Raw genomic sequence first — 72,089 nt, forward strand, 5'->3', positions numbered from 1 at the left:
CCAGAAGGGAGGACATGTTATAAATCACACTGATTGCATTTGTGATGAGTGTATGCTGCTGCTGAGCTGCTGAGATAGAGGTATAGGTATAGGTTTCTGTTGCAGGAGGTCAGATGAATGAACCGAGAACTGACTAGTGTGTGTGTGTGTGTCTGACTACTGGCTTTGCTCATATCAAATTGGAAACGACTGAAGGTAGAGATTAGACCTCTGACTGCAGTGCTTTCACCAGGCCACTTTTATCAGTGTGTCTTTCACTGGTGAATTATGTATGTCTGTGAGAATGGTATGTTGTGTGTTGGTAATTTTATGCATCTCTGATGTTGATACTGAGGTTTTCGAACTGACGAACACACTGAAGTCATTTCAGCCTTATAGTGGTGTCTAAAACTCTGAGACCATTACAGAAACTTGTTCTGTTTTGGATTTTGAATCCCCCTTTGCTTTCATAACTGCATGTACTCTAGCTGGAATGGACTCCACAAGCTTGTATAAAACCTGATGATCCATGCTAGATCAAATCAAATCAGACTGTCATCTGAACATGTACTTCAATTCAAGCAATTAGACTTAAGGGAACTCTGACCTTTTGTACAAAGGCATTAACACGGTCAATACCACAAATTTGCTTACGTTTAAACAGAGACCTACGAATAGTGCAGAATCTTTCATTTTGAATATTCAAAATGTTTATTATAGAATTATAGATCGTGGATACAAGCGGCCGAAATGAGTTTCCTTCGCAGGGTGGCTGGGCGCTCCCTTAGAGATAGGGTGAAAAGCACAGTCACTCGGGAGGAGCTCGGAGTAGAGCCGCTGCTCCTCCACATCGAGAGGAATCAGCTGAGGTGGCTCGGGCATCTTTTTCGGATGCCTCCTGGACGCCTCCCTGGGGAGGTGTTCCAGGCATGTCTTCCTGGGAGGAGGCCCCGGGGAAGACCCAGGACATGCTGGAGGGACCATGTCTCTCGGCTGGCCTGGGAACGCCTTGGTGTTCTTCCCGAGGAGCTGGCCGAGGTGTCTGGGAAAAGGGAAGTTTGGGCTTACATGCTTAGACTGCTGCCTCCGCGACCCGGTCCTGGATAAAGCGGAAGAAGACGAGACGAGACGAGATCAATTTTGTTAGAAATACTGAATGTTTCCTTTCTTTGTATTAATTTTGTCAAAATTCTAAAACTTGCTGTTTATTTCTAGTTCCAGTCTCAGATATTCAGTGAGCTATTGGTTGTTTGAAAACTACTGCACATTTATTGCAAAATTGCAAGGAGGCTTATGTCTCTCCATTTTTGCGGTGGTGTAGTGGTTAGCACGGTTGCCTCACAGCAAGAAGGTTTTGGGTTCGAACCCAGCAGCCGGCGAGGGCCTTTCTGTGTGGAGTTTGCATGTTCTCCCCGTGTCTGCGTGGGTTTCCTCCAGGTGCTCCGGTTTCCCCCACAGTTTAAAGACATGCGGTTAGGTTAATATGGGACAGCCTTGGGCTGAGGTGCCCTTGAGCGAGGCACCGAACTCCCAACTGCTCCCCGGGCGCTGTTAGCATGGCTGCCCACTGCTCTGGGTATGTGTGTGTGCTCATTGCTCACGTGTGTGTTCACTTCTTCAGATGGGTTAAATGCAGAGAGGAAATTTCACAAGTGTGTGATGAATAAAGTTGTGCTTTCTTTCTAATGTAATACAACCCCGATTCCAAAAAAGTTGGGACAAAGTACAAATTGTAAATATAAACGGAATGCAATGATGTGGAAGTTTCAAAATTCTATATTTTATTCAGAATAGAACATAGATGACATATCAAATGTTTAAACTGAGAAAATGTATTATTTAAAGAGAAAAATTAGGTGATTTTAAATTTCATGACAACAACACATCTCAAAAAAGTTGGGACAAGGCCATGTTTACCACTGTGAGACATCCCCTTTTCTCTTTACAACAGTCTGTAAACGTCTGGGGACTGAGGAGACAAGTTGCTCAAGTTTAGGGATAGGAATGTTAACCCATTCTTGTCTAATGTAGGATTCTAGTTGGTCAACTGTCTTAGGTCTTTTTTTTGTTGTATCTTCCGTTTTATGATGCGCCAAATGTTTTCTATGGGTGAAAGATCTGGACTGCAGGCTGGCCAGTTCAGTACCCGGACCCTTCTTCTACGCAGCCATGATGCTGTAATTGATGCAGTATGTGGTTTGGCATTGTCATGTTGGAAAATGCAAGGTCTTCCCTGAAAGAGACATCGTCTGGATGGGAGCATATGTTGCTCTAGAACCTGGATATACCTTTCAGCATTGATGGTGTCTTTCCAGATGTGTAAGCTGCCCATGCCACACGCACTAATGCAACCCCATACCATCAGAGATGCAGGCTTCTGAACTGAGCGCTGATAACAACTTGGGTCGTCCTTCTCCTCTTTAGTCCAAATGACACGGCGTCCCTGATTTCCATAAAGAACTTCAAATTTTGATTCGTCTGACCACAAAACAGTTTTCCACTTTGCCACAGTCCATTTTAAATGAGCCTTGGCCCAGAGAAGACGTCTGCTCTTCTGGATCATGTTTAGATACGGCTTCTTCTTTAAACTATAGAGTTTTAGCTGGCAACGGCGGATGGCACGGTGAATTGTGTTCACAGATCATATTCTCTGGAAATATTCCTGAGCCCATTTTGTGATTTCCAATACAGAAGCATGCCTGTATGTGATGCAGTGCTGTCTAAGGGCCCGAAGATCACGGGCACCCAGTATGGTTTTCCGGCCTTGACCCTTACGCACAGAGATTCTTCCAGATTCTCTGAATCTTTTGATGATATTATGCACTGTAGATGATGATATGTTCAAACTCTTTGCAATTTTACACTGTCGAACTCCTTTCTGATATTGCTCCACTATTTGTCGGCGCAGAATTAGGGGGATTGGTGATCCTCTTCCCATCTTTACTTCTGAGAGCCAGTCATACTTTTTATACCCAGTCATGTTAATGACCTATTGCCAATTGACCTAATGAGTTGCAATTTGGTCCTCCAGCTGTTCCTTTTTTGTACCTTTAACTTTTCCAGCCTCTTATTGCCCCTGTCCCAAGTTTTTTGAGATGTGTTGCTGTCATGAAATTTCAAATGAGCCAATATTTGGCATGAAATTTCAAAATGTCTCACTTTCGACATTTGATATGTTGTCTATGTTCTACTGTGAATACAATATCAGTTTTTAAGATTTGTAAATTATTGCATTCCATCTTTATTTACAATTTGTACTTTGTCCCAAGGGCGGCACGGTGGTGTAGTGGTTAGCGCTGTCACCTCACAGCAAGAAGGTCCTGGGTTTGAGCCCCGTGGCCGGCGAGGGCCTTTCTGTGCGGAGTTTGCATGCTCTCCCCGTGTCTGCTTGGGTTTCCTCCGGGTGCTCCGGTTTCCCCCACAGTCCAAAGACATGCAGGTTAGGTTACCTGGTGACTCTAAATTGACCATAGGTGTGAGCGTGAGTGTGAATGGTTGTCTGTGTCTAATGCCGCTTTTCCACTACAAACGCGGCTGAGTCGGGCTGAGCCGTGCCGGGCTGAGTCGAGCTGAGCGGGGCTGTTGGAGTTGCATTTCGACTACAACCGCGCTGAACCGTGCTGGCTGGAAGTGGGTGGACACATTGGGTGGAGTTAGCGAAAGTGGGTGGACGTCAGGTGATGTCGTTAAGCAGCGCAAACAGTGACATCAGTGAGCTTTTAAGCGGTAGTCTCGCGACCCGAATAGTAAACAATAAACATGGAGGACATGGAGTCGTTAGTGTTGCTGGTCTTGGTTCTGTTGCTTGTTGTCACCGACAACGCCAAGAGATACTGGCAAGAGCGTATAGATGAGGCGAGGCGCATAAGGCTTCATAATTCTTGTAATTCTCCTCCTTCCGGGTTTGCGGTGTTTACAGATCCCAGCGTGCTCGCGGGGCGTGTGTGGGCATGTGAGGACACTCCTCCTCACCAATCAGTGCACAGGGGAGTGTCTGCTCACGCCGCCAGCCTCACTCGGCTCGCTTTGGCTCGCTTCGGCCCCACTCCAAAACCGTGCGAGTTTTAGGGGCTAAGCAGGGCTGAAGCAAGCTGAGTCGTGCTGTTTTTTGGTAGTCGAAACGCGAGCCGTGTCGGGCTGAAGTGAGCTGAAGCGAGCTGAAGTGAGCTGAAAAAGGGTAGTGGAAAAGGGCCATATGTGTCAGCCTGTGATGACCTGGCGACTTGTCCAGGGTGTACCCCATCTTTCGCCTGTAGTCAGCTGGGATAGGCTCCAGCTTGCCTGCCACCCTGTAGAACAGGATAAAGTGGCTAGAGATAATGAGATGAGATGAGATGAGATGAGATGAGACTTTGTCCCAACTTTTTTGGAATCGGGGTTGTATGTTCATATATCACAATCTGGAGTTTTATGATGTGCAAATTTAGTTTTGGTGCAAACACCCATAAGGGATGTGTGAAGCATGCATATGCGCATATGTGTATGTATGCGTGCATCTTTGAGCAGGTGTGTGTGTGTGTGTGTGTGTCAGGCCAGGCAGTAAAATATGATTAAGTGTAGAACTGCTGTTGTAAAATCTAAAACAGGGTCAGCCAAGGATGACAAATGATTTTTAATTTAGAGCTGTAGACACAAGAACACACTTGGCTGCTTTAATCATTAAACTAACTCCTGTAATTGTTTAATTTTACTGGAAAAAGAGCCAGTTAGCTATTCCTGTAACTGCCTGATCTTGCAGCAGTGCCTGTTCATGGCAAACCTGGTACACTGTGGCTTTGCTTATTCTGCAGAATCATAAATGTTACATATCGTACAGAATGAACTGTCACTTAATGCTAGTTAACTAGCATGGTTAAAGGCTAAGAGTTGCTCCACTCCTGAGGCTTTCCCCAAGTCTATAGGTGCTTTTGGACCAGGGGAACTTTTTCATAGCTATTAGAACTGCTGCAGGAAGTTCCCCCTTTTTTGTGTGTTCACACTGCAGGAACTGAGAAAAATCATAGTTCTTTAACTGCTGTTTTGAGGGATTTTTTAAGCTCCTCCTTCAGGGTATTTTCTCTCCCAGCCCAAGAGGAACCAGGAGTGACGTAAGTGTACGGTGATTGGTTGAACATGAGCCAGTGCAGCACTGGCAACCACCATTTTTGAAAACCTGTGTAAAACTTTAGCCGTGTAAACAACAGCTTTAACATTAGTGTTAAAAATGTAAATAAACACAGACAAATGGACCGTAAGTGAAGTCCAGGCTTTATTAACCATCTATGCAATGGAGGAAATACAGTGCAATTTTGACGTGTCTAAACAAAATATAAAAATCTTTGCTAGCAATTCCTCCTAATGTCATGCTAGCAAGCCAGCTTTCATCACTTGAATTGTTGGGGGAGCTTCCCAGTAGGTAGTTCCTCATAATGAGTCCCTAGAACTGTTTGGTCCAAAAGCGCTTTGCATGAATTGTTGGGGCTAATGGTAGTAAGCTAGTTTGCTAAATCTTGCTACCTAGCTAGAACAAAATATAATATAGAAAACAAAACTATCATGTCTGGCCACTAAACAGTGCCGAGTTTCCCAAAAGCATTGTAGTACAAAGATAATCGTTAAATGGTAGAGCGAGCAGCACAATGAACACTCTCTCTTCTAGCTAAGATGCTCTTAGCGTTAAGAGGCTTTTGGGAAACCCAGCCCAGATTGAGAAAGATAAAGAGATTAGATTTGATTAGATAGGGGGTGTCGTGGCTCAGGTGGTTAGGGCGCCGTGCCATGGATGCGGGCGGCCCGGGTTCGATTCCGGCCCGAGGTCATTTCCCGATCCCTTCCCGTCTCTCTCTCTCCCGCTCATTTCCTGTCTCTATACTGTCCTATCCAATAAAGGTGCAAAAAGCCCAAAAAAAAAAAAAATCTTTAAAAAAAAAAAAGATTTGATTAGATAGTTTAGATAGAACTTTATTGATCCCTTTGGGAGGGTTCGCTCAGGGAAATTAAGATTCCAGCAGCATAATTACAGGATAAACAGAATAGAAAATAGAGAAAACTTCTAGACAAATTAAATTAAGTATTTACATATACAAATATAAAAAAGAATAAGATCACACATCACATCACATTATCTCTAGACGCTTTATCCTTCTACAGGGTCGCAGGCAAGCTGGAGCCTATCCCAGCTGACTACGGGCGAAAGGCGGGGTACACCCTGGACAAGTCACCAGGTCATCACAGGGCTGACACATAGACACAGACAACCATTCACACTCACATTCACACCTACGGTCAATTTAGAGTCACCAGTTAACCTAACCTGCATGTCTTTGGACTGTGGGGGAAACCGGAGCACCCGGAGGAAACCCACGCGGACACGGGGAGAACATGCAAACTCCGCACAGAAAGGCCCTCGCCGGCCCCGGGGCTCGAACCCAGGACCTTCTTGCTGTGAGGCGACAGCGCTAACCACTACACCACCGTGCCGCCCAAAGAATAAGATATGGGGAGGAAAAAAAAAGTCCAGCAGGAGAGGTATTGCACATTATATTGCACATTGTCCAGTATTGCTTTTTGTCAGGCTAGGCTACTGCTCCTTCCCATCCTCTGTCCTCCTGTTACCCCTCCTCCCAACAGAGAGGAGTTGTACAGTTTGATGGCGTGAGGGACAAAGGAGTTTTTAAGTCTGTTCGTCCTGCACTTGGGAAGGAGCATTCTGTCACTGAACAGGCTCCTCTAGTTGCTGATGACGGTGTGCAGAGGGTGACTGGCATCGTCCATGATGTTCAGTAGTTTGTCCATAGTCCTCTTCTCTACCGTCATCAGAGAGTCCAGCTTCATGCCGACCACAGAGCAGGCCCGCCTGATCAGTTTGTCAGATAAAGAGAAGATAAGATAAAGTATACTTTATTGTCCCCAAGGGGGAAATTCATTTTGGGCTCCAGTCACTGCATCACAAACCTACAGTAGCTCACACACTACATAAAACAACACATAAGTAGAACATACAAACATATGCTTCACTGCATCATACACAACACAGGCACTGACACAACATAGGGTGTTTTCACACTTGGTCCCTTTCAGGGTGTTTTCACACTTGGTCCCTTTCAGCCATCTAACCGAACTCAGATCAATGACTCAGCATTTTTTGCGCATATGTGAACACTCCAACCGTACCCAGACCCCTTTAAAGCGAACCGAACTGAGACCACCTCAGGAGGTGGTCTCAGTACGGTTCGCTAAAAATCAACGGTACGGTTCGCCTAATCTGCGCATTGTGAACAAAAAGCGCACCGGGTTCACTTCGCCTTTTTCACTGTAGTTTAACCTTCTTCGTTTGCCGTAGTTGGTCACGTGACTGTAGCAGGGAAACTCAACTTCCTTTTGGAACTTACCACAGCCGCTTTACAGTTCTCTGAACTTACTGACTGATGAGTCGGCCACAATAATATAACTATATTATAAATATATAATATAATATAATATATATATATATATATATATATATATATATATATATATATATATATATATATAATTTATTTTCCTTAATCCGCCCTATTTTGATCAAAGAATACAGCAGGGCAAGCATGGCAGCAGACATTTTGATTCAAGAGAAAATTACCCAGAATTCCGTGCACTGGGGGTCTGAGGGCTCTAGAGGACCTGGTGTGAACAGAAAGAGGACTGAGGCCCCATCAAAGCTTAACTGGACCAGAAAGAGAACCCAGTCCTCTTTGTAATAAATTCACAGTGTGAACACAAAAAGAACTGAGTTCTTTTTCTGTTGGTCCACTTTTTGGTCCACTTAAAGAGGACTGAGTCCGGTTCCTTTAAAGGGGACCAGGTGTGAAAACACCCATAGTTGCAGCTCAGCAAAGTGAGCACAGCACAAAGAGCAGGGGGTAAAAGTGAACAACAGTGGCAGTCAAGCCCAATAAATAAGTTGAATAAATATTGAATAATAAAAATACACTGCTATTTGTTACTGTTTAACATCTTTATGGCAGCTGGGATGAATGAGCTCTTATATTTATTTAGCCTGCAGTTTGGCATCCTGAATCATCTACCTGAGGGTAGCATAGCAAATTCCCGATTCAGGATGTGAGTGGGGTCATCTAGAATCTTCAGTGCCTCCCTGAGCACTGACTTTTCATACAGTGACTGCAAGTAACACTGATCTTGATGCCCTACAATTTTCAAAGCTGTTTTAACCAAACACCCCAGCTTGGACTTTAACTGAACTGAAAGATTGCCATACCAGGTTTGCATACCATACTGTATCACACTCTCTAAAATCTCATCTCATTATCTCTAGCCGCTTTATCCTGTTCTACAGGGTCGCAGGCAAGCTGGAGCCTATCCCAGCTGACTACGGGCGAAAGGCGGGGTACACCCTGGACAAGTCGCCAGGTCGTCACAGGGCTGACACATAGACACAGACAACCATTCACACTCACACCTACAGTCAATTTAGAGCCACCAGTTAACCTAACCTGCATGTCTTTGGACTGTGGGGGAAACCGGAGCACCCGGAGGAAACCCACGCGGACACGGGGAGAACATGCAAACTCTGCACAGAAAGTCCCTCGCCGGCCACGGGGCTCGAACCCGGACCTTCTTGCTGTGAGGCGACAGCGCTAACCACTACACCACCGTGCCGCCCCTCTCTAACATCATTTGAAAAAAATAAAAACAGGAGTTTGCTACTGACACCATACAGTCTAAGTCTTCTTAAGAAATACATTCTCTGTTGAAGCCTAGTACAAAGACTTTCAACATGAATGTGCCAGGTGAGTGAACAATCAATAAAAACACCCAGATACTTATATGAAATAACCTGACGTATGGGTATGTTGTGTATGAGCACTGGACTCGGTTCACAGATATACCATTTCTTCTGTTTTATTAATATTAACGACAAGGTGGTGGGCATCACACCAGTCTACAAACTGCTTAATTTCAGAATGGTAGGAGGCTACATCTTGGTCTACCGCCAAGAATGGCGGTATCGTCAAAAAAATTTAACAATGTAGTTTTGTAGGTATTTACTCACACACTCATTGGTATAAATAGTGGAAAGGACGGGGCACTCACCCACCCCCCGTGGAGCCCCTGTGCTGATGGATTTGGGGTCTGAGGCTGCTTTATGGACCTTCACATATTGCATCCTGTTAGTTAAAAAAAGAATAATACCATTTAACAATAAAAGAGCTTACACCCATCTTTTTCAGTGTCTCCAGTAGTAGAAAGGGCTGAATAGTATTAAATGCCAAACTACAATCTATCAGGAGTAAACGTGCATTGTGCCTTCGTGTCCCCAAGGTGTTTTAGGACTAGGTGGGTGATGCTACTTATAGCATCATCCGTATTCCTACCCCGTTTCTGCCAGGGGTCTAAATCCTGGTTTACCTCTGTTTTTAAAAGAGACACCATATATTTCTCAAAACATTTCATTACAATGGATGTCAGTGCTACAGGCCTAAAATCATTGTTCTCTATGGGACAAGGGTTCTTAGGGGGTCATTTCACCGAGAAATCTCCCCGGAAGACCGAGCTGCAATCTCAGAGCGTGGCTTGGTCGCCGCAGGTCGTACACAGTTGACAGTTGACCGAGGGTTGGTCATGCCTTGGTCTTCTGTAGTTGCATGTTGTCGAGGAATGGTCTCCCCGACAAAGAGATCGTAGCTCGGTTTTTTGACCTGTCAAAAAACTGAGCCTCGACCTAAAAGTCGCACAGAGAGCGTCGAAAGAGCGAACAAGGTTGAGGAAAGGATGCATTGGTCGAGAGACAATCGAGGCTAGAACGGGGATGAGCAATGCTCAGTTTTCTTGAGCGAGAACTGATTGCGCGCATGGTTGTGCTGCTCGGCCCGTCCTCGACACTCACTCGATCTGTGCGATCTAGCTTCACTCTTTTGCGATCAAGCCTCGCTCTGCGCAACCTGTCCCAGACCTTCCCTAGACCCTTACGCTCCCTATTCTTCCCATGGGCACGATTGGATTCTAAAGAGGATTAAGGTGTGACCTACTTCAACCAATAAAGATTGACCATCGCTTAAGTTGCGACCTACCTTCGCCTAATCCTATTAAAGCTACGCGTACTGAACGTCATATAAATAGGGCACAATAGCATGATGCAGAGCGATTGGGTCCATGTTGTCCCTTCGGAGGCTGGTCAAAAACTGATGGTCGGCCACCGATCGCCGGGCCTTTTTATACGGTCACAGTGGGTCGCACGCAAATCTGGGCGACCGTGATAAATTTGCGCGTAGCTCAGGCGAGAATCTGTCTAGAAAAGATCGAGAATTGAGCGTACAGAGCGAGGCTAGAACGTTTATATCGCAGGCTAAATCGTATTGATCGAGGGTACGTTGCAACTCGTACGTAGCTAGATCGGCCAAGATTGAGCCTTGATTGGCCGAGGTCGCGCACTTGCGAGGATAGATCGCCGAGAGATAGACGCTATGTCGCAGATTGGTCGAACAGAATGAGCCTTGGTCGTGTTAAAATCGCATCAGATCGAGTGGATAGATGCAAGTAGAGCGTATGTAAAGCGTCTACAGAGCGTATAGGACGCAGGTAGAGTGTACACATCGAAGATTGAACGAGATAACATCGAACATAGAGCATACACAGAAAATAATGGGTTTAGGTCGCACGGATTTTGCCCGCGACTACGGGAAAACATAGCTGCGATCATAGTCGCGCGTGGTCGGGTGCGATTTTTCCAGATCGTACTCGGTGAAATGAGGGGCTTAGGGACTAGAGTAATGACGATCTTTTTCCATAGGGCTGGGACAGTGTGTGAGTCAAGTGATCGCTGAAAGAGAGGGCACCAGGCTGGGACAAGTTCCTCCACACATGCTTTTAAAAGGCGGGCAGAGATCCTATCTGGACCTCTAGCTTTCCTGGTACACAGCCGCTGGAACAGTGACTGTATCCTTAACCAGTCTACTTCATGCCCTATGCTCATGTCAGTGCTTAAGGAGTTTAGGACAGTGATGCATTCATTGGTGAAGTCCTGAGTCATTCATCGGTGGATGAATGGTGATATAATCTCATCTCATCTCATCTCATTATCTCTAGCCGCTTTATCCTGTTCTACAGGGTCGCAGGCAAGCTGGAGCCTATCCCAGCTGACTATGGGCGAAAGGCGGGGTACACCCTGGACAAGTCGCCAGGTCATCACAGGGCTAACACATAGACACAGACAACCATTCACACCTACGGTCAATTTAGAGTCGCCAGTTAACCTAACCTGCATGTCTTTGGACTGTGGGGGAAACCGGAGCACCCGGAGGAAACCCACGCGGACACGGGGTGAACATGCAAACTCCACACAGAAAGGCCCTCACCGGCCATGGGGCTCGAACCCGGACCTTCTTACTGTGAGGCGACAGCGCTAACCACTACACCACCGTGCCGCCTGGTGATATAATAGAATTTGAAATACAAAAATACACAGACTTTTTGACTCACTTTGTTGGCCATCACCATTTCTGAAGCTAAAACAATTATACAACTAGGAAAGATAAGTCCATTTTCCGTACTGACTGCAGTGACTATCACTCTCTAATGCTTAGTCTTTCCTGACTGGCTGTCTGTCACCATGTAGTTGGACTTCTTTCATTTCTAATGTTGGGATATGATGACCTTTGACACATCTGAACTGGTGTATGATGTGTGTATAAATTTCCCCCCAATTCCAACCTGATACCCTGATACAGTGCAGACAATTAATTACTATTATAGGATTGTCAGGGCAACTCGCATCAGCTCAAAAGCATCATATTAGAGCATTTTTCTCCCTTGATTCAATATCATAACACAGAATTAGGTATAGCCCGATCCTGGACTGAGGAACGTGTCCATAAATCTTTAAACACAGTAAAATTTCTCCATCTTGGAATCAGCTGAGAGCGTATACGGCTTGTATACATTTCCTTAAGCAAGCAAGTATACTAATATAATCAGTGGTGTAGTGGAGATTTTTAAAGTGGGGGTACGCGATTCGTGACGTCTCCCATTCTCCCCTCCCCTCTCCTCCCCTCCCCTCTCTCTCTCTCCTTCTGTTCCTCTCCCTCGCCCCATTCCCCCACCGCGGAGGCGGGGGCCGGCTCCACCCCATTCATTTCTATGGAATTAATTAAAAAAAAAAGCACTTTTTCAAACATCCGCTGCTCTGGCATGCTTTCACCTACAGACGTGATTCAAACTCTAAAACGTAGGAAAACTTCTCCTCTGTGGATCTGGCGTTCAACTTTTCTGCTAGGTTCTACACTTTCGGATCAGTCCCGGCTCAAACACCATGTGGGTTCCGGGAGAAAATCCGGCTTTATAATGGGTGTCTATTGCGTTACACACCAGTGGAGCTCGTTTAGTTAGAGTGTAGAGAGCTTGAAAAAAATAGCTCAAACTTTCTCGCTTAAACTGTGTTTTCAGCCACAAATTTCACTCTACAGACATGATTTTCTCAAAAGTAGTAGTCACACTTGTCCTGATTCACACAATGTGTCTACCTAACCGATAGGATTTAGAGTTTTTGAACGAGAAGCCTCAAACTGAGGAGAGTGCAGCCGAGAGGCCTCATTGACACCCATTATAAACGTGACAGAAAAGTCACTCATTTTTAACTCGCTCTAGTGTCCTCACTTTTAACACTACAGACAAAAAAATTACATCAGTTTATTCAGGAGACCCTTGTAGCGCTCACTGTGAAAGAATTTTGTGAATAGCTGCTTTCGTTTTTGAGTTATTCGTCGTTGTTCGAGGCCTGCTCCTGAGCAAAAAACAGCAGAAAACTGACAAGATTTTGTGTGACTCGGCGCTCCTGCTCAGGCCCGTCGCCATGCCGACTGGGGCCAGTGAGGGAGCAGAGAGGGGAGGGGCTGCTGTCTCAAGCACACACATAATCATTGTAGTGTCATAGCAGGTCACACATTCACGGCCAGCAAACATGCGTGACCAAATTGCTTCGCGCACTGCATCCTCTCACAATTTCCAGCAGGGGAATTGTCACCTCGGGAGAAGTGGGCGGACGGCGTACCCCCGCGTACCACGCCCACTACACCCCTGAATATAATGAATAAAACTAACAACCATTAAAGCTGATGTATAAAATATCACTGGGAGGCTGCAATTTAGGTCCACTAGCAGCTGAGGATGATACTAGCATGGGTACATTTTTCAAGTCAATGTTGTTCTTGTATTTAATGCTATTGTCTCACATATTTCCAAACTGGATCAATCTTGACTTTTGATATTGGAGAAGGTTATTTGTCATGTCAGCCAAACCAAGAAGGTTTGCTGCCAAATCTTTGATCATGTGCAGGGCTCTGGTGTTAAATTACATTATTCTATCAGAAAAAAAATCTTAAATAATGTTAATCTATGAAACCTACAACTGCTATTTCGATTATTGTGATTAAATATGTCAAAAATGTTTCTTTTTTGACATGGTCAAGCCTTCATTTTCAGTAAGTGCTTTATCCTGCTCAGAATCATGTTGAATTCAGAGCAGATCCTGGGAATACTGGGCGTGAGCCGGGAATACGTGCTTGATGGGACGCCAGTGCGTTGTAGGTACAAGAAACATACAAACACAAAATGTTAGTGTATAAATCTATAGTCTTGTGCATGTGTGCATGAGTGAGTGAGTGAGTGAGAATTTGTGAAAGAAGCCTATTCCCTCCATCAGAAACTGGATGAAAGTGATGTGCTACCGGATGACTGAAGCTGACGCTGCCAGGTGTAATTATCTATAATTGGTGGTGACACAATAAAGTGAGGACAGATGCAGATCTCTCTCTCTCTCTCTCTCTCTCTCTCTCTCTCTCTCACACACACACACACACACACACACACACACACAGAGTCACATCTGCAAAGAATAGGACCTCCCCTCTCTGGCCCCTGACCTGCACACTAATTCAGTCACTAAAAAGCCTCATCATCCACTTATACATAGTCTTAATCTCTCCCACCACCCCTCTCTCTCTCTCTCTCTCTCTCTCTCTCTCTCTCTCTCTCTCTCACACACACACACACACACACACACACACACACACACACACACACACACTTTAAGAAGAAGTCTTTATTTGTCACATGTAGACTCAAACACAGTGAAATTCTTCCTCTGAATTTAACCCATCTGAAATAGTGAACACACACACACGTGAGCAAAAAGCACACACACATACCCAGAGCAGTGAGCAGGTATGCTACAGTGCCCACAATGAGTGTGTTGGGAGTTATTATGAGTATGTTGGGGGGATTTATGTTATCACAGGTATTCTAGCTACCTTAATGAACTGCAGCAGGTTGTATTTTGAGTAATGATAGTGGTACAGCTATCACAAATAAGAACTGACACTTCTCTCTGTACTGAAATTTTAAAGCCAAACAAAACCCAGAAATAAACGTCGTTTGCCGATCATGACTAGTGCCCTGATGTTCCCTCGGCACGTTTAAATTAAAAAGAAAACTTTATAACAACAATTTACCCATTTAAAAAGTTAGGCTATTGCTAAAAATAAGCTTACCTGGCCGCAGCCATTTGTGCTGAAACCGAATAGCCACCTGTGACGTAACTGGCACATTAGTACACCGTTTACCTTACTAAGACAGAGCTATTAAATAAAGGCTAATCATCCTAAAAAAAATCCCTGGGTACCACTGCTATCTCTCTCTCTCCCTCTCTCTGTGTTTTCACTGTTTCAGATGGGTTGAATACAGAGGAAGAATGTCACTGTGCTGTAATATATATGTGATGAATAAAGGCTTCTAATTCTAAAAATCCATCCATCCATTATCTGTAGCCACTTATCCTGTTCTACAGGGTCACAGGCAAGTTGGAGCCTATCCCAGCTGACTATGGGTGAGAGGTGGGGTACACCATGGACAAGTCGCCAGGTCATCACAGGGCTGACACATAGAGACAAACCACCATTCACACTCATGGTCAATTTAGAGCCACCAATTAGCCTAACCTGCATGTCTTTGGGGGAAACCAGAGCACCCGGAGGAAACCCACGCAGACACGGGGAGAACATGCAAACTCCACACAGAAAGGCCCTCACAGGCCGCGAACCCAGGACCTTCTTGCTGTGAGGCGACAGTGCTAACCACTACACCACTGTGCTGCCATTCTAAAAATCTAATCAGAAATTTTCTGTAACCATGTGATTTTTACTAGCAACAAAATAGACGAATCAACAGACTTCACTTTTATGAAGTCTGAATCTCATTCGGCTCGAAAACGCATATGCAGTACTGACACAAATACAAGTAAACAATCCTGTTGCTGTAGCAACGTGATTCTTGCCGTCCAAAAAGATCACTTTTCTCAGTGAATAAAAACAAACAATAGCATGTCACATAAAAATACAATTTAATTAAAAAAAAAAACACTCAGAGGAGCTGGTGATGGAGCGTTTATAGGCAGCAAACAGCGTCCTGGCTGGGTATGTGTATGCTCACTGCTCACTTGTGTGTGTGTGTGTGCGTGTGCACGTGTGTGTGTGTGTGTTCACTGCTTCAGTGATTGGGATTGTTTTTATAGCCAAACGCTTGACACTTGGGCATCTTCAGGATTGTTTACAACAATTTAGAAGCAATGTATCCACTAGATCTCAGCCTTGGTAAGTCATGTAGTGTGTAAGTGATGTCACAATCTCAGAATCTCTCATGTAATTTGTACTCAGAGTGAGCTATATGAATCTCGGACAGAGTAAGATGGCAGCATCCAGGGACATTTTATTTTAAAAGAAAAACATTTTCTTGTCTTAACATAACGTATTGGTTCATTCAACTTTCTGACATGACAGTATTATAGTAATGAGTCAGAAGGATGGTGTGAGCTGTGGCAGGGATTGCATTTAGACTCCCATTATAAGATTTTCTGAACAGGTTTCTTTGAATCATCACAAAGTAACATAATTCATTCATTATTTACTTACAACAAACACTGGAGTACTTCTGGAGTCTGAATGCAGGACTTATACATCATATATATCACGTATACATTTTATATATGGAATATATGAATGTATTTTTTTTCGTGGTCCGGTTTCCATCAAATCCTGCGCTCTGATTGGCTGGCGAGCGGGTCCATATCCTACGATACGGACCCCAGTTGCAGACCTTTGGCGACTCGCTAGTTCACAACAACAACAACAAACATAGTAGCAATTTTTGTCAACATTTATTTTCACAATTCTCAGGAGAATAGCATTAATTTTACATCATGAATAGCGATAACAACAGTGTTCACAGCGAAAGTAAGTTTTACTACCCTGATGAAGACAAAATAAAAGAAAACATTTCAGGAGAAAACTAAAAACCTGTCACTGTTGCTAACGCCAAGCAAAAACATGGCTGAATCCTGAATGACTCAATTTTGTATAAATAGGGTATGAGAAAAAAAATGCAGGTTTTTTTCCTGCCATGGAAGTGCACTTGTATACCGAAGAGGAAGCCATTTGCATTACAGCCATGAATGAGGATTCAAAATGGCAGCTTGCCTCGGCTTGGTTTTCCCTTTCGGGCGCTCTCATTTTCTGTTAGAATTTGGTAAAGAAAAAAATTAATATAATTATTTACCAGCTTAAGGTCAATCTGTATGGTGAAATACCGTGACCTCGGCCTTGAATACTGACCTCGGCCCAGAGGGCCTCAGTCAGTACTTTCAAGACCTCGGTCACGGTATTTCACGATATGGACCTCCCAGCTGGTAAATAACATATATGTATTTTGGAACTTGTCGTTCAAGATGCACACACACACACACACACACACACACACACACACACACACACACACACACACACAGTGAAAGTAAGGTCAGGCATGGCTGGTTTGGTGTTATCTGTGACTGTCGGGTCTGTGGGAAAGAAAACCACTGTTGCAGGAATGTCCCCATTTCTCACACACACACACACACACACACAAATTTTATTCTCTCCCCCAAAATGCAGAAGAAGGTTTGAAAGTTATAGGCAGAGATGATTGACAGAAGGATCTTCTCTGCTGTGTTACTCGCTCGATAAACTCACCTGTTGAAATATATCACTTGTTATTCTAAATAAAGCAAAGCTGATTACTAATTTATAAAGTGTTGCCACTGGGTAGGCAGTTATACCATCTGTCCTGTGAGGACAAAATGAGAGAATCCTCTTTATCTTCATTGTCATCTTCATTTCTTCATTATCTTCATCTTCGAGCACCACTACACACACTCTCTCTCTCACTCACACACACACACACACACACACACACACACACACACACACACACACACACACACATATATATACAGATCCTGTCTACACACCCCACTCCGAGTGTGTGTGTAATAGCCACTAAAAGGAACTCCGGTTCCATTGTGATCCACAGTGACCTCCACTACTGCTTTTATAATTCACTCCATTATGCAACTCCATGTTTCATCTCTTTAATGTTTCACAGATGCTTTCTGCTGATTACGAAGAGTGGTGCGATCCAGAAGATTGAATATAGATAATAGGCAGAGAGAAAGAAAAGGAAAGAGTGAAAGAGAGACGAACAGAGAGGCTTGTGCTTGTCCATCTGATCACATAAAACCATCAGCAGGCAAGTTACAGTCTGCAACATTACATACATTTAGTATGCAAAATAGAGAAGATGGACATAAGGAAAGAAAAAAATCTGCGCATTTCCTTTATTTTGTCTTTGGTTTGTATTTTGTGTTTATGCATCTGCACCACTTGTCACTTATTTGCTTTATACTGCATTTGAAGCTGTTAGTGACACACACACACACACACACACACACACACCTCCTCAGCTTTCCTATGTGTGTCCTGTTTCACATGGTTGAATGAGCAGTGAGTTAATCATCTAATGAGGCCAAAGGACGTTCCACTGAACTGAACTGAAAACTCTCTCTCTCTCTCTCTCTCTCTCTCTCTCTCTAACGTTTGCATTTTAATTTAAAAAATATATATATCTCCCTCCTTTTTGACCATGAGTGACCAAGAAATCTGAAAACCAAGGATGCAAAACAAAACAAAAAATCCCCAATCACTCACATTCACACATTCATTCATTCATCTTCAGTAAGCGCTTTATCCTGGACAGGGTCACAGCAGATCTAAACTCTTACTGATGTGGGTGTAGTATGCAAAAAAACAATGTTCTGAAGATAGACTACAAAAAGCGCATCTTCGTCCCATGCGTTCTTACCATGTTGTTTTATGCAAGCTACATAAACGTGGACAACATAGTGAAAAACGTTACTTCATTAACAAAGTTGGAATTGAAATAAAAAAGGATGTAGAATACCAGTTACAAAACTGAAACGAAATGATCGTGATCTCGAGAACGGTTGTTCACACTCACCTTCCTGTCCATTCATATTTATTGACCTGTATCCCAATCACTGTATGAATAATTATTGAATATTTAATTATTTAAATAATGATTTGTTTGCATGAATGGTGCACCGATGGTGTGTTGTTTTAAATATTGCTTCCACAAGGAATTGTGGGATGGCATTATCTCCTTTCCTTTTGTAAAGGATGATCCAGTGTACTCTATGCTAAAGGAGATAGGAAAGGAAGCATTGAAGCACCTTTCCTTACCATTTAGAGAATTCAAACAGCTCTTATCATGGCTGCAACTTAGATACTTCTGGCATTTCACTCAGTTAAGAACCTTCCTAAGCAAAAAAGACTATTGGAACGCAGCCAAGGTGTACATCAGGGGAGTTTGGGTGCGACAGTGAGTGTGTGGGTTGGGAACTGTCGTCTGTGGCTGCCATTTCTGTAGGCTGTGAAACAGCGTGGGAGCTGTTAGTTTGTGATGCCTCTTGGGAGTTGTAGTGTAATGCAGATTTCAGTGTTGATGTGAAGTTTGGGTGAAAATTGAACCACTTTCTTAAGCAAAGGAGGTAACTTTATCGTTAACTTAATTCATTTTCTTTTCTCACAGAAAGCCACCATCTTCAATTTCTTCAATTTTCCTCATTTTTTTGTTTTATTCATTTTTAGGAATTGCTTTATCTTGGTCATTGTCATGGTTTTTTGTTCCAGAGCCATGAGGACACAAGTCCATCCATCCATTATCTGTAGCTGCTTATCCTGTTCTACAGGGTCGCAGGCAAGCTGGAGCCTATCCCAGCTGACTATGGGCGAGAGGCGGGGTACACCCTGGACAAGTCGCCAGGTCATCACAGGGCTGACACAGAGACAAACAACCATTCACATTCACACCTACGGTCAATTTAGAGCCACCAATTAGCCTAACCTGCATGCCTTTGGGGGAAACCGGAGCACCCGGTGGAAACCCACGTAGACACAGGGAGAACATGCCAACTCCACACAGAAAGGCCCTCACCGGCCGCTGGGCTCGAACCCAGAACCTTCTCGCTGTGAGGTGACGGTGCTAACCACTACGACACAAGTCCATTATGCCATATATATATATATGATGGAAGAGAAGAAGAAGAAGAAGAATCCTTTATATGTCACATGTACATTCAAGCACAGCAAAATTCCTCCTCTGCATTTAACCCATCTGGAGCAGTGAACACATGCATGCACACACAAGTGAGCAATGAGCACACACACATACCCAGAGCAGTGGGCAGCTATGCTACAGCACCCAGGGAGCAGCTGAGGGTTAGGTGCCTTGTCTGCCGGTCCCAGGAATCGAACTGGTAACCCTTTGGGCCCAAGACTGCTTTTACATTCACTGGCCACTTTATTAGGTACACCCATCCACCTGCTGTTTTATGCAGTTATCTAATCAGCCAATCCCTTGACAACAGCACATCACACACATCACATCACATTATCTCAAGCCGCTTTATCCTTCTACAGGGTCGCAGGCAAGCTGGAGCCTATCCCAGCCGACTACGGGCGAAAGGCGGGGTACACCCTGGACAAGTCGCCAGGTCATCACAGGGCTGACACATAGACACAGACAACCATTCACACTCACATTCACACCTACGGTCAATTTAGAGTCACCAGTTAACCTAACCTGCATGTCTTTGGACTGTGGGGGAAACCGGAGCACCCGGAGGAAACCCACGCGGACACGGGGAGAACATGCAAACTCCACACAGAAAGGCCCTCGCCGGCCCCGGGGCTCGAACCCAGGACCTTCTTGCTGTGAGGCGACAGCGCTAACCACTACACCACCGTGCCGCCTGACAACAGCACAATGCATAAAATCATGCAGATACAAATCAAGAACTTCAGTTAATGCTCACTTCAAACATCAGAATGGGAAAAATTGGGAGCTCTGTGACTTTCACTGTGGCATGGATGTTGGTGCCAGATGGACTGGTTTGAGTATTTCAGAAACTGCTGATCTCCTGGGGTTTTCACACACAACAGTCTCTAGAGTTTACACAGAATGGTGTGGAAAACAAAAAAACATTGAGTGAGCGACAGTTCTGTGGGTGGAAACGCCTTGTTGATAAGAGAGGTCAGAGGAAAATGGCCAGATTGGTTTGAGCTGCCAGGAAGGATATAGTAACTCATAGCAACTCTTTACAACCATGGTGAGCAGAAAAGCATCTCAGCATACAACAGCAGAAGACCACATTAGGTCCCACTTCTACCAGCCAAGAACAGGAACCTTAGACTCAAGAATAAGTTCCTATTAAACTGGCCGGTGAGTGTATATACATTATATATTTCATTTAAGTTCCACAGACACACAGTTTCATGTTGCCTAGAACACTATATGCCTAATAGAACATAATTTACGATTCAGACATTTAATGAAAATATTGGGAAGAATTTAATGCTTTTAGAAATGTATCCCTCATGAGTTACACCCTCCCAACCCCAGACCTGTTAAAACTTCTCATCTCATTATCTGTAGCCGCTTTATCCTGTTCTACAAGGTCGCAGGCAAGCTGGAGCCTATCCCAGCTGACTACGGGCGAAAGGCGGGGTACACCCTGGACAAGTCGCCAGGTCATCACAGGGCTGACACATAGACACAGACAACCATTCACACTCACATTCACACCTACGGTCAATTTAGAGTCACCAGTTAACCTAACCTGCATGTCTTTGGACTGTGGGGGAAACCGGAGCACGCGGAGGAAACCCACGCGGACACGGGGAGAACATGCAAACTCCGCACAGAAAGGCCCTTGCCGGCCACGGGGCTCGGACCCGGAACTTCTTCCTGTGAGGCGACAGCGTTAACCACTACACCACTGTGCTGCCCTGTTAAAACTTCTCGTATAAGTAAAATTTATTCAAAATATTAATCAGTAAATCAGTAAATGTAGCATCTTACTAGAATAGCATGATATTTATAACAATGTGACTCAAACTAATGCATCCTTTTGCTAATAATGGTGTCCATAAAAAAGTGTCCTTGTATCTTTCTTGTGGGTTGAACATTTAAGCATAGAACATAAATACTGTAGTACTAACTGGGCTCACAGGAATATCTGGAGTGTGCAATAAAGAGGTAGAATAAACCCAGCACACTAACTCCACCTGTTGCTTGGTCACAGACTTAGTGTATATGTAATTAAAAAGGTGTACAGATGCAGTAGCTGTGCAGAAGGCACACCTGAGAAGGTAGATGACCTGTGAGCCAAAGGCCATGTGTGGGAACGAGATGAGATGCACAGATTAGCTTCCTATGGAAAGAGAAGACTGCCGAAATGCTGTGATCTCACTGCCAGACAGCAGCACTGGGACAGACAGAGAGGGGAGGAGAGATCGAGGGCTCACCTTTGAATGATGCACAAAGAGAAAGAGAGTGAAGGAGAGAGAAAATAAGGGAAGAGAATGAGAGGTATGGGGTGGAATGGTAGGATGATTGTTGAATGACATACAATCATAAGTAGCTTGGGTTACATAGAGAGGCAGGGAATTGTGAGTGCTGTGTGCATTGGCGCTCGCTATGTGAGATCATTTGATCAGTTACCAGTTTCTGTCTTTGTTTTTGTCCTCTTTGTTTTTTGGAATCCTTTCTCTCTTTCCCTTTCCGGGTTTATCATCATCTCTTTCACTCTTTCATTTTCTCATTCATGCCTCCTCAAACTCATGTGACACCTTGTGGGCCACAGAGCATGTAGCGAGGGAGTGAGGATGGATGCTTAATAACTGGACAGAGACGCCGCTCTTTGACCTCAAACTGTTCCAGACTACAGGGGTGATAGTGGAAACATCAGCCGTCCCTCCATCTGTCATCTTTAATGAGTAGCTCTTTCCTAAAGCAGCACTGCCCTTATCAAAAAGAAGTATACTTCAAGTTCATTTTATTAAGTATACTTAAGTAAAGTATATTTCCTTAAGTAAACTTTTGTGTACCAAGTATACTGATATCAATGTACTTACAGTATACTTGTAAATAAACTAATCTAATCCTTCTTGGGACTAAATTGGCCCACTTTTAGTTTATAAAAAGTATACTTTAAATCTAAAAGAAGTAAACTTTGAGTATACAACTAGTATTTTTTATTTTGTACTGCAAGTATACCACAAGTAAACTTATATACTAATAGTTTACTAGTTCTATACTTGTAGTCCACTCTTTATTTATGAAAGCATACTTCATAGTATACTGGAAATATACTATGAGTTTACTTGTTTTATACTTGTAGTCCACTTTTTAGTTTACTAAAGTATACTTTGTAGTATACTGGAAATTATTGGTTAACTCATTACACACTTCTAGTCCACTTTTTAGTTTATAAAAGTATACTTTATAGCACACTGGAAATATACTATTCTAAAAAAAAAGTCTAAAGTCCTTCCTGTGCCATATGGCAGCGCCAATCTCCATTCCTGTAGCCCTCAGCCTCTCGCCTATTACATAGCTAGGGTTACAGTCAGGGGGCTAGTCCTCTGGTAACCACGAGAGTTTGGCTCCCTACTCGCATCTGTATTGCAGCATGCCTTGCCAGAAGGTACCATTTTTATGATGGTCTTTAGTATGACCCAACCACGAATAGAACTCACGATCTCCTGAATGAGAGGCGGACACGCTAACCACTAGGCCAACTCACAGTAAACATACCATTAGTTACTGGTTATATACATCTAGTCCACTTTTTAGTTTTGAAGTATACTGCAATTACCCTTCTAGGTATACTATTAGTTTTCTAGCCTGAACCCTTACCTCATGCACACTACCAGTAGACAACTTAAGAGTTTTGAGCTGACCACAAACTTATGGTACATGTAGGTTTAAAACATGCTGCCGTATATCACAAAGAAGCCAATATGTGTGAAAAAGAAGTATTTTATAGGCTACTATCAAAAGGATAAGCACAACTACAGGGCAAGTACACTTAAACATAAGGCACAAATATTTTAATACTTTATTACACTTTCGTGATGTATATCTTGTTCAAAAGTTTAAGTATAAACTTAATATACTTAGACTTTTCTATATACTTTTCAGTATAAGCCAAGTACACTTATGTATAACTTAAGTATATCTCTGATCAGTAAATAAAAAGGAAACTGAAAGCATACTCTCTTATTTTTAGTTTAAAAGAAGTATACTAGAAGCACACTTGAATAAACTTCTTTTTTGTAAGGGTGTAAAGCGAGATGCAGACTGACTAGGAGAAAGATTTGCTTATTTTGTTCAGCATATGTTAGATGGGATGAACTTCATTTTCCTGTACGCTTTAGAGGCCCACCAAAAATTGCACACAGCAATGGGACAAATATGGAATGGATCTGGTTTGATCTGGACTGGAGGGAAATCTGTTATTGTTTCTCTTTTCTTTTCCTCCCACAAACTCCCACCCTTCTATAACCCATGCCAGTCCTCATCAACTCATGTCAGCGTGAGTTTGCAGCTCCTGTAGCTCTTAATTCTGTCTGATGGCCAGACAAAAGCTGAGCGCAGGGCCGGAGGGGACTTGAGGGCTCCATGTGGTGCATTCCTGGTCTTGGTAAAGAGGTGGCAGATGGAAAAATAATACATATCATGATGTACTTGAGAATACATAACAAGCGAGGGCAGCTGGGTTGATGAGTGTGATATCTTTTTGCATTTTCATGTTTTCTCTCTGTTTTATTTCCCTTTTACAACTCTTTCACTCCCACTCTTTCCCGCTCCCTGATCTTAACAAAGTGACTGATAGTATGACTCTCAAAGCTTCGCTTTTCCCCCTGCCCATTCATATTCTTAGAAAAGCTACATTTCCCCCAAATCCAGAAATTGAGTGAGCCTGTGATCAGATTTCTTGACTCTGGATAGTTTCCAGTCTCTGGTAATGGCGGGATAGCGCTTAGTGTTGACCTGGAGCTCTCAGTGTATGAGGGAGGGTGAAAGAAAAAAAAAGGAGCGAGAGGAAAAAAGCTACCCCGCTAAGCCCATTATTTTTGATGAATCGGACCGCTGGTATTTGCCATGATGAAGCGTTTTAAAGAGTATGTGTGCTTTACATATTAAGCTTAAGGTTGGCCAAAGGTTACTCACTGTACTGAATGGGACTTTTGAGAGATTGTGGGAGAAACTGGGAATATGAAAAGAGAATGAATTCTCTTTCAAACACACTAAAACACACATGTGCAACACAGGAACAACTCCCTCTGCTGGCCATTCTCTTGCTCTTCCTTACACACATGCTCTTCATTTATAACAATAAGTGTGAAATTTATAGTGTATAAACATCTTCCATGTTTTCCTGGTTTTTCCTGCTGTCGGAGAAAATAAAGATAACCTCATAAACAGAAGCTCCAGAATACGTCATTAAGCGCCTTCCTGCAAGCTTTATTATGATAAATGAAACGAGTTCAGATTAAAAATCTTCGCTTTAATGAGTCTGAAGTGTCTGGACCTCAGGCACCCGCGTACCCCCTTTTTTCCACTGACAAGATGTCGGTTGTGGAAACCAGCAAGCTCTTTTTAGAACCAGCCCAATGTTCCCACCAATTTAAAGGCCTTTATGTAATCACTTGTGGGAGATTCCAAATACACATGGAGGAGTTTACAAGTTGTACTTTCGTCTTTGAGAAAATATTTCACCGTCCAGTCAGATTCTCCAGCGATTATACACAGCACAAAGATGGACAGTTTCATAAACAATGATTACACACATAATCAGAGATTCATGGTTTTAATGCTTACAGCTGTTTTATTCTGAGTGTGTATGCATTTAAAAGCGGTTTGATTCTTTGTATTTGCCATTGAAATGGTTATTTGCTTCTCATACGTGTCCATGACAAAAAGAAGAAAGCAGCCAAGTGCATGTTAATGGTTTGTTTAAATGATGGCCTTGTAAAAAACTTAAAATGCTGAACAAAATGACTGGGTATAAATCCTGATATCACCAGTTCTTTTCTCTGATTAAAGCATTTTGGTGCTGTATGATGATCAAGGCAGTCCTTGAAATGTCATTCTTCCAAAAGGACTTTTGAAAACCCCATTATACATTATTTGTACAACTAGCTACGTAGGTTATGTGTAGTTATAGCAATAGTAGCTAGCAAGCTATTTGGCTATTTACCTGTTTATATTTAGTTATTGCAAGTTTTTGGTGGCCTATACTGTATTTTATTAGCTTTGGTTTGCTAGCATACGCTAGTTTATTAGCTTTGTTTGGCTAGCGTACTCTATTTTATTAGTTTTGTTTTGCTAGCATACTGTATTTTATTAGCTAGTTAAAAGTTTGTTTAGCTAGCATACACCAGTAAAAGACCCTCATTGTAACTAACTTTATTAGCATGCTAGCTTTAAGAAACATTTCCCAATTTTCTTAATGATTAAACTTCTCATCTCATCTCATTATCTCTACCCACTTTATCCTTCTATAGGGTTGCAAGCAAGCTGGAGCCTATCCCAGCTGACTACGGGCGAAAGGCGGGGTACACCTTGGACAAGTTGCCAGGTCATCGCAGGGCTGACACATACACAGACAACCATTCACACTCACATTCACACCTACGGTCAATTTAGGCTACGTTTACATTAGACCGTATCTGTCTCGTTTTCTTTGCGGATGCACTGTCCGTTTACATTAAACCACCTGGAAACGCCGGGAAACGGGAATCCGCCAGCGTCCACGTATTCAATCTAGATCGTATCTGGTCCGGTGCTGTGTAAACATTGAGATACGCGAATACGCTGTGCTGAGCTCTAGCTGGCGTCTCATTGGACAACGTCACTGTGACATCCACCTTCCTGATTCGCTGGCATTGGTCATGTGACGCGACTGCTGAAAAACGGCGCGGACTTCCGCCTTGTATCACCTTTCATTAAAGAGTATAAAAGTATGAAAATACTGCAAATACTGCCCATTGTGTAGTTATGATTGTCTTTAGGCTTGCCATCCTTCCACTTGCAAGTGTTAAGTGATATGCGCTGGGATCACACACACAGCGGCTCAGTCCCGAAAACACTGCTAGTGTGCTTCACTCGCGCGCTCTGTGAGCTGCGCAGGGCTGGAGTGCGCACCCTCCAGAGGGCACTCGCTGTTCAGGGCGGAGTGATTTGGAGCGCAGGATGCCTGCGGAGCCGAGCGTATCCGCGTATTGGTATTGTTGTGTGCACGCGAATCGTGTATTGGTGTTGCTGTGTGCACACTAATCGTTTTAAAAACGTTAATCTGATGATCCGCTGATACGGTCTAATGTAAACATGGGCTTAGAGTCACCAGTTAACCTAACCTGCATGTCTTTGGACTGTGGGGGAAACCGGAGCACCCGGAGGAAACCCACGCGGACACGGGGAGAACATGCAAACTCCGCACAGAAAGGCCCTCGCCGGCCACAGGGCTCGAACCCGGACCTTCTTGCTGTGAGGCAACAGCGCTAACCACTACACCACCGTGCCGCCCATGATTAAACTTTGTTTGTTTAAATTTGTCACCAGTACATACCTCCTTTGTGGTGGAAACATGCTGAACATTTCAAGAGTAGGCATCGACTTAAAAACTAGCACTGATGTTTTGGTTGCAAAAGGCTGATAGAGCCTCAGGCACACACACTTGCCCTCTTAATATAAGTCTAAAAATAAGATGCAGACCTTAGAAATAGCCCTACAAATCAGTTCAATTTGTATTTTCTGACAATCACAATCTCCTTTTAACATTTAATTAAAAAGGTCAGATGCTTTTGGATATAAATGAGTACATAGGACCATGTGAAATAGAGAGAACAATCACCAAAGAGGAGAGAGAAAGACTGTGCTTGCACTTTATTGATGGAGGGTTAAAGAGGAGATAAAATCCATTTGATTTGGATGCGGATGAATTTTTAATGTGTCTCCAGACTGAGAGTATAGGGGGGTCTGGGAAAAGAGGTGTATTGATCATAATGTTCGATAATGCTATCATGGCAAGCATGGTAAGGGCCAATGTTACAGAATATTGTGTGTTTGTTTTTATTTATACTGTATGTGTGTGACTTCTCAGTACCATGGCTTTCAGCTCACCTTTAATTATAAGTTAAGAAGGAAGAATGAAAGAGACTTGCCATGGCATCCCTGACACACACACACACACACACACACAGTACAACAGACGCCAGAGCTCTTCAGAATCAATGAGACTTGGAACCAGGTCTGTCTAATATCTAGTCTCTGCTTGGTGTTTTTTCAGGAATGGATTCAATAACCACAAGATAATTATTCATATTTCAACTGTTTAATGACAGTTTTTAGATAAATTAGTCTGAAATGTGTAAATTTAATAGACCATTTCTGTTGAAAAATGTCTTTTCATAACAATCTGCACTGTATGGAACGTGTGGGAAAATTTCTGTGCAGACTAAATATTACACCCAGTGTCTACATTACACCCAGTTTCTATTCGTATTAAATAGAGAGCTCATGCATTGATTAGTGGATCAAACTCCCTTACCTTTATTGATATAGCCGTCTCTGTATGTATAATTGATTTGAACAGTAGATCTAAAGAGGGACTAAAAGAAAATGACACAGAAATCTATACCTGTCAACCCAATAGCGACAGGAATCCTGATAGCAGAGATGCTGCTGAGCTCACAGCCTGGCTCTGTGTCACTCCGGGAGGCGTCAGTGTTATTCAAAGTCTGCTTATTATGGATCTTCAGCAAGTTAACCATTTTATGAATATCAATTGTTTAAGCTAGCACATCAATAATAATTCTCATATTTTTTCATTGTAAACATTGCACCACAATTCATTCATTCATTCATTCATTCATTCATCTACAGTAACCACTTAATCCTGGTCTGGCCTGCAGTGGATCAGGAGTCTATCCCAAGAACACTGCACATAATGTTGGAGAATTCACCCTGGATGGGATTCCATTCCATTATCGAGCACCATGTGCATACACTTTCATACTCATTCTCACCCAGGGGCAATTTAGAATAGCCAGTCCACCTACCTGCATGTTTTTGAACAACAGGAAGAAACCAGAGAACCCAGAAGGAGAGAACTCTGCACATAGAGTAAATGGAGCTACGCACTGTGCCATGCAGAACAATTACTGATTGTAAAATAAGATCTACCAAGTACAATGAAATGCAAGAGTTAAGTGATAATGGACACATCTTTGAGAAAGTTTAGCATTAAGATTAAGATGGGGAGAATAAAAATATGCTGTAATAGTGGTGCTAACCAATCATGTGTGTCCATGAGCTCATGAATACGGAAGAGGGCAGATAGCGCTTTCCTTCGAGTGTGTTACACCGGCCCCTTGCATTGCATAAGCAGCAGCTCTGGTATCATGTGCCTCAGAGGAAGCATATGATGACCTTTGCCCTCGCTGGTTGGTAGCTATCATGTGACAGGGGAGACCTGTCTGGTGGATGGGAATTCGCCATGAATAAATAAGGAGAAAATTGTTGAAAAAATTGCTGTAATATGTAAACTTCTAAAACATTTCTGTGTAGAATACTGAATATTATGTCCAGTCACACTGTGTGAAAATTCATCATACATTAAAAAAAAACAACCTACCAACCACACACACACACACACACACACACACACACACACACATTTGACAAAACCAGTGGCTTGTATGGGCACAGGACAGGACAAGCAGCCATCTTGGAAACCTTTTCACCTCTCATTTTGCCAACAGTCAGCCCCCATCATTGTTCTTTGAGTAAAGTGAGAGGACGTGATGAAATCACAAGGAAAAAATATATCATAATTACTCCACTGTATCATAATAGTTTTTCCCCCCGTCTTTTATTATCAACAGTGAAACCTTTCCATTAATTCCCACAACAGCTAGGCATTTTGTTTTGCATCTGTGGGCTCGATATCACACACGCTATTGTGTGTCTGCTTTAAAGTAATGAAGCATGTGATGAGAGACAGTTCATTACTCCCTGAAAGAGCTAGTGATCGGTTTCTTTTCTCCAGCTTTGAAACAGAGCGCTTTCAGAGTGGCTTGACTCCACAGTGCTGAGAGGAAACGCTTACTGCTGAACTGCCAACTTTGGATGGTGGGGAGAAGACAGCTTTGTTCAGAGAGACTCATTGTTGCCCACTTTATGAGATCTGCCACACTACAGTGTGCTTTTACAGACACTGGTGTGTTAGGACTGAATTAGCTTTAGCAGTATGATTTTTTTTTTAATTATTATGATAACACAGCACAAGATTTTTATATATTTACAGCATAGTTAAACATTTTGAAGATTTTTTTAAAGTAGAAAAGTCCCAGTTCCAATTTTATTGAATTTGGCTCAAGTGTGTAGGTGCTCTGAAAGTGTACTATGAAAGGAGTTTAAACTGCATCAAACTGCTTCCTGTTTCAATATCGTTTACACCCCTGGGACTTCCAAGGTCAAATAAACACTGGCTGGATTAAACATTTGCGAAATGCCATGTGAAACTCATCCTTTAAGCATTATGTCCAACTGACTCCTACAGTTTACAGTAATGTGTACATGTGTTTAAGTACAATTTGCTGTAAGTGCGCTTCTCTTGCCTTTCCTTAAAGGATTTATAACCTATGTAAATTCTTCTTTTGCAAAGACGCATTAGCAAATAAAAGAGTGTGTCTCTAAGTCAAACATTACAATAACTTTGCGTCGTTTTAATGTTCAGCTTTAAATAATGAAAGGAGGTAGATTTCATGTCCTCAATTTATATCCTTTAGGGTTGTATTATCTGACTTTGCGCCATAAACTCAGGGCAGTTTCTGTTTCTGAAGTTAATGATTGCTGAAAATAAGGTACCAAAATGCCTTCTTGGCACAGAAATCTACCAATGTGTGGATTTATAATGTACGTACACTGTCTGGGCTGTCAAACTGCACAAACACAAGTTTACTTTGCTTCTTTGTGCACTTTTGGAGTTCAGTGGAAAATGGGAGAGAAAATCGACAGGCTTTTGTTGCATGCTGGCTCCAGCCATATTTGATTAGGACAGACAGACTATGATAGAGAAGCCAATGGAATATGATTAGCTAGTTATGGCTACTAGCATAGCAGACTGCTCTAAAGTTTGTAAATCAAAATTAGCCAAGTATGAACACCCAAAGTGGTGTGGTGGGAAGAGAGTAGTGTATGTGCCTTTTGTAGTGATCGTGATACATCTATTTAATAGCCATATTTAGTCAAGTCCATGTCCATCTACAGCTATGATTTTTTTTATAGCATAAATATTTAAATATCTATAAAGATTCTGAAAAACAAGAAGTACTCCATTTAACAAACAAAACAAAAACATTTGTTTGTATTGTGATAGAAGAAATGATATAAAGTGATAAAAGTCCATGAAAATATATTTGGCAGGAGTCACCATAATTTAACAAGGAATTAGTGCATCTCAAAATACTGGAATATCATGAAAAAGTTATTTTTTTTATTTAATTCAAAAAGGTAAATTTTCATATTCTATATTCATTACATGTAAAGTGAAATTAAGGAGAGAAAGAACTGGACTGTTGCTCAGTGGTCCAAAGTCCTCTTTTCAGATAAAAGTAAATTTTGCATTTCATTTGGAAATCAAAGTCCTAGAGTCTGGAGGAAGAGTGGAGAGGGACAGAATCTAAGGTGTTTGAAGTCCAGTGTGACGTTTCCATGGTCTGTGATGATTTGGGGTGCCATGTCATTGGCTGGTGTTGGTCCACTGTGTTTTATCAAGCCCACTGAGCAACAGTACAGTTCTTTCTCTCCTTAGCCCAGGTAAGACACTTCTGACATTGTCTCTGGTTCAGGAGCGGCTTGATATTAGGAACGTGACAGTTGTCGCCCCTTTCCTGAAGATGTCTGTGTGTGGTGGCTCTTGAAGCACTGACACCAACCTCAGTCCACTCCTTGTGAAGCTCTCCCAAGTTCTTGAATCAACTTTTCTTCATAATCCTCTCAAGGCTGCGGTCATCCCTGTTCCTTGCACACCTTTGTCAGCCAGCCTTTTCAGCAATGACCTTCTGTGGCTTACCTTCATTGTGGAGGATGTTGATGATCGTCTTCTGGACAACTGTCAAGTCAGCAATCTTCGCCATGATTGTGATTGCGTGTACTGAACTAGACCGAGAGATACATTATATTTATACTGTTTTACTCAAACTCTAAATTAAATATTTTTATAAATTGAGATACTGGATTTTTGATTTTCATGAGCTCTTAGGCATAATCATCAAAAATAAAACAAGAAAAAAAGTCTTGAAATATTTCATTTCATTTAACATGTAATGAATATAGAATATATAAAAGTTTACCTTTTTTCACAATATTCCAATATTTTGAGATGCACTAGTGAGTGCATACCTTTGTCACACCATATACCTGTATTTGTATCAAAATCTAATCAATTATTTCTTGGCCCATGGCCCACCTCTATTCAAAATTTCATGTAAATCCATTCACTATTTTTTCAGTTAGTTTAGGAACAGGCATACAAATGGAGGTGAAAACATAACCTCTTCCAAAAAAGTTGCCGGAGGTAATAATAAGGTACACATTACAGTGTCTTGAAAAAGTATTCATCCCCCCTTGGTGTTTGTCCTGTTTTGTTGCATTTCAAGCTGGAATTAAAATGGATTTTTGGAGGGTTGGCACCATTTGATTGACACAGCATGCCTACCACTTTAAAGGTGAAAATTGTTGTTTTATTGTGACACAAACAATAATTAAGATTAAAAAACAGAATTCTGGAGTGTGCATAGGTATTCACCCCTCCAAAGTCAATACTTTGTAGAGCCTCCTTTTGCTGCAATTACAGCTGCAAGTCTCTTGGGGTATGTCTCTATGACCGTAGCTCATCTAGCCACTGGGAATTTTGCCCATTCCTCAAGGCCAAACTGCTCCAATTCCTTCAAGTTAGATAGGTTGTGTTGGTGTACAGCAATCTTCAAGTTATGCCACAGATTCTCAATTGGATTGAGGTCTGGGCTTTGATTAGACCATTCTAAGACAAATAATGTTTCCCTTTAAACCACTCCAATGTAGCTTTAGCAGTATGTTTTGGGTCATTGTCCTGCTGGACTGTGAACCTTCATCCCAGTCTCAAACCTCTGGCTGACTCAAACAGGTTTTCTTCCAGAATTGCCTTGTATTTAGTGCCATCCATCTTTCCTTCAGTCCTGACCAACTTTCCTGTCCCTGCAGATGAAAAATATCCCCACAGCATGATGCTGCCACCACCATGCTTCATTGTAGGAATGGTGTTTTCAGAGTGTTGGGTTTGCGCCACACATGGCATTTCCCATGATGGCCAAAAAGATCAATTTTAGTCTCATTTGACCAGAGAATCTTCTTCAATGTGTTTGGGGAGTCTGCTACATGCTGTTGGGTAAGCTCCAAATGTGTTTTCTTAAGCAATGCCTTTTTTCTGACCACTCGTCCATAAAGCCCCACTCTGTGGAGTGTACGGCTTAAAATGATCCGATGGATAGATATTCCCATCTCCACTGTGGATCTGTGCAGCTGCACAGTATTATCTTTGGTGTCTTTGTTGCATCTCTGATTAATGCCCTCCTTGCCTGGTCTGTGAGTTTTGGTGGGCAGGCGTCTTTTTTCAGGTTTGTAGTGGTGCCATATTCTTTCCATTTTGCTATAACGGATAAAAACACACAGTAAAAGAACAATTTTCACCTTTAAAGTTGTAGGCATGTTGTGTAAATCAAATAGTGCTAACCCTCCAAAAATCTATTTTAATTCCAGCTTGTAATGCGACAAAACAGGACAAACACCAAGGGGGGATGAATACTTTTGCAAGACACTGTACATGTTTAATGTGAAAGCATGCAACAATTACAAACAGTCACAAGGTAGAAACTTGGGATTAACAAACAGGCAGTTCTGACAAGCCAGTCAGTAATAGGGGTCAGAATAGAGCTGTATAGAGTGTCTAGTCTGTACTGGTGCTCTTGTATAAAAAGATTTCCACAGTATCTAATATCCTGAAAAGGGAAAATGCACGAGAGATTGTGAAACCGTGATTGAGAAGGCAGGGACCATAATTATTAAATAGATCAAATTGAGAGTCAAGAAAAACATTGTATGAATTCAGCAAGCCTGGGAAACGTGGTCGGATCGAAATGGACCTTCATAATATGGTATGCAAATCATGCCAGTAACAAACAATAACAAGCAATAATAGCCCAGGTATGACTGGAAAGGCAGTATAACCAGTATATAAATATATATATATAAACAAAGTATAGATGCATTTAATGTTTTATCAAGATTGGGAAATATTTAAAACAACCTTTCCGTTTCCTAGTTCCAGTCTGGATATAAAAGTTGGCTTGATATAAAGGTTCCTGAGTGGATTAAGCTAGTTTCCCTTCTCTGTCTGTCTCTTTCTCTCTCCCTCACACATGCACACACACACACACACACACACACACATACACACACACATACACACACACACACACACATATATATATATATATATCTCACGGGCGATTGCTCTAAGACAACGAGGGAGGCTCAGCCTCCTCTAAATATTCTGGATCTGAAATAGCAATGTTATAAGTTATAACATTGCTATTTCTGATCCAGAATCATAGAAATATATGTGCTCAACCCAACTACAGTGCGAAATCATTCCGTTATAACTTTCCCCAGTTCGCCTAATGTGCACGCGAGTTTCTCCCGTCGTGACAGCGCGATGCAGCCCAGCCTCAGTGCACTTCAATGGCATTTGGGAGCTATGCGCTTTTCAATATCAAAATGCAAGACGATTATTGGACAAATACTGCGAAAACGCCCGCCCACGGACTTCCACGGACTCCTAGCCTCAGTGGACTTCAATGGCATTTGGGAGCTATGCACTTTTCAATCTCAAAATGCAAGACGGTTATTGGACAAATACTGCGAAAATGCCCGCCTACGGACTCCGAGCCTCACAGTGGGAGGGACATGGCAGTTTCCGCGAGGAGACTGGTGATTGGTGAAAGCGGCCGGATATTTTCTTTGATTGACAGCTCATTTCAACTATAGACAGGCAGCGGTGAATTTCAGTTCAGTCCCATGCAGATTCGCAAGTGCTGTGGTGTATTGTAAGAGATCAGCTTACATTTCGATTTCATTCATTACATACGGTTTCTACCAGCTTTTTTAATTTGTATATATTTTCATTGTAAATAAAGTGTAAATATAGTGTTGTCAAGTTTGCTTTCTTAGTTCCAGAAATTTCGTTTATTTGAGTGACTGAACTTGAACTTGAGGGGGCTAGTCAGCTAGCAAGAAAGCTGCGCACGGATGCCAAGCATTGCTGATTTAATTTTGGCGAAGCCATTTGCCAGTCTTCCTTTCGAGGAAAAAATTAAAATTAAAGAGCAGGGTAGACCAACGCCTCAAATTGACTTGGTGAAAAAGGTAGGGAATAATACTCGTTCCTTTCAGCTCTCCTGGTACGAGAAAGTGAATTGGCTAACAGCAAGTGACCCACATCAACAACAGTAAATAGGCTACTTTAGTAATATGTCATGGATGGACCAAAAATATAGAATCTATTTAAAATGTTTATGCTGAGTATATTATATTGGAATATATATTTTTCTGGATATGAATTAAACACAGCTACAATTTGGAAAACATTTTTAAACAAGAACACAGCCGAGAACATTTCACACTACAGACCTGGATTAAAAGTGAAGGGTTATCAAAATTGTCAATAAAACATTTCTCAGTCAAAATAAGTAAAATATAGGGAAAGTGTCATTGAATGAAATGTGTGGCACCCAGCTCTATGTTTGGCTCCCCAAGGTCAGTGCTTGTGCCTATTCCAGAACACTCTGCTGTTACTGCTGAGGTTCCTGACAAAGTGCTGCTTTCAATAATGATCAATTTTTAAACAACATGCCACAATTTTAAAATATAAAATGTTAAAATATACCCCCCCAACACCACCATCATGTATTGGACAGTAGGCTAATGGGCCAAAAGAACCTGTTATTTCACAGTTTGTGACCCTGCCAACAATCAGCCAGATCAGAGGCAAGAGTATGGGCAAAATTGATGTTTTTTCTTTTAAAATCTGGAAATATCGTAACCGACCAGCCTCCCCTGTTTGAAAGACTACCAGCCGCCACTGATATATATATATATATATATATATATATATATATATATATATATATATATATACACACACACACACGAGCATGCAAGCCAGACTGACTCCTCTCCAGCAGAACGTTGTCTCCCCATAAAATATCATTTACTGCCCTCACCCTCTTCATGCTTTATGCAGTTCTCACTTCAAACTCCTCTCTAGATTTCTGTATAACAAGGAAATGAGGGACTCTGAAGCAATTCTAGCGTTTGAAGGAAGATATTAAACAAACATAAAACAGCTATTAAAAATGGAACTCAAACACAACACAGACACAACGAAAGCTTAAAGAAAGGGTTTAAGCATTGTATACACAGGCCCTTTAAAGCTTTGCAAAGCGTTTGTGAAAGTGTTTAAGTGGCATTGGCTTCATGAGCCTGTAACTAACTGACAGCAGGTATTCAGGTAGTAATCAGGCTCGTGTAACTCGGTCAAGGTCATGACTCTTTATGTACCGTATCTGCCTGAAAGTGTGCTTCCTAAAATATAATCCTAATACATACTGCGAGACAGTGGCCGAAAATATTAATATGTACAAGAAATAGTATATGTTAATATAATATATCCATCCATGTAACATATTGAAAATAATATGAAAAGGTTTTGCATTTGTTTTTAAACTTTTCAATTTCAAGTCTGTCCAAACATATATGCATAATATTAGTTATATTTGTTTTGTCTTGGCCTTTCTGTGTGGAGTTTGCATGTTCTCCCCGTGTCCGCGTGGGTTTCCTCCAGGTGCTCCGGTTTCCCCCACAGTCCAAAGACATGCAACTGGTGACTCTAATTTGACCATAGGTGTGAATGTGAGTGTGAATGGTTGTTTGTCTCTATGTGTTAACCCTGTGATAATTTGGCGACTTGTCCAGGGTGTACCCCCCTCTCGCCCATAGTCAGCTGGGATAGGCTCCAGCTTGCCTGCGACCCTGCACAGGATAAGCGGTTACAGATAATGGATGGATGGATGGTTTTGTCTTATTTGATGCAACGTATAAACAAAGGAAGTTTATTAAAATTTCCAGTTTTTTTTTTAAAGATGTTTAAAGTAGTTTGGGAATTTAAGTCTATGGGAAAAGTAACAGAGAAATGATCATGGAACCAGTATGATATTAGATCTGATACTATCAAAGAATAATAACAAATATTTGGGAAGTCCGTGAGAAAGGATGTTAGTTCTTTCCAGCATTTAGATTATATTACATTTTATTTTTCTTTGCATGTATTTAATATGAAAGGTCTGTGAAGATAAAAGTTATTTATACATCAGTATAATGCTCTGATAAACTATTTGCATTTTGGAAATTGAATTTGTACCAGCAGGATTGCCTCATATGTGTGCGTTTGACTAGGGAATAGGGGAAACATGTGACTTTAAACACTTCTGTGTTCTAATGGCTTAATGTTTTTGGTGGGTTAAAGCAAAAGCTTCCCTTACGTCTAACGAACTCAGATCATGTAAATATTTAGACTCGACTTTAAATGATATCCAGACATTTAAGCACAAGGCCACTGTGACCTCCTGAAATCCCCACCAAACTTAGACATACTTTTAAACACACCGTAAGACTCAGAAAAATGTTCCAGACGAAATTAATCTATAAGCATCTCAAATGTAATACTTTAAAATATCTGAACCTGAAGGGGTTCTGCTTTTGGTAGAAGAATAGGGTATAAAATGGTATTCTGATCTAGTCTATAATGCCGTGTGTGTGTGTGTGTGTGTGTGTTTTTTGAGAGGATCAGATGGCAGTGAATGCTTTGAGCAGTGTGTAACAGAACATTTCTTTTGGTCTGAGGATCCTGTCGCCCAGGCCTGGTGTCTCCTAGTGCTCTGGGGGGAAAACAAGAATCTCCTGCAACTGCTGTGTCTAATCTCATCACTAACCGCACAACATGCACGCATGACATGCATATACACACACACACACACATACTGCGTGTCAGGGCTGGTCTGGAGGCCCGGTAGCCAGAGAGCTTCCTTGTGTCTTATCTCTCTCACCCATCAGCCATCTCTTCAAAGCAGTCTCCTGTCTAGCAGGGTGGAGGGGGGATTAGACGGCAGTTGGTCATCAGTGAACACAGCCATACACACATCTCACTCTTGATTATGATGTGAAACAAATTTAATTCATAAAAGTATGTCTTATATTGCACACTAATAAGTGCTGCACATTAGCTCACTGCTAACATTTCGACAAAGTATACTACATCAGTGTGTAAAGCCCATTGCCAGGAGTCTGCTGGCATTCAATTATGTTTTAAGCACGAGGTTTCGTGTGTGTATGCTAGACAGAGACCGAGAGATAGCGGCAGTACAGCAGATTAGATATCGATGATAAATACGGAAACAGCCAGAATGTTCAGAATAACTGGAGAATCTGTTATCATGATAAACACAAAAATGCAAATAAAGTCCAGCACACACGCACTTACAAATACTCAGGTTCTAGTGTAGTTCTCGCTGCCATTCCCTACACACACACACACACACACCCATCTACCAAACAAACAAACAAACAAACAAACAAACAAACAAACAAACAAACAAATGTTTTATAGTGTAACTTTAACACTGAAGTCAACAAAGTTTTTAATATCTGTTTTAATGTGTGTTTTTTTTTTAAAGTGTTTCATTAAATTAAGTCATGTAAAGGCAAATTCAGCAAATTCACATCAGATTTCAAGTGTAGCGTTGTCTCAGGCCATATGAATACAATGACAATGGAAGTACCCAGGAAAACTGTTCTGTTGGATTGAATGTTGTGTAGCTATTTTTTGCATTGTATTCACATTTTGAAAATTTACTTAGCAAAGCTAGTAGCCGGTTATACTGTATATCCTTAGAGTGTATAAATATTATAAGTATTCTATTAGTAATTTATATCTACTTTTTCAAAGTTTGATTTTATCTGTTTTTTCTTATGCTATCGAGGTCTGGGGCAGCACTTTCTATAATAAGTACTTAAGTAGGCTTGACAAGTTATTTGCTTGATCTTATAAGTTTGGTTACTGTTCCAAGCAATACAGCACGACTGAACTTTTGCAAAATAGGGACTTAAAGTTATGGAACCGGATTACAACAATGAACACGGCTTTTGGTGATCTCCTGCCACCAAAGAGAAACAGGTAACTTGGGAAAAGGGCGCACAATTTTAATTTGCCTAAAATAAAGGCTAGCTGCTTTAAGTCGGCTTTCATTAATAGATGTCTTTTAACTATTTGTAGCATTTTTGCTTATACTTCTTAGGTTTGAATGTATTATTATTATTATTATTATTATTATTAATTGTACTTTGTAAATGGGGCACGTCTGTTTGCCTTGTTATGTTTAATAAAGACCTTAAAAGACCTATTTGGACATTGTATACAAACATTTTTAATAGGAGAGCATTGTGGTCAGCAGTTTTTATTAGCAGTTTCTTTTTCTTCAGCAAAGTGATTTGCTCATAGGTGAATTTGATCAGGTAGACATAATACACTGTTTGGTTTTAAACAACATTATATGTGTGGCAGCCTTTGAAAACCCTTCGCATGGTGAAGTATTGACTATTCTGAAAACTGCAGCTTTCCCTGAACTGAATATGTTATGTTTCTCTTTTGTATGTATTTTAAGCATAAGTAAAAATATAACATTTTACAATCTGGTTACAGTCAAAAGTGAAACGAGAAAAAAATTCCGGGTAAAGATTCCATTTCCAATGTGGTGATCATTGTGGACATCTTGAGAGTTGTGATCTGATTACAAACTGGATTGAATACTTAGTTTTGGTGAAATATATTTATGATTTATTAAAAGTTGAGGTGTCAAATAATGTTACAGGCATTCATTCATTCCCAATTTTGGCCAAAGCACAATTTTTCGCCATTATTTTGGCTGTGAATTCAGTGACAGTAACTGGGTTTCCATTGCAGTTTTGTGCCTTATAGAAGCAATATTTACAAAAAATCTTTGACAAAACACAATTGCAAATGGTCTGTGTTTCCATTAAGTGATGTTATGTGATTAAAGCTTGGTTTTATCTCATGATTGCTCTTACAAAGTGCTCTTTGTTTCAGAAAGGTAACATTTCCATTTGCTCTTCATGTCATGCATTTGACTTAAATGCAAGAAATGTTTCCAGTTCAATTTAATGAAATATTGCTTTATCAAATCATCTGAACACCACTCATGTGAGTATAAAAACATTTTGCGATATTTGTGTGTGTGTGTGTGGGGGGGGGGGGGGGTGTCTCGAAATTCACACGTTTCCATTAATCATTTTTTAGATCACTACTTTAAACTGCACAATGGAAACACAGCTAGTGACACCAAATGGGTTTTCCCCAGATATCCACACATATGAATAAAAGCTTTCTCAGTTGTTAATATGAACATGTCATGCTAAATTAAGAAGAATATTTCAATAAATCACAAATGATGTACATATATGTGGCAGTGGGGACGTGGTCAAGTGTCGGTCTGTGACCGGAGGGCGGAGTCAGGAAAGGTAAGTGGCAGAATCACTACACCTGATGTGAATTAACCTGTGTTTGTGTGTCTTCCCAGGAGCCGCGCCCTATTTAAGGAAGAGAGCGAGAGCAGAGCGGGCTCTCTCCCGACCAGGACACGTGTGTGTGTGTGTGTGTAGCGTGTGTGTATATGTGGATCAAAGTATAGTTAAGGCTGAAAAGCTTTAATAAACGTGTTTGTGAACTCAGCTCTGGCCTGCCGTCCTTCTGTGCTCCACCCACCCATCCGAGTTGCTACAGTGGTGCCGAAACCCGGGACGGCGCGCAGGAGAAAACAGCCCCATGGAGTCCTCCCCTTTCGCCGAGCTGGTCCACGCCCTCGCCACGGCCCAGCAAAGCCAGCACCAGGCACTAGTCGCCCTCCGGAGGGAACAGGAACAGCGGTTCGAGGCCCTGATGCTGGCTCAGCAGGAGGAGCGACAGGCATTCCGGCACCTCCTCGCGTTGGCGGGGTCCACCGCCGCGGGACCGGCCCCCTTCACCCTGACGAAGATGGGCCCGCAGGACGACCCCGAGGCCTTCCTCATGCTCTTTGAACAGGTTGCAGAGACCTCGGGGTGGCCGATGGAACAGCGCGCAGCGCGCCTCCTCCACCTGCTAACGTGAGAGGCGCAGCTGCCCACGCTACAGCTCCCCGCCAACCGCCCTACGCGGACCTTCGCCGGGCCATCTTCCAGCATGTGGGGCGCACCCCCAAGCAACAACAGCAGCACTTCCGCATGTTGCGCTTGGAGGAAGTCGGCCGGCCGTTCGCGTTTGGCCAGCAACTCCGGGATGCCTGCGGGCAGTGGTTGAGGGCCGACAACCGCGACGCTGAGGGGATCATTGACCAGGTGGCGCTGGAGCAGTTCATCGCGCGTCTACCAGCCGGAGCTGCAGAGTGGGTCCAGTGCCACCGCCCGGCATCGCCGGATCAGGCAATCGAGCTGGCAGAGGACTATTTGGCGGCTGTCCCGACGGCAGGACAGCAAACAACCTCTTTTCCCCTCTCCTCTCTCTCTCTCTCTCTCCTCCTCTCCTCCTGTGTCTCGTCCTCACCCCGTTCCCCCACCGCAGAGGCGGGGGCCGGCCCCACCCCAGCCGGCCCGCCGCACCCGCGGTGCCCTCCCGTTCCTCCCATCTGTGTCTGTCTCTCCCCCCCTCAGGTGAGTGAGCCCCAGAGCACCAGTGCAGAGAGGGAGCCCGGGCCGGTTTGCTGGCGCTGCGGGGAGCCGGGCCACCTCCAACAGCAGTGCTCGGTAATGGAGGTGGGTGCGGTGGTTCGGATCCCCAACGCACCAGGAGCCGCCCTCGATTGGGCTGGAGCGTATCGCATACCAGTGAGTATCCAAGGGGATACGTATCAGGCGTTGGTGGATTCTGATTGTAATCAGACCTCAATCCACCAAAGCCTGGTGCAAGACGAGGCATTGGGGGGAGCACAATTGGTGAAGGTGTTGTGTGTGCACGGGGATGTTCACAGCTACCCTTTAGTGTCAGTTCACATTCTGTTTCGAGGGGAGAAATTTATAGTAAAGGTGGCGGTTAATCCTCGCCTCACCCACTCTATAATTTTGGGGACTGATTGGCCGTGATTTCGGGAATTAATGAGTCATTTAGTGAAGAGTGGGTCCTGCCATAGTTTAACAGGGGGAGGTCCTGGTGTCGCGTTGGCGGGAGCAGCTGTCACAGAGCCTTCTATGTCAGCTCCGCGTCAGAGTGAGGAGCTGCTGGCCCCTCCTCTCTCTCTCGGGGAATTCCTCGCGGATTTCCCATTAGAGCAGTCGCGAGACGAGACTCTGCGGCATGCATTTGACCAAGGCCCTGTCCACACGGCAACGGATTCAGGTGAATCTGATAAAATTGTTTATCGTTTCGGCCTGGCGTCCACACGGCACCGGCGTTTTGGGTGCCCCAAAACGAAATCTTTTGAGAACGGGTTCCAGAGTGGAAAAATCTGGCAATGGCGCCGTTGCGAAGTCATCTGGATGAGTAGAACGGATTTGTTTACGATGACGTCACAACCACATGACTGTCAGTGCTTCACGCCAGGTAGAAGTGTAACAAACTCGATGCGAGTTGTCAACAAATCCTATAACTTGGTTCATGAAACACCCTTACAAAATATTTTCACTGTGAATATTTATTGTGTAATGGTACAAAGTGAGAGAGAGAGAGAGAGAGAGAGAGAGTGAGAGAATAGCCCTTAGGGCAGAGTCTTTAGTCCAAACACTGCGTAAGCAGTATAACCAAACCGCGCACCGCCCGTGCGCTTTCCAAAAACAAAAACAATCCCGCCAGCAAAAATAGGAAAAAAAAAAGGAGCAATCTCACCTCTTCAGATGTTGGTTTAAGTCCGACAATACATTCCTCAAAAAGGGCGTAGAAGAACAAAGTAATCCATCAACATGTAGCATTCAATTTATTCCGGACCATTAAAGAATTCTGGAGGATATCAGAATGTTGGCGTACCGGCTTCCATCTACCCCCATTCATTCCTCTTTCCGCATCTTTCATTTTACGCTACTGATTAATAATCAAAACTTTATGTGGCTGATGCTACAGAAGAAGGGGTTTATGTGCATGCGTCTACTTCTTCTATTGTTCTGGTGTCTCCGATGGGACCGTCTTACAGCGCACGTAGAGGTGTGGCATGTGTATTGCATTGTTTTCAGCAAGCGTTGCGTTGCCATATGTACCTGAAATTTTACTGATCCGTTGCCCATGTGGACGCGATATTTAAAAAAAAAAATCTCGTTGCCGTTGTCGTGTGGATGTAGCCCAAGTGAGAGTAATCGATGGTCAAATGCTCCAGCCAAATGCCACCCTGTCCTTCCCCTACTTCGCGATTATGAAGGATAGATTATACCGAGTGACGCAGGACACTCAAACTAAAGAGCAAGTCACGCAGCTTTTGATTCCGAAAAGCCGCCGGGAATTCGTATTCCAGGCAGCTCACTTTAATCCCATGGCTGGACACTTAGGGCAGGATAAAACACTAGCCCGAATAATGGCCCGGTTCTATTGGCCAGGGATTCGCGGCGATGTCCGTAGGTGGTGTACGGCGTGCCGCGAATGCCAGTTAGTAAATCCAGCGGCCATCCCAAAAGTGCCTTTGCGCCCTCTACCATTAATCGAGACCCTGTTCGAAAGAATTGGGATGGATCTCGTCGGGCCATTAGATCGGTCAGCACGAGGGTACCGCTTTATATTAGTTCTGGTGGACTATGCAACGCGATACCCGGAAGCAGTGCCGCTTCGCAATATCTCAGCATGCAGTATTGCGGAGGCGCTGTTCCGCGTTATCTCCCGAGTTGGAATCCTAAAAAGAGATTCTGACTGATCAAGGCACCGCGTTTATGTCACGTACACTAAAGGAACTGTACAAGTTGTTGGGTATTAAGCCGATCCGCACCAGCGTTTATCACCCACAAACGGACGGTTTAGTTGAACGGTTCAATCGCACCCTCAAAAATATAATTTAAAAAATTCATAAGTGAGGATGCACGTAATTGGGATAAGTGGCTCAAACCCTTGTTGTTTTCAGTGCGAGAGATCCCACAAGCCTCCACGGGGTTTTCCCCATTTGAATTGTTATACGGGCGTAAGCCGCGCGGCATTCTAGATGTGCTGCGGGAAAATTGGGAGGAGGGGCCTTCACAAAGTAAAAATGAAATCCAATACATTATTGACCTGCGCGCAAAACTCCACACACTCGCCCACCTAACCCAGGAGAATTTGCGGCAGGCCCAAGAACGACAAACCCGCCTGTACAACAAGGGTACGTGCCTCAGGGAGTTCACACTGGGAGATAAAGTACTCGTACTGTTGCCCACGTCGAGCTCTAAATTAATCGCCAGGTGGCAAGGACCCTTTGAGGTCACACGGCGAGTCGGGGACGTCGACTATGAGGTGAGGCGAACGGACAGGGGTGGGGCGTTACAGGTATACCACCTCAATCTGTTAAAACGTTAGAGCGAGGAGGTCCCCGTGATGCTGGTGTCGGTGGTTCCTGAGAAGGCGGAGCTGGGGCTGGAGGTTCAAAAGGGAAAATTGGCATCACCCACCACTCCGGTCCCCTGTGGAGCCCACCTCTCACCGACCCAGCTCGCGGAGGTCGCCCGGTTGCAAACAGAATTTTCTGACGTGTTCTCGCCCCTGCCCGGCCGCACCCACCTCATAGAACACCACATTGAGACGCCCCCGGGGCTGGTAGTGCGCAGCTGTCCTTACAGACTGCCTGAACACAAGAAAAAGGTGGTTCGGGAAGAACTCGAGACCATGCTCGAAATGGGCATTGTCGAGGAGTCCCACAGTGACTGGAGCAGCCCGGTGGTCTTGGTTCCCAAGACCGACGGATCGGTCTGGTTCTGTGTCGACTATAGGAAGGTCAACGCGGTGTCTAAATTCGACGTGTACCCAATGCCTCGTATTGATGAGTTGCTCGATCGACTAGGCACGGCTCGCTTTTACTCGACACTGGATTTAACAAAGGGTTATTGTCAGATCCCCTTGACTCCATTATCCCGAGAAAAAATGGCCTTTTCCACACCGTTCGGCTTACACCAGTTTGTCACACTTCCTTTTGGGCTGTTTGGAGTGCCCGCTACGTTTCAGTGGCTGATGGATAGGGTTCTTCGCCCCCATGCCGCCTATGCGGCCGCCTATCTCAACGATATCATTATCTATAGTAATGACTGGCCGAGGCACCTCCAACATCTGAGGGCCGTCCTTAGGTCACTGAGGTGGGCAGGCCTCACAGCCAACCCGAAGAAGTGTGCGATTGGGCGGGTGGAAGTACGGTATCTGGGCTTCCACTTGGGCAACGGGCAGGTGCGTCCCCAAATTAACAAGACAGCGGCAATTGCGGCCTGCCCAAGGCCCAAGACCAAAAAGGGGGTGAGACAGTTCCTGGGGCTGGCTGGCTATTATCGTAGGTTTATACCTAATTATTCGGACGTCACCAGCCCGCTGACTGATCTCACTAAAAAGGGGGCACCAGATCCGGTCCAGTGGACAGAGCAGTGCCAGCGGGCTTTTTCTGAGGTAAAGGCTGCACTGTGAGGGGGGCCACTGTTACACTCCCCTGACTTTTCTCTCCCTTTTATATTGCAGATGGACGCGTCAGACAGAGGGCTGGGGGCTGTTTTGTCCCGGGAGGTGGAGAGGGAGGATCGCCCAGTGCTGTATATAAGTCGGAAGCTGTCGGTGCGTGAGGGGCGCTACAGCACCATAGAGAAGGAGTGCCTGGCCATCAAGTGGGCGGTCCTCGCCCTCCGTTACTACCTGCTGGGACACCCTTTCACCCTCTGTTCGGACCACGCGCCCCTCCAGTGGCTCCACCACATGAAGGATGCCAACGCGCGGATCACCCGTTGGTATCTGGCACTCCAACCCTTTAATTTCAAGGTGGTCCACAGGCCAGGGGCGCAGATGGTCGTGGCGGACTTCCTCTCCCGTCAAGGGGGGGGGGGGAGTCGGCTGCGGGCCGGATGGCTGCCCAGCCTGAGTCGGGCGGTGGGGGTATGTGGCAGTGGGGGCGTGGTCAAGTGTCAGTCTGTGACCGGAGGGCGGAGTCAGGGAAGGTAAGTGGCAGAATCACTACACCTGATGTGAATTAACCTGTGTTTGTGTGTCTTCCCAGGAGCCGCACCCTATTTAAGGAAGAGAGCAAGAGCAGAGCGGGCTCTCTCCCGACCAGGACACGTGTGTGTGTGTGTGTGTGTGTGTGTGTGTGTGTGTGTGTGTAGCGTGTGTGTATATGTGGATCAAAGTATAGTTAAGGCTGAAAAGCTTTAATAAACGTGTTTGTGAACTCAGTTCTGGCCTGCCATCCTTCTGTGCTCCACCCACCCATCCGAGTTGCTACAATATAGTAACAGACAAAGCTTTGGACATGATTTCTCCACACATTTTGGACACATTTGGTTTTGCTCCCTGCTCTTTTTCTAAAAATGTCCACATATGGTGCGTTCTAATTGACAGTGCTATATAAATAGTAAAATATACACCTATAGAGTAATACACCTCAATACAGTAAAATGTACACTTCTAATTTAGAACGTAGCCCATGCAGCCAGCAAGTGGGGATTGATGTGGGGATTTCTGTAAGGATACTGGAAAAGCATCACAAGTGTCTCATGAAAATAATTTCAGTGTGTGCAAAACTGTCATTTCGGCTGCCATGGAAAAAAAATCTAGAACATGATATTCTGATTTGCACAAAACCTTATGTTCACTGTCTATGTCACCCGTGTGTCGGAGCATGTGACCATGACCTCTGTTATCTCTGGGCTCATGTGCTTTTCTGGTATCACATGTGAAGGACAAGGACTACTGATGTTATCAATTCCCATGGAAAGATAATATGTTCCTGTGTTTGTGGCTGTTCAGTTAAGCAGGGTAAAAAAAAAAAAAAAACTTTCAGACTTTATAGCAAACATTGCTATAACGTGCACTCTAACATTTACCATTTCTTTTCAAGCATTATAACATGAATGTGTTAGTTCATTATAAATATGGCCTTCACAGGAAGTTAGTTATATATATGCTACGCAATGCCACAACACTTGTAAGTAGTGATAATTCAATACGTTTACATGCACACTAATATTCAACCATTATTCCCAATATTACCATATTTGGAACTGATACTGGTCGTGTAAACAGCATATTGCATTTGGATATTCCAAATTTGGTCTTATTCTGGATTTAGCATTTTCTGATGAAGACACATGGGATATGCTGATATAATTTGGGTTTCAGGAGTATTTTTTTGGATATGTATACAGTGCATTCAGAATATACATTTCAGTTGGGGTTTTTATGGCAGTTTGTGACACAAGGTCTCTTACCTGTTTATAGTCAGCTCTGTGCTTTGGACACAAACCAACAAAACAACAGTTTGCATGGCTGGGGTAGAGATTCGGCTGATGGGAAAATTAGTAGGATATTCATTTTCATTAGCCATGTAAACAGCTTAGTAGGAATATTGCCTTTTTTAGAATACAGTGTCTTGAAAAAGTATTCATCCCTCTTGGTGTTTATCCGGTTTTGTTGCATTACAAGCTGGAATTAAAATATATTTTTTGGGGGATAGCACCACTTGATTTACACAACACGCCTACCATTTTAAAGGTGCAAATTGTTTTTTTTTATTGTGACACAAACAATAATTAAGATTAAAATCTGGAGTGTGCATATGTATTCACCCCCTTTTGTTTGAAACCCCTAAATAAGAATTGGTCCAACCAGTTCACTTCATAAGTCATATAATTCATTGATTAAGAGCCACCTGTGTGCAATCAGAATGTCACATGATCTGTCACATGATGTCTGTATAACTCAACCTGTTCTGGAAGGACCCTGACTCTGAAACACTACTAGCAAGCAACATGAGAACCAAGGAGCCTCCAAACAGGTCAGAGACAAAGTTGTGGAGAAGTATGGATCAGGGTTGGGTTATAAAAAAATATCCCAAACTTAGAATATCCCAGGGAGCACCATTAAATCCATTATAGCAAAATGGAAAGAATATGGCATCACTACAAACCTGACAAGAGAAAGCCGCCCACCAAAACTCACAGAAGGAGCTGCAAAGGTCCACAGCAGAGATGGGAGTATCTGTCCATAGGACCACTTTAAGCCATACTCTCCACAGAGCGGGGCTTTATGGAAGAGTGGCCAGAAAAAAAGTAATTGCTTATAGGGTAGTCACACTAGAGGCAGAATGAGCCGGAATGCCGTCGGAATGAAAATTCTTCATATATTCTGGAATATTCGAAGTGCATTCTAAAAATTCTGACTGCATTCTGAGTGCATTCCAAACATTCGGGCCCATTCTTGTGGCCGGCCCAAATGTTTTGCTCATGCTCAAAACATTCGAGGTGCATTCGAAGAGGAGAAATATCGAACAGCATTTGAAGTGTATTCTAACTGCATTCTGACTGCATTCTAAATATTCTTACAGCATTCCAACAGCATTCAAAACATTCTGATCGTGTTTGAGGGAAAAATCGAAATGGCAAGCCACTTCAAATCCTGCCAGAATGTCCGGAATGTGCCTCGAATGAGCCGGAATGCCATCGGAATGAAAATTCTTCGTATATTCCGGGATATTCGAAGTACATTCTAAGTATTCAAGCTGTATTCTCTTTGAATTCTTAGATGTTCGAAACATATTCGGTGGCTATTCCGGGAGTGTTCTGACTGCATTTGAGGTGAATTCATACAACATTCGAGGCACCTTCCGACCAGACTTCGGGTGGTATTCGGGCAGCAATCGAACCGCACTCGTACAGCATTCGAAGTGCATTCTTAATATTCTTACTGCATTCTTACAGCATTCTAGGTATTTCTACTGTGTTCCAACTACATTTGAACTGCATTTGAAAGCTAATACACCCGGAATGTGCAATAATTATTCAAGGCAGGTTTGAAGCGCATTCTAAGTATTCGAACAGCATTTTTACAAAGCTGTAAGAATGTTGGTAAGTTTGAAATTCCCTCCTGAATATGGCACAAATTCTGAAAAATTTTTCATTCTGGCTGGTTCTGCTTGATTCCTGCTAATTCCGAATAAGTGTGACGGGGGCCTTAAGAAAACACATGGAAGAAGATTCTCTGGTCAAATGAGACTAAAGTTGATCTTTTTGGCCATCATGGGAAATGCCATGTGTGATGCAAACCCAACACCCTGAGAACACCATTCCTACAGTGAAGCATGGTGGTGGCAGCATCATGCTGTGGGGATGTTTTTCATCTGCAGGGACAGGAAAGCTGGTCAGAACTGAAGGAAAGATGGATGGCACTAAATACAGGGCAATTCTGGAGGAAAACCTGTTTGAGTCAGCCAGAGGTTTGAGACTGGGATGAAGGTTCACGTTCCAGCAGAACAATGACCCTAAACGTCCTGCTAAAGCTACACTGGAGTGGTTTGAAGGGAAACATTTAAATATATCGGGATGGACTAATCAAAGCCCAGACCTCAATCCAATTGAGAATCTGTGGCATAACTTGAAGATTGCTGTACACCAATGCAACCCATCTAACTTGAAGGAGTTGGAGCAGTTTGGCCTTGAGGAATGGGCAAAAATCCCAGTGACTAGATGTGCTAAGCTAATAGAGACATACCCCAAGAGACTTGCAGCTGTAATTGCAGCAAAAGGTGGCTCCACATAGTATTGACTTTGCGGGTGAATACCTATGCACACTCCAGATTTCTGTTTTTTCATCTTAATTATTGTTTGTGTCACAATAAAACAACAATTTTCACCTTTAAAGTGGTCGGCATGTTGTGTAAATCAAATGGTGCTAACCCTCCAAAAATCCATTTTAATTCCAGCTTGTAATGCGACAAAACAGGACAAACACCAAGGGGGATGAATACTTTTGCAAGACACTGTAAGGGCAAAATCTTAAATATTTTGTGCATTTAAAAACAGTGATTTACAAGACAAGTTTAGTACAAGTTAATTTATTAATGATGATTTATTTTTAAATCCTTTTGTTTCAGTAAAGCCAATCTTAATGCTCCAGCATACTGTATAATCACATTCTGGACAATGATGGGCTTTCAAATTTGTGGCAACAGTTTAGAGAAGGTTCTTGTATTTGTGTGATGGGCAGATGTCCAAATAGTTTATCATGTATATAATAAAGGTAAAAGAGCTTACCACAAAATAGTTTACCATATCAAAAAAGGGAAAAGATTACAAAATCCATCCATCCATTATCCGTAACCGCTTATCCTGTACAGGGTCACAGGCAAGCTGGAGCCTATCCCAGCTGACTATGGGTGAGAGGCGAGGTGGAGAAGTCGCCAGGCCACTGCAGGGCTGACACATAGGCTACATCCACACGACAACAGCAACGAGATTTTTTTTTAGCAGGTAAAAAAAATATCGCGTCCACATGGGCAACGGATCAGTAAAATATCAGGTACATATGAAGAGTTCAGATGCAAAACCCCCTAAACGCCATCTATGTGAAAAATGAGTTAATGATGTTGTGTGAATCCTGTCTACATCTAGTATATGTAACTGAAATATTTTTGTAAAAAAATTACATAAAAACCACTCCCCGTCTTGTCTAAAATATCGGTTTAGTATCAAAAACCTCTAAACGCCACTTCACTTTAGCAGCAAAAGCCTCTACTTTCAACAACCAATCAGAACGTGACCTGGACTCGCGTGCCATAACGTTTGTAAACAAAGTTTCGTCAGGAAAACTTTATTCACAGGAAGATTTTTGCAAAATGGCAGCTAATACTGACATGAATTACGATGGCATGAATGAACCTGTCCTCCAGACAGTGAATGGGCGGAGGAAACGTCGTGTTGTGGAAAATCAAGGTCGCTATTTAGCGAAAATGAAGCGATATAGCAGCGAAAATGTTGAAAATGGAATAGTCTGCCATCACAACAGCTTGATGTGCGCCGCGGTAAGCTTAACTCAGATCGACCTGGCTTACTTCAAAAAACAGTTATACACGTCCAAAGATAAGGTTGAACAGGACGCTATACTTCTGTCTCATTTGAATATTATGCCGGTTAAGTGGAGGAGAGAACAAGTTGACGACGAGGGGAAGAGACGACAAAGAGACGTGACCATCAAATTAATTATTATTATTTTAATAATAATTAAAATAATATTAATATTAATAATATTAATATTATTAATAATATATAATAATATAATATAAATAATATTATTTGCCATCAAATCAAATTATTATTATTATTATTATTATTATTATTATTATTATTATTATCACAGTTATTGTGTCAATGTTGTTAATGTTACTAACTTAAACTTGCCCTTCTTGGCAGAATATTGCTTGTTGCATTTACTGTACATGTATTTGTGTTAAGATTTTCATGTTGTTTACACCAGGTTTTTATTGCACTTCAGTATTATTCCAATGTATTTTATTTGGTTTAGTACTTTGTATCATTTGCTTGGAAAGCAAAAGTCTGCTGATGTGAAGAAAATAAACCTATTGGCGTTGTTTAAACTGTGTGGATTTTGAATTTCTTAAATGTTGACATGACAGGCCTTTTGCCTTCATTTATGAAGAGGAGTGTTGGTATTTATTTAGGTATTGCTTAAAAACATGACACGATTATCTCATGATCATAGGTCCATTAACTTAGCTATGAATGTGCCAACCACACCACCATCACTATTACAACCACCCTATATGTGTGGCATACTAATTTTCAATGTTTCCAGTTGTATCTCTGGTGATTTTGTAACACTTACCCATGTCTGTAAGGAAAAAATGGATTTAGAGGTTTTTGCACACAAAGAACCTATGGATTTAGCTGGTTTTGACGCAAAAGAAAGAAAATATTTGTTAAAAACAGTAATTTTGCTGAAGTAACATTTGTGAGATTAACACAGTGTTTTCCCTAACTAATAACCTTGTGATTTCAAATTAATCTAGGTTTCTATACTTAAATACAAAGGCCTGATAAAAAATGGCCTTTTTCTCAAAAAGTGGTCAAGTGGAGTTAGAGGGTTTTGCATCTGAACTCTTCATATGGCAACGCAATGCTTGCTGAAAACGATGCAATACTCATGCCACACCTCTACGTGCGCTGTAAGACGGTCCCATCGGAGACACCAAAACAATAGAAGAAGTAGGACGCATGCACATAAATCCGAGAGTGCTGCTTGTTCTAGTCATGTGGTTGTGACGTCATCGTAAACAAATCTGTTCTACTCATCCAGACGACTTCGCAATGGTGCCGTTGCCAGATTTTTCCACTCTGGAAACCGTTCTCAAAACATATCGTTTTGGGGCACCCAAAACGCCGGTGCCGTGTGGACGCCAGGCCGAAACGAGAAAAAATTTTATCGGATTCACCTGAATCCGTTGCCATGTGGACAGGGCCATAGAGACAAACAACCATTCACACTCACATTCGCACCTATGGTCAATTTAGAGCCACCAATTAGCCTAACCTGCATGTCTTTGGACTGTGGGGGGAAACCAAAGCACCCAGAGGAAACCCACGCAGTCACAGGGAGAACATGCAAACTCCACACAGAAAGGCTCTCGTCAGCCACTGGGCTCGAACCCGGACCTTCTTGCTGTGAGGTGACAGTGCTAACCACTACACCACCGTGCCGCCTGATTACAAAATCAGGTTTCATAATTTAATTACAATGAACATTAATGAACATTTAAAGTGAACCCAATGTCAGTGTTTCAGTTTTGTCTTTAAAATACACTTGTGCAAAAACATTCAATGTGTATATATAAGGTAAATGAGAACTAATAAAGTATTTATTGCCTGACCTTTACAGGCCCTAAGTGTAATGAGGTTACGCAAATGTAGACAGCTGATTGAACTCACAGAGTAAAGTAGTAAAGTTTCTATTAAAACAAAATTGTGGTAAACTTATAAATGAAAAGCATATAAAGGAAACGTGGCAGATTTGTTCACATACGGCAAAGAACATTTGATATAAATATAACACACACAAACTTTCTCTCTCTCTCATCACCACTCATCACTGTCAAAATGGATTTTCCCCATAAGGATGAAAACAACAGTGGAGCTTTCTTTCTCTTACACGCTCCATCTTCTCTCCTTCCTTTTTGCTCTTACTGATATATACCTCTCTGGAAATCCCTCAGCATGGAAACAGACAGGATTCTGGCAGAGACCACTGTCTTTCTTTCCCTGTTACCCTTGATATAGTGTAGCTTCTTGACTGGCTCTGCTGTGTTGTTTTGCTACCACACACATCGCTGTAAGGCGTTCCCTCAAAATGCTATTAAAAACAACGGATGGCCGCAGAAATGCCGCAGTGCTGATGAAAAGGCCTACAATTGAATTAGCTGCAGTTAGTTAGCTTTGGCTCTCACTTCTGTAAAAGAAAAGCTGAGCTTCCAGATTTTGATTGTTGTTCAGGAAAACTTTATGAGCTTGTTGAAGTTAAATGAAAAAAACAGTAACATGAAAAAAAAAGTTATGAAACAAGAACATAACTGGGGATTGTTCACTGTGCATGTGTTTGTGTGTTTGTTTCTAAATGAAACGCTATGACCTCAATTAAATGACATTTGCTTTCTTCGAACACAACATTATTTTTTTTTAAATGCAAATTAGCCATGATTTTGTAGTTGCAAAAAAGTATTTAAGCTTGCGGTGTGTGTGTGTGTGTGTGTGTTGGGGAGCGGGTGGGGGAGTGGTATATATTCTCTGTTTGCTTCTTGGTGCATGTTTAACCTGGTGAAAGAGCAGCTTACTGTAATTGTGAGAAGGTGTTGGATTTCATCGAATATATTATCTAAAGATGTGGTTAGGCATGCTGCTGAGATATCCAAACAAATCAGCTTCTCTTATTCACTTTAAAAGACAAATGTGCAACTCAAAACATTTTATAAGATAGCAGCTGGCTGGTAACTGACATTTAGTAGACGTTCACGCAAAGGTGAGACTCTAGTACATAGTGTTTATATGGGCCAATTCCTCTTTTTTAAAAGGCCAATAAATTTGGTGCATCTGGTGTTTAATCTATCCATTATCTATAACACTTATCTGTCAGAGTCGCAGAAGAAGCTGGAGCCAATCCCAGCTGACTTCTTGCAAAAGGCTGGGTTCACCTTGGGCAGGTTGCTGCTCTATCACAGGGCTACACAGAGACCAACAACCATTCATACTCACATTCACACTTATGGACACTCTAAGGTTTGTTCAGACTCTCAAGCCAAATCCATTTTTTTTACATATCCGATCTTCCTGACTGACTGTCCACATTTTTTTTATATATATATATATATATATATATATATATATATATATATATATATATATATATATTGCAAGTGATCAGATCCGATCTGCGTGCCCATGTGGCAATCCTCATTTTCAGTCTTATTCACATTGGTTGCTATAGTAACGACATTGCCTCTGGAAATAGCAGTGGCGTTGAGCCCAAAAGTATAAGTAGTTGACATAAACAAACCAAAACGGAGGGTAATGAAATGGGCTTGCTTATTTCCCACATGCCAGTGTGGAGCCATGGTGCAAGTTGTATAAAAATAATGAGACAGTGTCAGAAATGGAAGAGGTTTGCCTGTTCTGCTTTATTTCTGCCCCTCCAAACTAGCAAAATTGGCATGTTTCCTGTACATGTGATGTTAATGTGAACTTTACAGCCATAAAAAAAACCCCACCTGCATTCCGATCAGAACAGTCAAACCTAAATGGATTTGCAAAATGTTATTTGAATCATATTTCAAACCACATACGAATGTGGTTTGATACAGATGTATAAAAATCAGATCTCATGTGATTTTTGGCTGTTCAGACTTGCTAGATGTGATTAGAGTCCAATCAGATTTGGATTGACAGTAACCTTAGAGTAGCCAGTTGACCTAATCTGCATGTCTTTTTGTGGGAGGAAACCGGAGCAAACCCACATGGGCATGAGGAGAACATGCAAACTCCACAGAGAAAGGCCCCAGTTGGCCACAAGGTTCAAACCCAGAACCCTGTTGTTGTGAGGCGACAGCGTTAACCACTGCACCACTATGTCGCCCACTCCTCATTCAGGCAACAAAAATTTCATTTGAATTTCATTTGTTTCTGTCCTTGGACCAGACCTTCCTCCTACTCTTCCTTAACCTCTGTCTTTATCTCCTCTATTGAGATGCTTCTCCTCCTCCTGTTCCCTCCATTTTCTTTATTTTGCAGCAGTTAACAACAGGCTTCTTTGTTTATGGGAAAATTCATGTAAGTGGCTTTCTCTGCCAGCTATTTCATACAATGAATTATTGTGTGCTGTTCCTGCATAACATTTATAATATAAAATGCATAAACTCTTAGATATTTTCACCTCTTTGATTCATATACAGAAAAAAAATCCATAATATACTGTATAGAAATAACCTTCAGAGAAAGTTTGAGAGTAAAGTCTGGTAACTTTTCACTGCAGTACATAGCACACATACACTATAATATGGAATGGGTGTTTGTCATGCAATTTATATTTAGAAATATGTTTAAAAAGTGTTTTGTTTTTTTAGGTTATTGAGAAATAGCACACTGTGTGTAAGGAATTGTGTGAAATAACATTTGGGTAAGTAATGAAGAATAGATATACACAGTTATTAGGCAAAGTGTCTCACTGGACTTCCCCATGGATCAACACACCACAGAGAACAAAATGTTCATAAATACGGTCTGTCATACAGACTGAAAATAACAGTACCCATTGCATAATTTGAATCGAATGATGAAATCTAATTGTACTGACTGTGTAACAAACTGTCCGAAACTCTGTTACTGTCTTTCAGGCTTTTGCTTTTTTGAGCTCCTCTCACTGCCTCGTGTGGCATGACCTTGGTGTTCTCATTAAATCTCACCCTTGTTCCAATAACATCTGAACACACACACACGCATACACACATACACTGCCATTAGTCAGTGCTGTGTGGGGAACATTGAGAAGAGAATTAGGGAGGAGACATAGGGGCTTTCTCAGGCTGAATCAGCATGCTACCTAAATAGAGAGACCCCCCCTCTCTTGCTCGCTCCCTGGGTAAAGGCAGAGGAAGTTTGTGGTGGTAAACAGCAGACACACAGACGTCAGCGTGGCTTGGACGCTCGCTTTGGAATGCTGGGAATTGTAGCCTGTGTGGCGGCCTCTCCTCACACCAATGCCTTTCTTTTGTGTGTGTGTGTGTGTATGAGTGTGTGTGTGTGTGTGTGAGAGAGAGAGAGAGAGAGAGAGAGAGAGAGAGAAAGACTGCCCTGCATTTGGTTTCGTGTTTAAGGTTCCATTTCCAGTCTCTCACGTTTATGAATGAATGAAGTTTATTCAGTGGCCTGCTAATAGCCAGAGCTTAATGTCTCCACATTGGCAACTGAGTGACATGTAACTGCTGCAGTTCATTTCTCCTGATCAAGGACACACACAGATTCACACATAGAGAACTTTCATTCGCTTGCTTAGCATGCAAGAAGTAGGTGGATCGATGCCTCCGTTCTCCAGTGCACACAGGAAACTGAGGGATGTAATTTCGCTCTTTTCATGTGAAAATCACAGCGTTGTCTTGTATACATATTTATTCATTACTCCTGTGATCTCCAACCGAACCCACTTTTAATCAGCGTAGGCGTCTATTTCCACTCTATTTTCCAAGTTAAATAATGTAAACCAGCTTTTTAATATCTTTGCTGTATGGGTTGGACTACTGGCCAGAGCTACTATTCGTAAGATTATAAAGCGAGAATCGAAACTTTCGAAACTTTCATCACATGTGAGTTGGGATAGTAATGCATAGGACGATACTGCTTTTCTCATTAATCTTTTTTTTCTGGTTTCTTTTTCTTTTTTTGTAGCTCTAGCATTTGTAGCTCTTGATTCCTGGTATCATAAAATGTTACTACTCACTGCAATTTAATCTCTTTTTCAGGTATAATTACTGAAGCAAACATTATAATAAAACAGCTTAACAGTTCAAATCAGCTTATTTCTCATTAAATTGACAGGGATTTAGAGGCTAAAGGATAAGTGAAGGATATACAATGCTGGGAAACTTTTCTATAAGTAATTGGACAGTGGCAATTTTTGTCTTTTTGGCTCTGTACTCCAGCACAGTGGGTTTGAAATGAAACAATGACTATGTGGTTCAAGTGGAGAATGTCAGCTTTAATTTGAGGGTATGTACAGTCATAGTGGGTGAGCTTTGTAGGAATTATAGCCCTTACCAAAAGTAACGAAAGGTCAAGTTAATTGTAGAGGCAGCTTTTTCATTTTGAGTTTGTTGCTGGTCTCTCTCAGTGTGGGTGACTCTAAATCATATATTGTAAGCCAAATTATATATATATATATATATTCCACGAAACCAAGCTGATAGCCGGCGAGGCGTGTAGCGGTGAGTTGGCTATAAGCCACGTACGGCGATATTGAGTGGAATAACTGTTTTATTCTATCCACATTCACTGGATTTTGAGAAACAGAGCATTTTTATTTTTATTTTCTGCAAATTCGATAAATAAAAATTTTATACAAAATGTCCGACAAAATCAGTTCTGCTTAGAATGTAAACAAACCGGCGAAATGACAGGAGCAATTTGTGAAAAATGCTATAAGAATAATTCTTGAAAAATAAAAAAAGATACGTTCTTACCATGGGTGGCACAGTGATGTAGTGGTTAGCACTGTCGTCTCACAACAAGAAGGTCCTGGGTTCGAGCCCAGCGGCCGGCAAGGGCCTTTCTGTGTGGAGTTTGCATGTTCTCCCCATGTCTATGTGGGTTTGCACCGGTTTCCCCCACAGTCCAAAGACATGCAGAGGTTAGGCTAATTGGTGGCTCTAAATTGACCATAGGTGTGAATGTGAATGATTGTTTATCTCTGTGTCAGCCCTGTGATGACCTGGCAACTTGTCCAGAGTGTACCCCGCCTCTCACCCACAGTCAGCTGGGATAGGCTCCAGCTTGCCTGCGACCCTGTAGAAGAGGATAAGCGGCTACAGATGATGGATGGATGTTCTTACCATCAAATACTTTTATTCCATATTTTGTTGTGCTTTTTTTTGTATTTTTTTGGGTTTTGTTTTCAAGTAGAATTTTTATTTTGTCCTTGGCTGGTTCAGCAACACGCTCCGCCATTTTGTTTTTCTCTATTCATGGTGTATGAGCTGATACCCTTGTAATAGAGTCGCAGAGTGCGCCATTGCTCATATCCAGTGATAGTACTATATAAACTATCAATAGCTTTCACTTTAATAAAAAATAAGAAGCAGGAAGAGAACTTTCTCATCAGAGACAAAATGCAGCTCGACTGGTGCCATGTTGCTAGCTAACTAGCTAATGTCTCAGCTTGGAGTTTTCACAACAATATGGGATTGTTGCTTCATGAATTATACATCATATCCAGTCTCAAATATTTTCCACATTTCATGGAGGTTTGTGCTCCTTAGCATTCCATTAAATAGAGTCAGGTGGGAATACACGACATCCATTACTTTACTGTCATAGAAGACAGAGTGGGAATAAAAATTTGTGATCTATCCCTTGTTTTTACCTGGTACATTAACAGGTTTTGTATGTGAAAGAAGCTTACTGTATGTCAAGTTTCCTTCATGTACTGTGGTTTCCTCCTGCCTTCCAAAATATGGTCATTTTCCTGAAAAAATATAACATCAACACATCAAAACAAATAATCCTGTCAGAATGATCCATATCTCTATACAGCATGTACTATATAGAGATACAGATCACTGAGAAAGATCATACAAAGACAGCATAGATCACACCAAAATACACTCGTGGAAATAGCTATAAATAACAAATTAATGTACATGTTGATATCACACAGATTCATCAGCCACAAAATTAAGTCATTTTCTCTGAACCAGTGCTTATATGGCAATTTGGCCTCTTACAGAGTGTTTAGAAATTATTTTTGTCATCTGTCAGAAAACATGTTGACATGCATTGTAAATGTTTGATAGATGAAGATAAGTGCTTGGTATCGTTTTGTAGTGACAACGATAGATCTGCACTACCACTGAGAGTGTGCAGAGTGTGTTGTGGACATGAACTAACAACCATATTTACTTTCATCTCCATCCTCCTCCTCCTCACTAATGTGAATGACTGACTCAGGCCTCTCCTAAACCGTCTCCTGTTGAATGACATATTGATATGTCAGCATATGTTCCATCTAAAGGTTAAGATTGGTTAAATTATCACATAAAAGCTTGCATTGTGCACTGTCTATCAATGCATCATTCTCATTGTAATTAAGGGAATTTTGTTTCAGGGATACAAAATAGTCCTTGTGTATGTAGCCTAAACCTCAGTGAAGAGGGTTGCATGTGTGTCTTTAGGCTCACGTGATCATGTGTGTGTGTGTGTGTGTGTGTGTGTGTGTGTGTGTGTGTGTGTGTGTGTGTGTGTGAATGATGGTGAGGAAGTAAGAAAATATGAAACCATGGCTGGAGCCCTGAGGATCAAGAGAGAATTTAAACCCAATGAAATGCCAAATCTCAAATTGTGCCATCATTAAATTCCCAGCTGCCAAAGTCAAACAACCTCTCAGGAAACCCCCGTTTTATTAGCATGCCTTTGTCTTACCATGAATTTCTTTAAATAAATATGAATTGTTAAAACGAAGTGTATGCACCTATCAGAAAGTAAGAACAAAGAAATAAGAAAACCAGTAATATGTGGCAGAGATAATTAGGAATGAAATTCGGATACAAGTAATGCAATGTTGGCAAGACTTCATTCTGCCTAGCAAACAGCATGAGAAGCTAGAATTCAGTTTGAAGCATAACATTAATAGTGTAATGTAGCTTTCTTGGTAGAATCTGTTACTTTGTCAGTAGTGTTTGCTCAGATTTGTAAAATTTATGTAGTGCATATTATAAAAGAAAAGGTTAAAATGTTCGCAAAGATACTGTTTAAGACTGTGAAATGGAATATAAGAATGATATAATGAGTTACAGAAATATTTGTTCAGACCATTTTTGTAAGCAGTTATTCTCGATGGCTTGTTTTGGAGCCATACAGGTCTGCCATATGGATTAGGGACAGCACTATCCCCCCCCCCCCCCCCCCCCCCCAAAAGGCGATTGTCTAGATTAGTCTTGATTAAAGAATCCAAAGAGAAATATTGTTATTGTCATAATCTGTCAAATACACATATCATTATTGTTAGTGTTATTTATATTATATGAAGATCATGGTAGGAGAACATCCATCCATTCATTATTTGCAGCCGCTTTATCCTGTTCTACAGGGTTGCAGACAAGTTGGAGCCTATCCCAGCTGACTATGGGCGAGAAGCGGGGTACACCCTGGACAAGTCGCCAGGTCATCACAGGGCTGACACATAGACACAGACAACCATTCACACTCACATTCGGAGGAGAACATTATTATTATTATTATTATTATTATTATCTCATCTCATCTCATTATCTCTAGCCGCTTTATCCTTCTACAGGGTCGCAGGCAAGCTGGAGCTTATCCCAGCTGACCACGGGCGAAAGGTGGGGTACACCTTGGACAAGTCGCCAGGTCATCACAGGGCTGACACACAGACAACCATTCACACTCACATTCGGAGGAGAACATTATTATTATTTGTAGTTGTAGTATTGGTGCCTTCAGTAGTATTGGTGAGTGAGTGAGTGAGTGAGTGAATGGATAGGAGAGTGAGTGAGTGAATGGGTGGGCGAGTGAGTGTGTATAAGTGGGTGGGTGAGTGTGTATATGTGGGTGAGTGAATGCGTGAGTCAGTGAGTGAGTGAGTGAGTGAGTGAGTGAGTGAGTGAATGGGTGGGTGAGTGTGTATGAGTGGGTGAGTGACTGAATGGGTGGGCGAGTGAGTGAGTATGTGTGAGTGGGTGTGTGAGTGGGTAGGTGTGAGTGGGTGTGTGAGTGGGTGAGTGAGTGAGTGAGTGAGTGTGTATGAGTGGGTGGTTGAGTGTGTATATGTGGGTGAGTGAATGCGTGAATGAGTGAGTGAGGTAGTGAGTGAGTGTGAGTGGTTGGGTGTGAGTGGGTGGGTGGGTGAGTGAGTGTGTGTGAGTGGGTGGGTGAGTGAATGGGTGAGTCGGTGGGTGAGTGTGTATGAGTGGGTTGGTGGGTGAGTGTGTATGAGTGGGTGGATGAGTGAGTGTGTATGAGTGAGTGGGTGAGTGAGTGTGAGTGGGTGGGTGAGTGTGTATGAGTGAGTGGGAGTGAGTGAGTGAGTGAGTGAGTGAGTGAGTGAGTGAGTGAGTGAGTGAGTGGGTGGGTGGGTGAGTGAATGGGTGGGTGAGTGAATGGGTGAGTCAGTTGGGTGGGTGGGTGAGTGTGTATGAGTGGGTGGGTGGGTGAGTGAGTGTGTATGAGTGAGTGGGTGAGTGAGTGTGAGTGGGTGGCTGGGTGAGTGAGTATGTGTGGGTGGGTGGGTGAGTGAATGGGTGGGTGAGTGAATGGGTGAGTGTGTATGAGTGAGTGGGTGGGTGGGTGAGTGTGTGTGAGTGGGTGGGTGGGTGAGTGAGTATGTGTGAGTGGGTGGGTGGGTGAGTGAGTGTGTATGAGTGGGTGGGTGGGTGGGTGTGAGTGGGTGTGTGTGAGTGGGTGGGTGACTGAATGGTTGAGTGAGTGTGTGTGAGTGGGTGGATTAGTGTCACATCCAGGATGGCTCAGGAAACACCACGACCAGCAAAAAGATATGACTAAAGATGAATGAATTTGAATGTCCCTATATTTACATTGTAAAATTAATGAATGTCATGACTGTTACGATCATACTGATTTCCTTTTCATAAGCTTTTAGACTGATTTCTAATGATTCAATAAGATTTCATAAAGGCAGTAAAGAAAAAATAGCTTGTGTATTTTTCCTCATATGACCAAGGGCCAGAAAAGTCAAATGTGAACACACACACACACACACACACACACACACACACACACACACACACACACACACACACACTACCCACAAAGTCATACCCATACATGTAGAAAATCCTCACACACAGAACACATATATACACACTTGACAGGGCTTGCGATTCTGCACAGGCTGAGTGTGATGCATTAGCAATCTCCTGAGCAAACAGTTGTGCTCTGGACTTGTTTGAATATAGTATTTCCTTGGCAACAGGAGATATAGTTCAGGCAACATTCAATCTCCGAGGGGCAACAGTGGACTTCCTGCTCAAATTTACTGATGGGGGGGAAAGAGCGACGGAGGAGAGGCACAGAGCGTATTGAACTCAATTTTAAATGGAATTATAAATGTTTGCATTCAGAGAGACAGGGATGGGGGGGCATGTCTTTTACTTTTGCAAAGCCTCGACATTGTTGACATTTATAAAAACAAATACAAAAAAAGAAAAAAATGGAACCAAAAATCAATCCGGTATGAAATAAGTAGCATGTGTAGCATTGTTTTCATTATTTAATTTAATTGTACTAATTAAGTCATGGTCATATTTCAACAAAGTAAACATTCATCATAGCAAATTTTTTAGAATAACCACAAAAGTTCAAAACTGTTTGACAAGTAACCATGTGACAGGTCGTCTGGTCGTCTGATGATCACGTGGCTACATGAATGGGTTAACTGATGGAGAGATGAATGATTAAAGCCCTGAAGGCCAACTACATACAGTACCAACTCAAAGCTTACAGGATTTCACTTGAATTTGCATGGGTGGGAAAGGAGAGAAAATGTCGCGTTTTTTCAATATTTGCTCAGAGTAATTATTTAAATCAGCTCAGGAAGTTTTTAACATGTAAGAGTGATATATCTGAGTGAGAATATTTAAAAAAAACCACTTCCTCTGCTCGTTACCAGTAATCAAACTAAATCATTTAATAACCTCTGCCGAGTCCAAGAAAAGCAGCACAAATCATTTTGGTCTCTGCTGGATAGAGTTTGACTGCAGAGAGTTGATTCAATGAAATGCTTTTTAATTTAATTTAAGACTTTCCTTCATTTCACAGTGTATATGTAATTGTAGTTACATATATTTTCACAGTGTTTATGCAACTGTGTTTCATAACAGTGCAGCTTCATACACAGTAAAACAGGCCAAATAAATTCAAATGTGTCATATTCTGTAAATAAAGTAAATAAGTATATATAGCAGCGGAGTGCAAGATGAATGAAACAGCTTACCCCACCTAATTTGTTCAAATTCCAGCAAAAGTCTAGTAACAAAAACATCTGTCTATCACCAAGGAGCCTCATGATCACTGGCTTGTGATCTCAGATTCCCGCAGTCGGAAAATATAGACAAACGATCTGAAGCTGGTTTGGAGCTGGGCTGAGAGACTGTGTGTTTTATTTGGGTTTTTGTTTCCACTTTACTGTGCGCTGTATTAATACAGTAGTCTGATATTGTAGTAATTCTATAAGTACATGTAATCTCTTGGAAATGATTTTTAAATGCAATTTTTAGACCAGATGTTTGCCTTGCAAATTCTAAGTAATCAAATCTCTGATACTTTGGCATAAAAACTCCAATTAAACTTGTCCAGAAATAAAAAAAAAAAAGGTTGGCTTTCGTGTGTTTGGTGGTGTTGAGATGTTTGTTATATTGAACAGTTATTCCACAAAAGTGAGTCGTACATGAGCTGATAGCTGACGAGGCAAGTAGCACCGAGTTGGCTATAAGCCATGTATGATGAGATTGAGTGGAATAACTGTTTTATTCTATCCATATTCACTGGATTTTGAGAAACAGAGCATTTTTATTTTTATTTTTTTGCAAATTCGATAAATAAATATTTTAAACAAAACCTCTGACAAAATAATTTCCGCTTCTAATGTAAACATACTGGCAAAGTGACAGTAGCAATTTGTGAAAAATGCGATAATAATAATTCTTGAAAAATAAAAAAGATACGTTCTTATCATCAAATACTTTTATTCCATATTTTGTTGCTTTTTTTGCATTTTTTGGGGTTTTGTTTTCGAGTAGAGTTTTTATTTCGTCCTTGGTTGGTTCAGCAAAACGGTCTGCCATTTTGTTTTTTCTACTCACAGTATATGAGCTGATATCCTAGTAGTAGAGTAGTCAATCAGAGTGTGCGATTGCTTATATCCAGTGAATGTGGATAGAATAATATTGGTTATTAAAGGCAGGTGAAAGTTAGCTATTTAGTTATTAGCTACCATGGAGATAGCTGTGGGTTCTGCTTTATATAGATGCATGATCCAGTGATGAATCTGAATGAAGACAGAAAAAAAAACAGATGGAAAGGAAACAGACGTTCATGTTGGTTTTTTTTCTGAGTTGTTCTTGTTATAAAACTCTGATGTCAAGACATAACACTCATGAAATGACCAAAAAATAACCCAAACTAAATCTTGTGTCCAGAATCCCATTAATCCTGTTTTAATCAGAAGCACATACCAATGCGGCTTGAATTTGGATTTTTACATGATTGCAGAAAATCTTCCTGCAAATCGGATATGGCAAAAAATAAGATTTGAGCTGTTTGTCTGAACATACCCTTAGGAGATGAAGAAAACCATTCACTACCACAACCATGTATGCTGATTAGCATGAAGATAATTACTGCTCCAGAGGAGAGGTGATTACCTACTCTGCAGTGAAATGAACAGTGGTATTCATCCAGTTCAACATAGTGAGGATACATTTTTTTTTTTACAGGCACCAGCCACTAAAGTGAAAGCAGGTTAAAGGGTGCAGGATTACAGGGTAGTACAAATGCCCTTAATGTTAGGCTTTGAGAACAGTTTGCAAAATGTTGACATTTACTTGAACTCTTGAACTGCTTTGTGAGGCCCAGCTCTTTTTGTACACTGTCATGAAACCATGCACGTGCATGTACACACACACACACACACACACACACACACACACACACACACACACACACACACACACACAAACTGCTCTCCTTGTGTAAGGGCTTCACACAGGTATACTATAAAACAGTGTTCATCCGTAGAACAGTGAGAGGCCATCAGGAGTGAGGCAGCCCAAATGGAGCCAGACACTCTAAACAGTGGGAGCAATGGTCCAATCACAGGCTGTAATTTCAGCGCATTTATCTCATTTCCTGCTTGCTTTGTTTTACCCCAGAATAATGGGGCAAGAAATGGGAAAAGACTACAGATAATGGGGGGATTCTGACCCTACTCTTCGAAAGCTGATGATTTGTGGTGACATGGCAGAAAACTCGGGCAGCTTGTGGTTCATTAAAAACAAGACTGGAGACGGTAATGCCACATGCTAGTGCTGGACGTGCTGGGATTTCACTTTAAAGAACATTTGGTCAGGCCAGGAATGGGATCATAGCATGGGAAAACAAATCCAGTGAAGAACTGATGAAGAAGTGATGAACGGAGTGCGTTTGATGCGAAACCGTAAAGAATCAAAGTAATGTGAGCTAGTTGTTAAAAAGCTAAATAACAAACTGTGATTCTTCTTATGTATATATTATGTATATACTGTACATTAAAGACACCGTTTTCTGAAGGTAATGTTTGAATAGTAAACCATAGTTTGTGTCTGGAGTGTAAAATATAACAGTCAGGTTAAAGAGCTCTCTTTCAGAGCTAATTTTAAAAAATAAATAAATAAGAGATGAGAATGGCGGCACGGTGGTGTAGTGGTTAGTGCTGTCGCCTCACAGCAAGAAGGTCCTGGGTTCGAGCCCCGGGGCCGGCGAGGGCCTTTCTGTGTGGAGTTTGCATGTTCTCCCCGTGTCCGCGTGGGTTTCCTCCGGGTGCTCCGGTTTCCCCCACAGTCCAAAGACATGCAGGTTAGGTTAACTGGTGACTCTAAATTGACCATAGGTGTGAATGTGAGTGTGAATGGTTGTCTGTGTCTATGTGTCAGCCCTGTGATGACCTGGCGACTTGTCCAGGGTGTACCCCGCCTTTCGCCCGTAGTCAGCTGGGATAGGCTCCAGCTTGCCTGCGACCCTGTAGAAGGATAAAGCGGCTAGAGATAATGAGATGAGATGAGATGAGAGATGAGAATAGAGCAGTATTTCATTGTGGGCTTATTATAATATCATCTTCTTTGGAAACAAAAGAAACAACCACCATATTCAAAACATCTGTGGTCAGGAAATACAGAATGGCATTTTGTTTCGACTCCTTCCAGACATTCAGTAGGCATTAGAAAAGAGAGCTTGTGCTAAATATTATTTTGACATAATTTATTAGCAGCGTGAAAAAGACTTTCAAGCCTGAATGTTATTATTTAAAATTGGCATTTTATTGCCCCAGTTAAACCATAATAGATAAAACCATTCAAAGTGTAGTCACTTGTCCAAGTCTAAGGTTTGTAGAATGAAACTTTGCAACAAAAGGAAAAGTCAGATTTGCAGAAGTCTCTGTCTTTCCATCTCTGTGTTTTATAAGTATGAGCCCATCGCTTCATAAATAACCCATAAGCATTGTGCCTTTCTTTCAGACTCAAGCATTTCCTTCCACAGCACTATTTCTGTGAGCTAAGCTTGGAATTAGTTTCAGAAGAGTTCGGAAACCATGCAATTACCGAGCGTTTGTTTGCCGGGTCTGAAATTAGAGTAACTCAACCTCACATTTATCCTGCCATACTGTCATACACGCAGCCTGTGACACTGTACACAGTGGAGACACTGAGACTGTGTGTGTGTGTGTGTGTGTCCGATAAAAGTTTACATACAGTACCAGTCAGAAGTTTAGACACATCTTCTAATTCAATGTTTTTTCTTTATTTTTATTAATTAAAAGGCACTTCATGTCTTAAAGTAATGATGGATGTCGTTTCTCTTTACTTAGTTGAGCAGTTCTTGATGTAATATGGATCACTACAGTTGTGGAATAGGGCTATTTACTGTATTTTTATTATTTACTGTTTACTGTTTGATCTCAAATGGTTGTTTGTCTCTGTGTCAGCCCTGTGATGACCTGGTGACTTGTCCAGGGTGTACCCCACCTCTCGCCCATAGTCAGCTGGGATAGGCTCCGGCTTGCCCGCGACCCTGTAGAACAGGATAAGTGGCTACAGATAGTAATGGATGGATGGATGGATGGATGTTTGATCTTAAACACATTAAGAAGGCAAGAAATTGCACTAATTAATTTTAGACGAGGCACCTGTTAATTGAAAAGTGTTCCAGGTGACTGCCTCATGAAGCTGGTTAAAATCATGCCAATAGTGTACAAAGCGTCTTCAAGGTAAATGGTGGCTACTTTGAAGACTAAAATATGAAGCATATTTTGTTTTTTTAAACCCTTTTTTGTTTAGCACACAATTCCATATATGTTCCATATGTTATTTCAGAGTTCTGATATCTTCCCACGCCATGCAATCGGGCGCATTGGGTGGCGCCGATCGCCATTTCCATAGCCCTCAGCTTCTTGCTTATACAGCTAGGGTTACAGTGGGGGGCTAGTCGTCTGGTAACCACAAGAGTTTGACTCCCCCCTTGCATCTATATTGTAGTGTGCCTTGCCAGTAGGTACCATTTTTATGATGATCTTTGGTATGACCCAACTGCAAGTAGAACTCGTGATCTCCCGATCGAGAGGTGGACATGCTAACCACTAGGCCAACTCGTAGTCAGTATACTTTCTACATTGTATATTTTCTACAATGTAGAAAATAATCAAAATACAGAAAAACCTAGGAATGAGTATGCGTGTCCAAACTGGTATTGTAAATGACACATGAATAAGTCTGTGTAAGATGTTCACTGAGCTATAAAGTCAGTTCTCATGATATTCTAACAAGTCAGACAAAGTGTCGTAACACCATTTTATGTCAACAAAAACTGTCACTTAACTCAGGTGTTAACATCAAAATGGACAAAACCAGGCCTCATAGCAGCTGAGATTGGTAGAATAAGCTATTCTCTGCTTTATCTCAGCCTTTATAAATGTTTTTCTAGCATTATGCCAACTGTCAGGAAGTACTTAAACATTTGCCATATTAGCACTTTAAATACTACCCTTGAATGTCCATATGAATTACTAAATTAACTTCTATCATAATAGTTAACTGACTAGCTACTAAATCATGTGGCCTTCTTTCCCGACAAATTCATCTCATCTCATCTCATTATCTCTAGCCACTTTATCCTGTTCTACAGGGTCGCAGGCAAGCTGGAGCCTATCCCAGCTGACTATGGGCGAAAGGCGGGGTACACCCTGGACAAGTCGCCAGGTCATCGCAGGGCTGACACTTAGACACAGACAACCATTCACACTCACATTCACACCTAATTTACAGTCACCAGTTAACCTAACCTGCATGTCTTTGGACTGTGGGGGAAACCAGAGCACCCGGAGGAAACCCACGCGGACACGAGGAGAACATGCAAACTCCGCACAGAAAGGCCCTCGCCGGCCACGGGGCTCAAACCCGGACCTTCTTGCTGTGAGGTGACAGCGCTAACCACTACACTACCGTGCCGCCACTCATTAACTCATTGATTTAAATTATAAATCAAAATTTCATTCTGTTTGTGCAATTTATATTTTCAAAGACATGGATTATTATTTCTACATGAATGATAGCAGGCTTTGCAAGGCCACACAATGGAAATGCCAGAATGCACATACAGCGATCCTGTGTAATTTTAACTAATACTTTTATAATACCAAGGTTACACTTCCTGCTCCCATGGCTGAAAAACAGATCAAAAGGACTGTATCTTTCCCTCTGTTTCTCCAATTGAGCATGGCTGGACATCACTACGGCTTAACTGTTTCCCAACACTGCTTTCCCTTGTGGTCAAAAGGATCTGGCTGAAAATTCTGACCTCCCCCTGTGGGAAAGATGGAGGAACGGAGAAAAGAGATGGGATGAAACAGAGAAAGTTGTGTCAAGGTAGGGGACAGGATATGAGCTAGCTGGATGCAATACATGCCCTGACTTCAGTTAGCGCTCCCAGATAACATCAGGACAGGAGTGTAAACTGTGCCAGAACTCTGGACACAGAAAAGGGAAAGAGAGGACTAAAGTATAAACTGTCATGTTAAATATAACCCATATGTTATATGTAACAACTGTTCTACACTCTCAGTTACTGTAAACAGTGTGCAAGATGTGCAGCATCACTGAGTGTTTCTCATTAGCACAGAGAGTCTTAATGTTTTGAATTAGCACAGGATATCCTGCAAAAACAGCAGTTTGGAAGGAGGCCATGCTAGTTATCATGGGTCAGGTCTAAACCTGTCTGCTCTTTTGCTAGTGAGGTCTATAACTTCACCTCTGCCTTTCTTGATCCATTTATAACCTTTCTATCTTCACATATTATGATGGTATGTGGGAGGTTTTTTTTAATTTCCTTTTTTGTGAGAAATCTGGACATAGCCTGATACAGGAAGGAAGTGATTTACCTAGAAGATCTGGAACCACACTGTCTAAGGCTTAATCATTTAACTGAAACACTGATACAACTCATCAGGTTCGAGTTTCATTCATTTTCCAACGATTTAATGATTAATAAAAAGAAAATTCCTGATTTACCAGTGGGAAAATGTTTACTTCAATCTCTGAGTGGTAATTTCACGTAATTGAAATGAAACCTTTGAACAGTCCTGATTTCTCTGAGCAAACTGCCTTGCATTATGGCACAAACAAACAAACAAACAAACAAACAAACAAACAAACAAACAAACAAAAGGTGTTACAGTATTTAAAGAACTGGAACTGATAAATTGCTACAATGCAGTAAGATTCGGAAAAGATATCATAATCTTCAAAATGAACACAGTTATAAGTTACTGTTAAGAAGAAGAAGAAGCCTGTATTTGTCACATGTACACTCAAGCACAGCAAAATTCCTCCCCTGCATTTAACCCATCTGTAGCAGTGAACACACACAAGTGAGCAATGAGCACACACACTTACCCAGAGCAGTGGGCAGCTATGCTACAGCGCCTAGGGAGCAGCTGGTGGTTAGGTGCCTTGCTCAAGGGCACTTCAGCCATGATACAGAGGGAGAGGAAAACGCTGTTCATTCACTCAACTCCCCTCACATTTTTCCTGCTGGTCCAGGGAATCAACCCGGTGACCCTTTGGGCCCAAGGCTGCTTCTCTCTGCTTCTCCATGGCTGCCCACTGACCTGTTAGCTGCTAGATAAATACAATATCATTGCAGTAACACATTCAGGTTGGCATAATAAAAGGTTTTCCCATCATCCCAAAATCTCCCACATAAAGTGAGTGCAGAATTAAGTCAGTTCAAAACATCCATCCATCCATCCATCCATCCATCCATCCATCCATTATCTGTAGCTGCTTATCCTGTTCTACAGGGTCACAGGCAAGCTGGAGCCTATCCCAGCTGACTATGAGCGAGAGGCGGGGTACACCCTGGACAAGTCGCCAGGTCATCACAGGGCTGACACAGAGACAAACAACAATTCACACTCACATTCACACCTATGACCAATTTAGAGCCATCAGTTAGCCTAACCTGCATGTCTTTAGACTGTGGGGGAAACCGGAGCACCCGGAGGAAACCCACCCGGACACGGGGAGAACATGCAAACTCTACACAGAAAGGCCCTCGCTGGCTGCTGGGCTCAAACCCAGGACCTTCTTGCTGTGAGGCGGCAGTGCTAACCACTACACCACTGTGCCGCCCAATTCAAAACATATAGAGCTAACATCACTGCCTAATAAATGCAGCCAATATTTGTATAACATTTGTTTGTTCAGTGAATTAAATATATTTGGTTTTAGACCAAATGTTTTCTCTCTATAGCTTGCTCTAACTGCAATGACAAATACAGTATAAATGACTCTATATACTCTGTACAAGGTCATAACAGTGTGACTCTATTAAAATTGCACTATCACTGTTCCTTGATGCCTCTATAGACCTCTCTCTCTCTCTCTCTCTCTCTCTCTCTCTCCCCCTTTCTTTTACTCTGTTGAGCATTATAGTTAATCACATTATTGTCCTCCTCTGTGAAAGGCTCCAGCAGTTGGGCAGATAAAAGGGCCGTTTGAGGCCCCTGGGGTCCTGACAGGCTGGGATCAAAGGAGCGGCTGCTTAACCTGAGCAATGTTGCTTTGATACCAGACACAGAGCAAGAGAGAGAAAGAGAAACCAGGAGAGTGGTTATGGGGATGACAGTATTTCATCCAGTGTTTCAGCAGGCATCTTGGTTTACCTGCAGCCTCTCTTTCTTTCTGTTCTGCACTGGGGCAATCCTCGCTTCACCTTATTCATCCTGCACCTCTCAAATGCCCTGTTTTCATCTATTAACTTCCTGAGCTGTGATACATGTCTGATACTCAGGTTGTGCAGGTTTACATATAAACAGGATTTATGAGGTGTGAACGGTTATCCTGCTTTAATAAGATCTCTATGCTGACACAGATCAGCCCGTATTGATAAACCTAGCCAGAATGGGATTGATTAGTACAGGCCAGATGGAAAGAGAGGACGTGAGAATGTAATCTCTTTAAGCATACACAAAATAGACATGCTGCCTGCTGTTCGTTAATTGTGTACCTGCAAAGAAGATTGGTAATGCCACCAACAGGCTAGACGAGGTAAGTGCACATGATAGCACATGGAGTTTGAGGCTGCATGTCTCCTTCCTCCATTAACTGCTGAGCTGTTACATTGATGTGTTTCTTTGGTGTGGTAGGTAAAAGAACCCTGCAGGTGAACACTGCAGTTTTTTGTTATGTGAAACAGAAAATACTGTGGATTTTGATTAAGCTTCCTTTCTGTAACTTGTATTCTGTCTTTTGCAAACTTTTCCCATTAAATACCTTTCCCATAATGGTCTAGTAACATTAGTGAGCTTTCATAGTGCTGCATGAAACCTAGATAAAGCCACTTTATAAGAAATGACCTAAATCGGTATAAGCATGATAAATACTTATTCCATATCAGAGTAACTGGATTGATTTTGGTATAACACGTTCAAAAAGTGACTGATTTTTATGACATAAGGTTGGATTATGACACTTTCCATGTTGCAGGTTAGAACATCATGGCAATTGACTTGCTGAGTGTGTCAGAGTCATATAACTGTGATATGACCCATCAAACAGAAAGAAAGAAAGAAAGAAAGAAAGAAAGAAAGAAAGAAAGACTCACTCCAGTGGGTTTTAATAAATATACATAACTCTGTCAGTACAGTGTCATGACATTGACATAAAATTAAACTAACGTCTTATGGGTCAGAAAGAATTAGACATAGCACTGAAATTACAAGACAGCATTGCTGTAAATATTACTAAGGTGCTTTAACACATTAGTCCCATTGCCAAATCCAAAGCAGAGCAAAAGTTTGTTTGCTTTCACAGAACTGCAAAATGACAGATTTGTTTCAGTGTGTATTGGTACCTCATTGGTGGATCAGAGCATCCCAGAGGGCCATTAAATCCACAACTACTCAGTTGTAGCCAAAGTTATTTTGAATAAAAGCATCAGCCAGTTGAGTCAAAATGTAAATGTGTTCATAGAACTCATGAAAATCACTTGAGCAAAGAGACCATGGCTCCAACACTAAATAAATTAATGGATAATTATATAAATAATTAATTTTAAATATTTTATGCATCACATTTACATTTTTACTTATTTGGCTGATGTATTTATCCAAGGCCTTTGGCTACAACTGAATAATTAAAGTAGGAGATGGGCTTTAGAACCCAACAGTGGCAGCTTGG

Source organism: Neoarius graeffei, chromosome 14, assembly GCF_027579695.1.
Source record: "Neoarius graeffei isolate fNeoGra1 chromosome 14, fNeoGra1.pri, whole genome shotgun sequence".
NCBI classification, from domain to species: Eukaryota; Metazoa; Chordata; class Actinopteri; order Siluriformes; family Ariidae; genus Neoarius; species Neoarius graeffei.